The sequence below is a fragment of the Leucoraja erinacea genome, chromosome 1 (assembly GCF_028641065.1).
Source record: "Leucoraja erinacea ecotype New England chromosome 1, Leri_hhj_1, whole genome shotgun sequence".
Lineage (NCBI taxonomy): Eukaryota > Metazoa > Chordata > Chondrichthyes > Rajiformes > Rajidae > Leucoraja > Leucoraja erinaceus.
In genome coordinates this window covers 58,601,667-58,670,553 of record NC_073377.1, presented here as the reverse complement: position 1 = coordinate 58,670,553, position 68,887 = coordinate 58,601,667, and the positions used below count along the sequence as shown (strand labels likewise).

The 68,887-nt window shown below is 43.8% G+C and overlaps 1 protein-coding gene and 1 pseudogene across 1 annotated transcript; both read right to left on the bottom strand.

Annotated features, from left to right (window-relative positions):
- Positions 1–8,190: 8,190 nt before the first annotated feature.
- On the bottom strand, positions 8,191–33,155 carry frg1 (FSHD region gene 1). Its single transcript, XM_055635290.1, has 9 exons — positions 33,038–33,155; positions 29,295–29,362; positions 25,255–25,377; positions 20,538–20,595; positions 18,007–18,121; positions 14,636–14,737; positions 11,538–11,629; positions 9,213–9,323; positions 8,191–9,101 (listed from the first exon to the last, which is right to left on the bottom strand). Exons 1-9 carry the CDS (start codon positions 33,091–33,093, stop codon positions 9,065–9,067), a joined length of 762 nt encoding a protein of 253 aa, XP_055491265.1. The 5' UTR covers positions 33,094–33,155; the 3' UTR covers positions 8,191–9,064.
- A 32,101-nt stretch (positions 33,156–65,256) lies between these two features.
- LOC129698837 (U5 small nuclear ribonucleoprotein 40 kDa protein-like) lies at positions 65,257–68,571 on the bottom strand (annotated as a pseudogene).
- Positions 68,572–68,887: the final 316 nt, after the last annotated feature.

The following is a 68,887-nucleotide window of genomic DNA, read 5'->3' as shown; positions in this document are numbered from 1 at the left end:
AGGGTGGTGGGTGTATGGAACAAGCTGCCAGAGGAGGTAGTTGAGGCAGGGACCATCCCAACATTTAAGAAACAGTTAGACTGATACATGGATAGGACAGGTTTGGAGGTATGGACCAAAAGCAGTGTAGCTGGGACATGTTGGCGGGTGTGGGCAAGTTGCGCTGAAGGGCCTGTTTTCACAGTGTATCACTCTATGACTACATTTTACTTCCACTATGCATGAATGCTTCAAAATCAAGTGATCGAGTTTTATTGCCATATACTCAAGCATAGGAACATAGAAAATAGGTGCAGGAATAGGCCATTCAGCCCTTCCAGCCAGTACTGCCATTCAATATGATCATGGCTGTTCATCTAAAATCAGTACCTCTTTCCTAGTTTTTTCCCCATATCCCTTGATTTCGTTAGCCCCAAGAACTAAATGTAACTCTCTTGAAAACATCCAGTGAATTGGCCTGCACTGCCTTCTGTGGCAGAGAATTCCACAGATTCACAACTCTCTGGGTGAAGAAACTTTGTCCTCATCTCAGTCCTAACTGGCCCACCCTTTATTCTTAAACTGTGACCCCTGGTTCTGAACTCCCCCAACATCAGGAACATTTTTCCTGCAGTTACAGTAAGTGAAAATCTAGCAGCAAGCAGGATGCTTTCTCCAACCACTCCCATTTGAAGTCCATTATCTTCCACCATTTCTACCCAGCGCTTGGTACTTACTTCCAGCAGCCTGATCCATGTCGGTCACCTGGGCGAATTTGGCACAGAGATTCTTACGGCAGCGGCACAACACTTCCGACACCGCATGGCGACCCGGTAAGGCATTGCCGCTCAGTGTTGGTGTCCCAGCGCTGTGCCACCGCCGAAGCTGTAGTCCCAGCAAGAAACGCCGCTCCCGATCGATGGTAGGCCACACGGAGAGGACAAAGATGTGATTCGGAGGAAAACCGCATCTCCGACCAGGTAGGACTGGGATTAATACAGTTTCCCCCTTCCCCCCACCCCCCACATAAAATATTAGACCTCCAAAATCAAAGTTTTAGACACTAAAAGGGGTGAAAAGACGGACTGCAGGCAGGCTGCCATACACAAATGGCGCCCACTCCTGCACACCCACAATTTAACCGCATTGAACTTCATCTGCCATGCATCTGCCCACTCCCCCAACCTGTCCAAGTCATCCTGCATTCTCATAGCATCCTCCTCACAGTTCACACTGCCACCCAGCTTTGTGTCATCTGCAAATTTGCTAAAGTTACTTTGAATCCCTTCATCCAAATCATTGATGTACATTGTAAATAGTTGCGATCCCAGCACCGAGCCTTGCGGTACCCCACTAGTCACTGTCTGCCATTCTGAAAGGGACCCGTTAATCCCTACTCTTTGTTTCCTGTTTGCCAACCACTTCTCTATCCATGTCAGCACTCTACCCCCAATACCATGTGACCTAATTTTGCCCACTAATCTCCTATGTGGGACCTTATCAAATGCTTTCTGAAAGTCCAGGTACATTGCATCTACTGGCTCTCCCTTGTCCATTTTCCTAATTACATCTTCAAAACATTCCATAAGATTAGTCAAGCATGATTTCCCCTTTGTAAATCCATGCTGACTCAGACCGATCCTGTTACTGCTATCCAAATGTGTGGCTATCTCATCTTTTTTAATTGACTCCAGCATCTTCCCCACCACCGATGTCAGGCTAACTGGTCTATAATTCCCCGTTTTCTCTCTCCCGCCTTTCTTAAAAAGTGGGATAACATTAGCTACCCTCCAATCCACAGGAACTGATCGTGAGTCTATAGAACATTGGAAAATTATCACCAATGGATCCACGATTTCAAGAGCCACTTCCTTAAGTACCCTGGGATGCAGACCATCAGGCCCTGGGGATTTATCAGCCTTCAGTCCCATCAGTCTATCCAACACCATTTCCGGCCTAATGTGGATTTCCTTCAGTTCCTCTGTCACCCCAGATCCTCTGGCCACTACTATATCAGGAAGATTGTCTGTGTCCTCCTTAGTGAAGACAGATCCAAAGTACCTATTCAACTCATCTGCCATTTCCTTATTCCCCATAATAAATTCACCTTTTTCAGTCTGCAAGGGTCCAACTTTGGTCTTAACTAATTTTTTCCTCTTCACATACCTAAAGAAGCTTTTACTATCCTCCTTTATATTCTTGGCTAGCTTACCTTCGTACCTCATCTTTTCTCCCCGTATTGTCTTTTTGGTTATCTTCTGTTGTTCTTTAAACATTACCCAATCCTCTTGCTTCATGCTCATCTTTGCTACGTTGTACTTCTTCGCTTTAATTTTTATACTGTCCCTGACGTCCCTTGTCAGCCATGGTCGTCCCTTTTTCCACTTGGAATCTTTCTTCCTCCTAGGAATGAGCTGATCCTGCACCTTCTGTATTATTCCTAGAACCACCTTCCATTTTTGTTCCACTGTCATCCCTGCCAGTGTATGTTTCCAGTCAACTTTGGCCAGCTCCTCCCTCATGGCTCCCAGTCCCCTTTATTCAACTGCAACACTGACACCTCCGATCTACCCTTCTCCCTCTCCAATTGTAGATTAAACCTGACCATGTTATGGTCACTGCCTCCTAATGGCTCATTAACCTCGAGGTCCTTTATCAAATTTGGTTCATTACATAACACTAAATTCAGAATTGCCTTCTCTCTGGTAGGCTCCAATACAAGCATTTCAAAGAATCCATTACAAAGGCACTCTACAAAGTCCCTTTCTTGGGGTCCAGTACCAACCTGATTTTCCCAGTCTACCTGCATGTTGAAATGTCCCGTAACAACCACAGCATAGAAACATAGAAAATAGGTGCAGGAGTAAGCCATTCGGCCCTTCGAGCCTGCACCGCCATTCAATATGATCATGGCTGATCATCCAACTCAGTATCCTGTACCTGCCTTCTCTCCATCTCCCCTGGTCCCTTTAGCCACAAGGGCCACATCTAACTCCCTCTTAAATGTATCCAATGAACTGACCTCAACTACCTTCTGCGGGAGAGAATTCCAGAGATTCATCACTCTCTGCGTGAAAAACAATTTCCTCATCTCGGTCCTAATGGCTCGTTTTCACGGGGCGACTTGACGCAAGATGTAGCCAGAGTGGAGTGGTCGTGGTCTAGCACGATATCACACGATATAACGGGGGTAGAGTAAAGAGTTCCCACGGTACTCGGCAATTCTGTCATTTGTGCGAGTGACTTGTCCGTCTCCCGATCTTTCCCGAATGAACATCGTGGACTGTAGTGTAGTTAATCACGTGGCACAAATGATGTTACTTTGTTGTCACACACTATATTCGTTTTTTTCACCCGAGCTCTTTAATGAGCTGAAGAATAATCTGTGTTTTTTTAGACAAATGGTGTTTGGTGTGATGCACCTTCTCTCAATATGTGCAAGAAGTCGTCTTTTTATTTTGTCCAATATGAATAAACACTGTATCTCACATTGACCGTGATGATTATGTTATTTTATGATCTACTGAGAGGTGAAACTTTCAGTCTGAAGAAGGCTCTCGACCCGAAACGCCACCCGTTCCTTCTCTCCAGAGATGCTGCCTGTCCCGCTGAGTTGCTCCAAGCAACTGGTGTCTATCTTCAAAGGACTGACCAGGACTGCCTCTCTCTCTCTCTCTCTCTCTCTCTCTCTCTCTCTCTCTCTCTCTCTCTCTCTCTCTCTCTCCCTCCCTCCCTCTCTCTCACACAGGCATGAATGGATGAACTCCGCGGGCCAGGCAGCATTTACGGAGGGAAATGGACAGGCGACCCATTCTTCAGGCTGCCTTATGTCTCTCTCCCCCCCCCAACTCCCACCCACACACGCGAATGCTGGAGAAACTCAGCGGGTGCAGCGGGGCCGAAACGTTGTCTTTTCCTTCGCTCCACAGATGCTGCTGCACCCGCGGAGTTTCTCCAGCATTCGCGTGTGTGGGTGGGAGTTGGGGGGGAGAGAGACATAAGGCAGCCTGAAGAATGGGTCGCCTGTCCATTTCCCTCCGTAAATGCTGCCTGGCCCGCGGAGTTCCTCCAGTCATGCCTGTGTGAGAGGGAGGGAGGGAGAGAGAGAGAGAGAGGCACATACAAGGTGGATGCGAAATCTTACCTGCCTGTTTCAGTGACAGACACCCACCGCCAGTAAATGAAGTCACCCCCATCTGTCTCCCCCTCCTCTCCCTCGACTCCCCCACCTTTCCCTCCCAACTCCAGTCCTGTCCCGACCCCCTGGGAAACTGAAGGTTTCCCGCTGTAATTAAAGAGTTCCCACGGTAGACTGTAAAACTGGGACCCTGGTTCTGGACTCCCCCAACATCGGGAACATTCTTCCTCCATCTAGCCTGTTCAATCCCGTAGATACGATTAGACAGGTATCTAGTTATTTAATCATTTAATGATTTCTATCGCCCAGCCTCTCATCTTTCAATCGGGTTCGGCCAGGAAGGAACTGCAGATGCTGGATTAAAACGAAGATAGACACAACATGTAGCTCAGCGGGACAAGCAGCATATCAGAAGGGTCTCGACCCGAAATGTCACCCATTCCTTCTCCCCAAAGATGCTGCCTGCCGTCGAACTCATTCTCTTTAAACCGGCATCTGCTGTTCCTTCCGAAACATACACAAGAAATAAGCAACTTTTCGGGCCGAAACGTTGCCTATTTCCTTCGTTCCATAGATGCTGCTGCACCCGCTGAGTTTCTCCAGCATTTGTGTGTGTGGGTGGGAGTTGGGGGGGGGGGGTAGAGAGATAAGGCAGCCTGAGGAAAGGCTCGCCTGTCAATTTCCCTCCGTAGATGCTGCCTGGCCCGCGGAGTTCCTCCAGTTAGAAACTGCTTTCAGACAAAAAGAGACACACTGACATTAATGAAATGCTTGTTAGCTAGTTTTATTAGATTTGTATGTAAATAGCAAACTGGCTGGATTCACTCTATCCAACTTCCGGGTTCACCGAGTTCCCACGGTGACCGCAAGAGTTACTATGGATATCGCACGGGATACTTCGTTCATAAAATGTTGCAATGCTCAACCACAAGTGCACAAGTCACTCTTGGACAAATTCAAACATGTTTGAATTTTGTCCCGAGTACCCAAGGTACACGATTACCTGCCGTTAGCGCCACGGTGGTCCACGAATGCCGTACTGTTACCGCACGAGGTTCCCACGATGTCAAACTCTGGTTACCTGTTGCGTCAAGTCGCCCCGTGAAAAGGGGGTTTAAAAGATTTCCCCTTTATCCTTAAACTGTGACCCCTTGTTCTGGACTTCCCCAACATCGGGAACAATCTTCCTGCATCTAGCCTGTCCAACCCCTTAAGAATTTTGTAAGTTTCTATAAGATACCCCCTCAATCTTCTAAATTCTAGCGAGTACAAACCGAGTCTATCCAGTCTTTCTTCATATGAAAGTCCTGACATCCCAGGAATCAGTCTGGTGAACCTTCTTTGTACTCCCTCTATGGCAAGAATGTCTTTCCTCAGATTAGGACACCAAAACTGTACGCAATACTCCAGGTGTGGTCTCACCAAGACCCTGTACAACTGCAGTAGAACCTCCCTGCTCCTATACTCAAATCCTTTTGCATTGAATGCTAACATACCATTCGCATACCAAAAGCATTACTTTTACTACATGCCAATTTTAACTCCTGATTCAACTTGAGCCCTATGTCCAGGCCACTGTTTGGGGGCCTGTAGATTAGTCCAATTAGGGTCTTTTTACCCTTACAATTCCTTAGTTCTATCCATATTGACTCCACATCTCCTGTTTCAATGTCACCCCTTGCAAGGGACTGAATTTCATTCCTCACCAACAGGGCAACCCCCCCCCCCCACTGCCCACCTGTCTGTCTTTCCGATAGGAGGTATACCCTTGAATATTCAGTTCCCAGCCCTGGCCCTCTTGCAGCCATGTCTCAGTAATTCCCACAACATCATACTTGCCAGTTTCTAACTGAACCTCAAGCTCGTCCACTTTATTCCGTATACTTCGCGCATTCATATACAGCACTTTGACCTCCGTATTCACTTCCCCCCCTTGCAATTGGCCCTGACCTTACTACAGGAGGCTGAGGGGTGATCATATAGAGGTGTACAATATTACAAGGGGAATAAATAGGGTTAATGCACAATCTTTTACACAGAATAGAGGAATTAAGAACCATAAGTGCAAGGTGAGAGAAGAAAGTTTTAATAGGAACCTGGGGGACAATTTTTTGTGGTAGGATATATGAAACAAACTGCCAGAGGAGGTAGTTGAGGCAAGTGCTATAATACCATTTAAAAGACGTTTTGACAGGTACATGGATAGGAAAGATTTAGAGAGGTAGGGGCCAAACACGGGCAGGTGGGACACCTTGGGGAAGTTAGGCCGAATGGCCTATTTCCATGCTGTATGACTCTATATGATAATAAATCTGATTTATCTTGGGTCTGTGCCTTGGAACTGTTGGGGTGTAGGTGGGAGAGAAAAGCAGATAGAATAGTGGTGTTTATGCAGATTTTAGTTGGGCACCTAGATATGTTAGGAATGGAAGGATATACAGTGCCCTCCATAATGTTTGGGACAAAGATCCATCATTTAGGTCTCAGTACTCCACAAAGATCCATCATGCCTCTGTATCACAAGTGGTTAAAGTGCACATTGTCTGATTTTAATAAATGCCATTTTTATACATTTTGGTGTCATCATGTAGAAATTACAGCAGTGGTTATACATAGTCCCCCCCATTTCAGGGCACCATAATGTTTGGGACACAGAATGTCATGTAAATGTACATTGTAGTCATGTTTAGTATTTTGTTGCATATCCTTTGCAGGCAATGACTGCTTGAAGTTTGCGATTCATGGACATCACCCGTTGCTGGTTGTCTTCTCTGATGATGCTCTGCCAGGCCTATATTATAGCCATCTTTGGCATATGCTTATTTTGGGGACTAGTCCCCTTCAGTTTTCCTTTCAGCATATAAATACATGCTCAATTGGGTTCAGATTGGATGATTGACGGCCACTCAAGAAATTACCATTTTTAGCTTTGAAAAACTCCTTTGTTGCTTTAGCAATATGTTTGAAATCATTGTCTTGCTGTAGAATTGACTGCCAGCCAATGAATTTTGAGGCATTTGTTTGAACTTGAGCAGATAAGATGTGTCTATACACTTCAGAATTCATAATGCTTCTACCATCAGCAGTTGTATCATCAATGAAGATAAGTGAGCCAGTACCTTCAGCAGCCATACATGCCCAGGCCATAACACCCCCACCACTGTGTTTCACAGATTCTCCCATCTCCACAGCGGAACTCTGGTCACTCTGTCAGTGACCATCGGGTTCTTGGTCACCTCCCTGACCAAGGCCCTTCTCCACCGATTGCTCAGTTTGGCCGCGTGGCCAGTCTATGAAAAATCCTGGTGGTCCCAAAGTTCTTCCATTTAAGAATGATGGAGGTCACTGTGCTCTTTGGGACCTGCAATGCAGCAAAATTGTTTTATACCCTTCCCCAGATCTGTGTCTCGACACAATCCTATCTCGGAGTTCTACAGACAATTCCTTCGTCTTCATGACTTGGTTTTTGCTCTGACATGCGCTGTTAACTGCGGGACATTATATAAACAGGTGTGTACCTTTCCAAATCATGTTCAATCAATTTAATTTATCATTGATGGGCTCCAATCAAGTTTTAGAAACATCTCAAGGATAATCAATGGAAACAGGATGAACCTAAGCTTAATTTTGAATGTCATAGCAAAGGAGTGAAAACAGGTGTTTAGAAATGTAACCTGTAATGTAATTAAATGTAATGTAATTAAAAAGAAATAACTAAAATATCACATTTACATAAGTGGGTATTTAACCAGTTGAAATAGCTCTTCCAATTTCAAACCCAGCCTCGGTCCTATTGGTGAGGAGTTTACAGGCCTGACTGAGCCAAGAGTGACATTGCTGTTTCCAAATCTTGTGCCTTGATCAATGGCAGTTGATTTCCATAATTTGCTGGGTGTCATTAGTTAAAACTTGCAGTTGACCATGCTACCACTCTTTTTATTCCTCATTTATCTGAGGGCATACATTTATACCAGGTTTATGCTAATCTTTCATCTAACGAAATATTTTGGCGTTCCTGATTCAAGACTTACATCACTGACTGTTGATTGTGAATGAATAAAGTGAGTCAAAAATGGACCCCATGAAGGTTTTATTAACTTTGTGCACAAAAAGATGCTGCTTATAAAACTCTGAAAGGATTCTGTTTTTGAGATCAAAATACAAAATGCTGGACATGGCAGTATCGGTGGAAAGAGACAAACAGTTAATGTTTCAGGTCGATGCCCTCCTTGCTTCTCAATTTCTGTTTGTGAACTTCCCTTTCATTGTTCTCTTTCTTGGATGATTTATGAAAATAGGGAGTCGGAAGAAGAGTCCCGACCTGAAATATCTTCTTCCAATTCCCCACCCCACAGATGCTGCTTAACCTGTTGAGTTTAGTTTAGAGATACAGGATGGAAACAGGCCCTTCGGCCCACCGGGTCCGCGCCGACCAGCGATCCCCGCACATTAACACTTCCTACACCCACTAGGGATATTTACCAAGCCAATTAACTTACAAACCTGTACGTCTTTGGAATGTGGGAGGAAACCGAAGATCTCGAAGAAAACCCACGTAGGTCACGGGGAGAACATACAAACTCCGTACAGACGGCACCTGTAATCGGGATCGAACCCGGGTCTCCAGCGCTGCATTCGCAGTAAGGAAGCAACTCTACCGCTGCCCCAGTACTTTGTGCTTTTATTAAAGTAACAATTTGATTAAGATACTAAATCATCACAATGAACCGGAAATCTATTTATTTTTACAATTTATTATGAGAAGATGAATCTGTAACAGTAGCCACTCAAGGTTACTTTCCTTGTATATCTTTCAAGGCATTTAAAAATATCAAGTTTACATGACACCATCACTGATTACTATACAACACTGTTGTTCTTGGAACACAAACATAATGGTCACATATCCAGTAAAAAAAAAACAAGACATTAAAATATATCCTGACTTCATTTGCAATATCGGTCTGCTTTCATCTTGGATCTCCTGCAGAGCAAAGCACAGAAAATGTATTATGAAGCTAAAGATTTAAGACTGCCAAAGAATCTAAATGGATAACATTTTGTGATTTGCCAAATTCAACACTTAAACAGTTACCTGTCTAGCAAAGTCTCATGGAAAGCACCTTCCGTTCTGGCTTTCTTCAGTATTTTACTGTCTTCTGTGTTCACTTTCAATTTTTGATCTTGAAAACTCTGAAATTTCTTTCTGCAATAAAGGGATACAGTGGGAACACAAAATAAGTGGTCAGCACAATGTAACAAAAAACTCAATATGGGTTCTATTCTACGTTTCCCCCCCTCCAAGACCTAACTCTGGATCGAGTTTCAGTTTTGAAATTTGAAATGAGAAACATCATCATGAAATGTTACAGATGGAGAGAATTAAATTGGAGATAGACACAAAATGCTGGAGTAACTCAGCGGGTCAGCTTAGAATTAAATTGGATGGTGCACACCTTTGATGGAAAATCATTGATAACTTTGTTAGGTGGTCTCTCAGCTGTTAAAAATTTTTAAAGGGTAATAACATTAATGAGTGCACAAAGTTGTGAGCTTATTTAATTTAAATCTCTGAAAGGGCAATCAGAATATCCTGTAAGTGAAACTTGGAACTGTGGACTGACTACCAGATATTTAGGAACATGAACAGAGATCACTAAAAGCTGGTGGGCAATTACAAATATAATTAAACTTTATGGAATGCTGACATTTATCTTACTTGCATGTCAGTTTAGAATGCATCAACCTTACCACATTCATTTCCAAGGTCTACAACTCTGGAAGGAGATTTCAGAAGAAAGTCCATGATCTAAACAATTAAATCAGGAGTGTGCAAAGACTAAATTTATTCCCTTGTTGATAGAAGATCATGAGTGATCTAATTAAGATGTGAAAACAGAAAGCCCCTGCTGGGCAAATCCTGAACAGGCTGTGTAGAATTTGATCATTCATGGAAATCTTTTTTTAAAGTTTTTTTTAAAACACAATGAAAACCGACATTCGCAGGTTTCAACTGCAAGAGATGGGTCATAGTATTTCTGAATTATGTGACAAACGAGATGATTTAGTCATAGAATGATACAGTGTGAAAACAGGCTCTTCGGCCCAACATGCCCACACCGGCCAACATGTCCCAGCTACACTAGTCCCACCTGCCTGCGCGTGGTCCATATCCCTCCAAACTTGTCCTATCCATGTACCTGTCTAACCGTTTCTTAAACGTTGGGATAGTACCAGCCTCAACTACCTCCTCTGGCAGCTTGTTCCATACACCCACCACCCTTTTCTGTGGAAAAGGTTACTCTTAAGATTCCTATTAAATCTTTACCCCTTCACTATGTCCTCTGGTCCTCGATTCCCCTACTCTGGGAAAGAAATTCTGTGTATCTATCCGATCCATTTTTCTCATGATTTTATACTCTGATTATCTCTATAAGATCACCGCTCATCCTCCTGCACTCCAAGGAATAGAGACCCAGCCTACTCAACCTCTCCCTATAACTCAGACCCTCTAGTCCTGGCAACATCCTCATAAACTTTTGATTTTATGTGCAATGTTTTAGACATATTTGAGGAACCATTTATTTTCCCAGTTTTATATTCTAGATAAAGGTATTACAGGTTTGCTCAGCATGTGTTTGGCACAGGGCAGAACTGCCTGTTGTTACAGTCTTATACTCACGGTGTGATCCTTTCTACTGCAATCATATGACATTCCCCCATGATACACCTTTACTGCTCACCAGTGCCATTTCTTTTCACCATTTTAGATTGCTTCTTCAGCAGGTAAAGCTAATAAAACTAACCAAACTAAACAGGGAATTGAGGACCAAAATTTAATCTATGATCTACTCACTACATCTTTTTAGGCAAGACATGAACCTAGATCTGGTAATGAAAAGATACGATCTAAAAGTACCAGACTGTTTTGTTATTTAATAAGATAGTCCAATATTCTCAACTCCATATAGTCCACCTTATCAAGCCCCTATCTAATTGCTTCAAAACCTCTGGCCCCCACTCCACCACCATCTTTGAGGAAGCATTCCAAAGAGACATCTGTGGCTTAAATGGGTGGCTCTATTTGTATACCACGACCTCTAGTTCTAGATTATCCCACAAGAGTATACATCCTCTGAACATCCACTTTCAAGATGTCTCAGGAAGTTTTAAGTTTCCATCAAGTTCCCTCTTGCTCTTTAAAACTTCTTGAGTATTCACAATTATTTTCTGTCGCTGCAAACAAACCTTTCCTGACTATGCACTGGGGCATCCGTACCTCAGGAACTCAAGCTTTGAAGATTTTCATTGTTTAGATAGCCAGCTTCTCTTTTCCATTCTCATTTCTTAGTAAGCATAAAACGCTTAAATCTACTTAGGTACTGGCTCAATTGTGGTTAAAGGTTTTTGCAGAACTTACATATAGTTAATCTCACAGTGTTTTACGTTACCCTTGTCTTCATCCAAAAGCTCATCTTTTTCTTTTATTACAATATCAGCGGAGGAACGGATCTATTGAAATAAAAATGCAGGTTACTGATTTGGCAAATCCGCATGTACTGAGAAGAGGTAGGCACGCACAACAAGGTAAAGTTTTTCTACAATAATAGTATGAAATTATAGATGGTGCCTGTGCCTGGCGACTCTTTGCATGCTGGTTCCACAGGAGAATCTACCATCATATGATACAATTACCCTGCTCTTTTAATTATTTTTTCTACCTGTAAATCCAGCAACATTTCTAGTAGTTCTAACTATATTCTGCACTCTGTAACCCTTTGCTCTACATATTCTACTCGAGTTTGGCTTGATTGTATTTATGTATAGTATTAAACATAGAAAATATGTGCAGGAGTAGGCCATTTGGACTTTTGAGCCTGCATCACCATTCAATATGATCATGGCTGATCATCCAACTCAGTATCCTGTACCTGCCTTCTCTCCATACCCCTTGATCCCTTTAGCCACAAGGGCCACATCTAACTCCCTTTTAAATATAGCCAATGAACTGGCCTCAACTACCTTCTGTGGCAGAGAGTTCCAGAGAATCACCACTGTGTGAAAAATTATTTGATTTGATTGAGTAGCTTGCAAAACAAAGCTTTTCACTATCTCAATATACATAACAATAATAAACCAAGACCCAAATTATTTCTGGAAATGTGGTGAGAAAGAACACCAATGAAATGGCAAATGATATTAAACCAGGTTTAATGATGTATGGTGGCTATTTCAATGGGCAATGATAATTTTTTTTTTTGTATTTTAATAATTTCCAGTCTTGCTGAAATCAAGTAATGAAACTTAGGATTCATCAAGACTGGAAATCATAAAGATACAAAACCACTATCAAGATTTTCCAGTTCTAATGACAGGTCATCAACCAATATGTTAAGTCTCTCCATAGATATTATCTGAAAGAGCAACTTTGCATTATATGTTGTGTCTAATTTACTAGTTACAAGATTTGCAGGACATAGGATAAAGTTGTGATGATGTTGCAGTATAAATAAAACAATCTATCAAATGGAATAAAATGAGATTGTAAATAAATCCAAAGCGGAAATAAAATTGAGAAATAGATTTGCAGAGAGTTCATAATGTTTCATGAAAAAAGGCAATGATACTATGTGATTTCAGCTAACCCAGGACAGACTTGGATAATATACTAATGGTGAAAATGAGAAATGATGAAGTTGGTCTGAGATCAGTTTATTTCCAATTAAAAAGCATTGGTGGATTTTGTTCATGGAAAGGAAGAACGGAGAAATATCTTAAGGCAGATCAAGAGAATAATTGGGATATGAAAACATAATAATTTATTGATCTGAGAAAAGGCTTTAAAAAAAAAAAAAAAAAAAAAAAAAAAAATCTGAGAAAAGGCTTAGTGTGGTGGCTCCCAAGGGTCATGCCATCATACTGTCGAACCCCTCGGCACGGGAGTGGTTCAGTCCGGAGGCGGCCCTTAGCCAGAGGGTTTAAAGGCAGGGGTTTGGGTGCCATCTTTCTCTTGTTTGGTCTTCCCTACAACCGGGAGGAACATAATAAAAGGTGCCTCTCAAAACACTGGACTTCGTGCTTCCTTTTGAGACCCACGGCCTTGAACCAATTCTGTCCAACAAGATTATGCTGATATGCGACAAAACTCCATGTAATTGTGTTTTTCCTGTATGTCAATATAATTGGTTAGCAAAATTTATCAATCTGAAAGTTACATTTAACAATCATCTGGCATCGATTGCCATTTCCAGCAGAATGCTCATAATTTTCTTCATACCATGCGTGAAGCAGATTTCTTAAATTCACACCTGAAAGATGTGGCTGCATTTTTTTGTTTCCCCAACCACCAAAAAAACATTCTCTACGACATCCTAATATTTTCCCCCAATATCTTGACAACTTCAACCCAATCAATCTTCAAATTCCAGGGAATATAATTTTAATCCATGTAAATAGTTATGATGATTTAACTCTTGGAGTCCAAGTATAAATCTTGTGAATCAATACTGCAATCCCTTCAAAATCAATACATCTATCTATATATAACCAAAACTGTGATCTTGTGCTCTTCTGGTTTGCACTTTTTTTAGATTTGCGCAAAAACGGTACGCAATAGCGCTACGATATTTCTGTGACTGAGGGTAGGGGAAAGGAGAGGTGAGGGAGGGGTTGGGGTGGTAGGAGGAGAGGGAAAAGAAGAGGGAGGAGGTGAGGAGGGAGAATGGGGAGGTGAAATAGAGGTAGAGAAGGGGGGGAGTAGAGGAGGGGGGGGGTGGGGAGGTAGGAAGTGGGGAATAGAGGCAGAGGAGGGCAGTGGGGAGGTGAGGAGGGATAGGAGGTGAGGAGTGGGGGATAGAGAGATAGGATGGGAGTAGGGAGGGGATAGGAGTTATGGAGGGAGTGACAGGGTTGGGGAAAGGAGAGGGGAGGGAGAGATTGGGTAGGGGAGGAGAGGGGAAAGAAGAGTGAGGGTGAAGAGCAGAGGGAGAGAGTGCTAGGGATGAGGGGAAATGAGCTGCGCCTGTGCAGTTGGGAGCTATGGGTGAGTGGTGGAATATTGCGTTGGGGGACCAAACCTCCTGTGTGACAGGGACCCAACGGGTCCCACTTAGTCTAGTCCTTTATAAGGTTTGATGCTCATAGAGATCAAAGTACACCATGTGTAATCTGCCCAGGGCTTGGTTAAAAGTAGTATATATACACTGCTTGTGTATGGATTAATTAGATGAAAAGGCCAGGTGTTTTTCCAACAAGCACATCCTGCCTTCCAATTTATACCGATTGATATTAAGGTTCTTACATCCATCATTGTTTAGACTGAGTGCATGAATTATCTGCAAAGGCACAACGGTGTCTTTTCAGGAACAGTAGATTATGTTAAAATAAACACTTAGAATATGCAGAATTTAAGATGATAATAAATCAGATATTTTCTCGTTAGACAATGGATAGCATAGCCATGTCAACTTAAAAACAGAAACGGAAGAAACAATTTATTTATCACCACCCCATAAATACCTTTATCATCTCCTCGTCTCCAGCAGTTTTTTGCTTTGCAATAACGTCACCATCATTACATGAAATGAAGCAGCTGTTTGAAGCCATCAATGCAAGCTTTCCCTGGAAAATCAAATTCAATTGTTTCTTATCACACACATATTAGAATCTCTCCTGGATTCTTCCCAAATATATCACAACATCACTATCTTAAGACAACACATAGGAAGAAACTGGTAGTTCACAAACTCATCTCATAAATCGTTAGTATCTCCTTACTCAGATCAGGGTCATTGATTTTTCCTCAGAGTTATGCGATTTTAATAGTTGTAGGTCACAATACTAGGTTAAGCTTACATCATGGGATGGATACTTAATGGCAGGGGTCGGCAACCTTGTTCTGTATAGGGGCCGGGACGCATGTCTGTGAGCGGATGGCGAGCCACATCCACCACGTGTACACATGGGTCCCGCCCCCTTCCCACCCCCATGGCATCAAATCACGTGTTCACAGTAGGTAGACAAAAATGCTGAGGAAACTCAGCGGGTGAGGCAGCCTCATGCAATCCTTGCATGTCTCACCTGCTGAGTTTCACCAGCATTTTTGTCTGACTTTGATTTTGCATCTGCAGTTCTTTCTTAAACGTGGGCAGGCGCTCGGCGGGCCGGATGACTGCGGTGAAAAAAATCCACCTGCGGGCCGGATAATTTTGGGTTACGGGCCGCATTCGGCCCGGGGGTCGTAGGTTGCCGACCCCTGCTTTATGGGTTTGCATTTGGTGAAAACACAAGCTATTAACTTAGAGACACTTTCAGCAATCAACTATAGAAGTTTCACAATGAGTCCTAAGATAACCTACTTATGGACAAGCTTTTCCCTTTGAGAATAGGGAAGATTCAAACAAGAGGAATTAAGGGACAGAAGTTTAGGGGTAATATGAGGGGGAACTTTACTCAGAGAGTGGTAGTGGTGTGGAATGAGCTTCCAGTGGAAGTGGTGGAGGCGGGTTCATTGGTATCATTTAAAAATAAATTGGATAGGCATATGGATGAGAAGGGAATGGAGGGTTATGGTATGAGTGCAGGCAGGTGGGACTATGGGAAAAAAAAAGTTGTTCGGCACGGACTTGTAGGGCCGAGATGGCCTGTTTCCGTGCTGTAATTGTTATATGGTTATATGGTTACTCTAAAACATGGCATGCAAACTCATTGTCATGAGGCAGTCACATAAGCTGCTGTCCAAGCTCTGGATGTGGAAATCTATTTATGAACCATGGTGGCTATATCTCTCACCTTTAACAGCTTTTTGATCACCTCCCTTAAATGCACCAGAGGTTATATTTTCAAGTCTTTTTATTATTGGACTTCATGGCAAAGCTTTCACGTAATTAATTATTGGCATTTCTGGTTATTGAATAGCACTTCTTGTCCGTCAAAAATTGGGTAGGAAAATTAACTGGCTGTTGTTACATACGCTAATTTAAAGAAAAAATCTACTTGATTAATGCAGCACCCAATGTAGTTTTAAATTGTGAAGCCAACACAACACTCATAATTGTACATCAGATAGTGAAGAAGGTAGGCGCATTTTACTACATGGTGCAAAATATACAAGAGGTCAAATCAGCTCGTGGCCAATGGCATTGCTCAGGAACAAAATCAACATGTTGGTACGTTAATAAAGGCTACAGTGTACCAGTGTCTTCCTTTAAAAATAGTAAACAGGCTACTTTGCCACTTCTAGTATTGTCAGACACAAAATTTACAAGGTATGAACTTTTTCCAAGAGATTTTGCAGAGCTCTAAGAAACATTTCTCCTTCACCCATTATTTCCAACTTACCTGGCCATTCAAATAAAGACAAAATAATTGCAGATGAGGAGAACCTTTTACCTCATCTTCGATTATGCATGGCAAACAGACATGGTTGTCAATTGTGCAGTAATTAAAACAAGAGATGTACAAGTGCCAGAATTACATAGATAGCTCAGAGGATCAGAGTAGGATAGAGGATATAAAACTATGAAAGGTTGACAGGGGCTCCGCCTGCAGCTAATGTCTGCTTTGTCTGCTCTGTTAGGTCAGGGTCTGCCCACCTAACACATGGGGGTTGATAGCGTGCTAGCTCCGTTTCCAAGGCAACAAAGGCAGCAGCAGATGGCACTACAAGGTCAGCTTGGGAGCGCTCAGGCCTTATCTTATGGAAGTTATAAACAAGTTACTTCTTATTTTTACTTTTGCACCTTTTGTATCTTTGTGTGTAAACATATAAACCAGTATGTATGGTGTGTGTGTAACCTTGGCATAAAGTTGCTTTAGCTGGAACATAATGGTGGCAGGACATAGCTGAGAGATTAATGTTAAATTTAAGGGTGGCGAGTCAAAGAGAGATATGAGGGGAATGTAAAGTTTAATAGGATTGAACCAAGGTCGGAAGTAATGGTGGCGAGACAGTGAATACTAGAATCAAAGGCAGATTGATGCAAAGGAGTACATCATGAAAGATAATGTGGCAGAAGATAAGGCTGAAAACTGTAATAGAAAGCTGCTTGTTTCTGTGGATCGGAGAGCAATTAGAGAGCGGACAGGTGGTGTCACCTCTGAATGTTCCAAGCTGAATATTTGCAAATAAAGGCTTTTCGTCTTCTTGAAGAATTCTCCGTGTCTGTCATCTTATCCAAACTTTGAGTCTTAAAACCACGACAATATCCCAGTCAAAAATTAACAAGGCAGAGACAGCTTAATTATCCTGCAGCTTGTTTCATTCAAGAATGTAACAACTGTGGTGGGGGGCACTTGGCTAAGAGAGAGAAGTGCCCTGCCTTTGGTCAAGTTTGCCATGGGTCCAAGAGGCATAAGCATTTCTGGAGATGCTGCAGATCCCAACCTAACAAGGAGCAGACAAAGCAGGCCATAAATTTGCTGCAGGCTGAGCCCCTGTCAGATTTGTCCGATAGCAGCATGGATGAGAGGCCAAAGGTCGATGAAATGGTACTGCAGGCTCCGAATCATATGTTGAACTAACCGCATGGCTGCCCGCACGCAACCAGGTGGTGGTGGTGTGGGAAACCTGACATGGATTATGGATCAGGTCATCAGCAACAAAACCAGACACGGATCAAATCAGCAACACTGTTTGATCTACAGAAGTTAACACCAACTTCTCCATATCTCCACATAAACAAGTCTCTTACCCCAAGTACCATTTTAGAAAATTTCCACTGTATCCTCTTCGAGGCACTAATATTCTTAGCACAGCATGGTGCTTTAAACTTAACATGCTCCAGATGAGGCTTTGCTGACTACCACTTTATATTAGGAATACTGGAAGAAAGCAAGATATATTTGTTTGTGACAATAATGATTAAATAAAGTTTAAAGGTGGCAATTACATCTTGAAACACTGGCTCCCACTGTTCTCTTGATCCAATTGCATCTGATCGACCAGTAACAACTCCATCAGAATTTATTCCCATATACTTGCCATAGCCAGACTTCAGTGCTATCCTGCAAGAAATAACGAGAAGTAATGAAAATCTGTTCTGCAATAGTATAACGTTTACATACAGAGTAATTATATTTAAAGTAATTTCAAAAGTGTATTTTCTATAAAATATTTTCATTCTTATAATGGCCTGTAAGAGATGTCTTTTTCCCACTTGCTAAATGGCTTGTTAAGTACCATGGCCTTGCACATTTGCATTACTTTTAGGCACCATGGTAGATATTACCAATAATATCAATATCAAATATCTTTATACCTGATCAATATAGCACATAATTGTGCTTGTGGGCACGTTTTCACATCTATCCAATGACCATGACCCCATGGAAGAACTCAAGGCAACCTTGTGTGGCAAGTGTGCAATTCTGGTTGCCCCATTACAGAAGAATATGGAGGTTTTTGGAGTGGATGCAGAGCGGTACACTAGGATACTGCCTAGATTAGAAGCTATTAACTATGAGGGGAAGGTACACAAAAATGCTGGAGAAACTCAGCGGGTGCAGCAGCATCTATGGAGCGAAGGAAATAGGTAACGTTTCGGGCCGAAACCCTTGTTCAGACTGATAGGGGGTGGCAAGGAGATGGAAGGAAACAAAAAGGAGGAGGAGGAGCCCGAGGGCTGGGGGATGGGAGGAGACAGCCCGAGGGCTGAGGATGAGGAGGAGACAGCAAGGGCTAACAAAATTGGAAGAATTCGATGTTCATGCCCGCAGGATGCAGACTCCCCAAGCGAAATATGAGGTGCTGTTCCTCCAATTTCCGGTGTTGCTCACTCTGGCAATGGAGGAGACCCAGGACAGAGAGGTCGGATTGGGAATGAGAGGATGAGTTGAAGTGCTGAGCCACCGGGAGGTCAGGTAGGTTCTTGCGGACCGAGCGGTGGTGTTCGGCGAAGCGAAGCTATGAGGGGAAGTTGGATAAACTTGTATTGTTTTCTTTGTCGCAGTGGAGACTGAGGGGAGACTTGATAGTGTGGTGGGTGGCAACGAAGCAGATCCTGTGGTGTATAAGAGGCAGATAGACACAAGGATAAGCAGGGAATGGAGGGATAAGGGTCACCTGCAGGCAGCAGGGAATATTTTTATTTGGCATTGTGTTCAACACAGAATGGACCAAAGGCCCATTCCTGTGCTGTACTGATCTATGTTAAAGAAGCTTAACATCATATAGGACATAACAGACTGCTTAATAGGCCTCACCACATCCATAATCATTCACCCTCTCCCACTGATGAACAGTGGCAGCAGTTTGTTCCACCTACTGGATGTACCGCAGTCACTCACCAAGACGCCTTCCACACACACACATCTACCTGCTGGAAAGGCACGGGAGCAAAAGCATGGGAACAACACCATCTGGAAATTACCCTCCATGCCACACGCCATCCTGACTTAGAAACATATTGCTGGGTAAAAATTCTGGAACTCTCTCCTGACCAGCAGTATGGATACATCCACACCTCAAGGTCTGCAGTGGTTTATGGGAGCAGCTTAGGGGCAGTTAATTGTTGATTCAGCCTGTGAAGCCCACGTCTCTTGAATGAATGAAAAAATGCTAGTATATCATTTCTTAAGGGGGATCAAAACTGTACATGGCACTGCAGGTGCAGCCACACAAACATCCTGCACAATTGTACTTCTCCATTTTGAAACTTCAACCCCCTTACAATAAAGGTCAAGATGCCATTTGCCTTCCTGTTTTCTATACCTGCATGCTAACTTTTTGTATTTCATTTACAAAAATGCCAAGATTCATCTTCCCTCTTTGCACTAATCATTTGCATTCCCTCTCAATTAAGATAATGTTGCTTTGGAGTACATGAGCTCACACTTTCTTAAATGACACTCCATTTGCTGAGATTTTGCCTACTTGTTCAACCTATCTATATCTTGTTCAGTCCAAATATCTTCATCACAGCATGTTCTACTCCCTATTTGTGTAACATCAGCAAACCTGGATACCTTTCATCCTTGAAGTTTACAGTAAATAACTGAGGGCCAAGAACAGATCCTTATGGCACTTCAGCTACATCGTGCCAGCCTGATAATGAACTGCACATATTCTGACTGTGTTACAATCAGTTTTCAGCCTATTTTAACACATTTTCCCCATAATGCGGGTTCTTATCTTATGCACCAGCCTTTTGTGTGGCACCTTATCGAATTTATTAAGAAGACAACTATTTACCATCTGATTAAACCTGGGGAGACTCTCATCTCGATAACCATGATTTATGAATTTCATAAGTGGCATTGGTAACCGAGCAACTTAATCAGATTCATTCTGACACTGATCATCCATCTCATATTATCCGTAAGAATCACTGGTAGTGGGGTAGGAACGTTGGGGCAGTTGAGACCGGAATCAGAAAATAGGAGTCTTCAATATGATTGCTTTGTAATAACTTGCATTTCTCACCTTGTTTCAGATAACTTGATAGCAGTTAACTGCTCTGGGGGATCCGGTGTTTCATTATCTGTTTAGGATGAAAATTAATGATCACAGATTAAATCTGACAAAGACACGGTGTGCAACTGTCACACTGAAAGTTTTAGCAATATAATTACTTCCAACAGTGTGTTCTTTCTACAAAAATAATGAACAAAGTTTCATCTACACATCATTCACAACTCAAAAGGACATGGGTTCTTTAGGGCAATTGCTTTTACTGTGCAGGACTATTTATGAAAACGTTGCAGCCAACCTGTGGAATTGATCAGATAAATGATCAATTAATCCAACAACGGACTTTGTTGAAGAGTGAATAGACAATAGACAATAGGTGCAGGAGTAGACCATTTGGCCCTTCGAGTCCGCACCGCCATTCACTGTGATCATGGCTGATCATCCACATTCAGTAAACCCGTTCCTGCCTTATCACCATATACCCCGACTCCGAAATCTTTAAGAGCTCTATCTAACTCTCTCTTGAAAGCATCCAGAGAACCGGCCTCCACTTTCTTCTGAGGAAGAGAATTCCACAGATTCTCAACTCTCTGGGTGAAAAAGTTTTACCTCATCTCTGTTCTAAATGGCCTACTCCTTATTCTTAAATTGTGGCCCCTGGTTCTGGACTAGCCCAACATCGGGAACATGTTTCCTGCCTCTAGCGTATCCAACCCCTTAATAATCTTATATGTTTAAATAAGATCTCCTCTCATCCTTCTAAATTCCAGTGTATACAAGCCCAGCCGCTCCATTCTATCAGCATTTGACAGTCCCGCCATCCTGGGAATTAACCTTGTGAACCTAAGTTGCACTCCCTCAATAACAAGAATGTCGTTCCTCAAATTTGAAGACCAAAACTGCACACAATACTTTGGAAGGAGTAGGATGGGGACCCACAGTCCCGTTTATATCAACGGGTCGATGGTGGAAAGGCTCAAGAACTTCAAATTCCAGGGCGTGCATATTTCCAAAGATCTCTCCTGGTCCCAGAACACTGATGCAATCATAAAGAAAGCACATTAGCTCCTCTACTTCCTGAGAAGATTACGGAGAGTCAGTATGTCAAGGAGGACTCTCTCAAACTTCTACAGGTGCACAGTAGAGAGCACGCTGACCAGTTGCATCGTGGCTTGGTACGGCAACCTGAGCGTCCAGGAGCGGCAAAGACTGCAAAAAGTTGTAAACATTGCCCAGTCCGTCATCGGCTCTGACCTCTCTACCATCGAGCGGATCTATCGCAGTCGCCGCCTCAAAAAGGCTGCCAGCATCATCAAGGACCCACACCATCCTGGCCACACACTCATCTCTCCGCTGCCGCCAGGTAGAAGGTACAGGAGCCTGAAATCTGCAACATCCATGTTCAGGAATAGCTACTTCCCCACAGCCATCAGATTATTAAACACAACTTCAACTTCAAACTATTAACTTCAAACAAACTCTGAACTATAACAGCCTATTGCACTTTTATCTGTTTATTTATGTGTGTATATATATTCTATGGTATATGGACACACTGATCTGATCTGGTTTTATGCCTACAATATTCTGTTGTGCTGCAGCAAGCAAGAATTTCATTGTCCTATCTGGGACGCATGACAATAAACTCTCTTGACTTGACTTGAGGTGTGGTCTCACTAAGGGCCCTGTACAACTGCAGTTGGACCTCTTTGCTCCTATACTCAACTCCTCTTGCTATGAAGGCCCACATGCCATTAGCTTTCTTCACTGCCTGCTGTACCTGCATGCTTACTTTCAGTGACTGATAAACAAGGACCCCCAGATCTCTTTGTCCTTTGCCTTTTCGCAACTTGACACCATTCAGATAATAATCTGCCTTCCTTTTTGCCACCAAATAAAGGAGCAGTATGAGCTATAGGTATCTTGCTGGTGGCAAAGAATCTCCCGTCCATGTCCTTGCTATCTCCTTGCTTGTTTAGATTCTGGGTTAGATCTTATCCTGGGGTGTTTATCTGCCTTAATTGTCCCAAGACATCCAACACCTTAATCTTTTTAATACCTACCTAGGCTAGACAATCAATTCATCATAAATATAATATGACCTCACCTACATCCCTTGGTTCTACATAGAAAATAGGTGCAGGAGTAGGCCATTCGGCCTTTCGAGCCTGCACCGCCATTCAATATGATCATGGCTGATCATCCAACTCAGTATCCTGTACCTGCCTTCTCTCCATACCCCCTGATCCCTTTAGCCACAAGGGCCACATCTAACTCCCTCTTAAATATAGCCAATGAACTGGCCTCAACTACCCTCTGTGGCAGAGAGTTCCAGAGATTCACCACTCTCTGCTTGAAAAATGTTTTTTCTCATCTCGGTTTTAAAGGATTTCCCCTCTATCCTTAAGCTGTGACCCCTTGTTCTGGACTTCCCCAACATCGGGAACAATCTTCCTGCATCTAGCCTGTCCAATCCCTTAAGAATTTTGTAAGTTTCTATAAGATCCCCCCTCAATCTTCTAAATTCTAGCGAGTACAATCCGAGTCTATCCAGTCTTTCTTCATAAGAAAGTCCTGACATCCCAGCAATCAGTCTGGTGAACCTTCTCTGCACTCCCTCTATGGCAATAATGTCCTTCCTCAGATTTGAAGACCAAAACTGTACGCAATACTCCAGGTGTGGTCTCACCAAGACCCTGTACAACTGCAGTAGAACCTCCCTGCTCCTATACTCAAATCCTTTTGCTATGAATGCAAACATACCATTTGCTTTCTTTACTGCCTGCTGCACCTGCATGCCTACTTTCAATAACTGGTGTACCATGACACCCAAGTCTCGTTGCATCTCCCTTTTCCTAATCGGCCACCATTTAGATAATAGTCAGCTTTCCTGTTTTTGCCACCAAAGTGGATAACCTCACATTTATCCACATTATACTGCATCTGCCATGCACTTGCCCACTCACCCAGCCTATCCAAGTCACCTTGCAGCCTCCTAGCATTCTCCTCACAGCTAACACTACCCCCCAGCCTCGTGTCATCCGCAAACTTGGAGATGTTGCATTCAATTCCCTCGTCCAAATCATTAATATATATTGTAAATAGCTGGGGTCCCAGCACTGAGCCTTGCGGTACCCCACTAATCACTGCCTGCCATTCTGAAAAGGACCCATTTACTCCTACTCTTTGCTTCCTGTTTACCAGTCAGTTCTCTATCCACGTCAATACTGAACCCCCAATACCGTGTGCTTTAAGTTTGTATACTAATCTCTTATGTGGGACCTTGTCGAAAGCCTTCTGAAAGTCCAGATATAACACATCCACTGGTTTTCCCCTGTCCACTCTACTAGTTACATCCTCGAAAAATTCTGTAAGATTCGTCAGACATGATTACCTTTCATAAATCCATGCTGACTTTGTCCAATGATCTCACCACTTTCCAAATGTGCTGCTATCCCATCTTTAATAACCGACTCAAGCAGTTTCCCCACTACCGATGTTAGACTAACTGGTCTGTAATTCCCCATTTTCTCTCTCCCTCCCTTTTTAAAAAGTGTAGTTACATTAGCTACCCTCCAATCCTAGGGAACTACTCCAGAATCTAAAGAGTTTTGAAAAATTATCACTAATGCATCCACTATTTCTGGAGCTACTTCCTTAAGTACTCTGGGATGCAGCCTATCTGGCCCTGGGGATTTATCGGCCTTTAATCCATTCAATTTACCTAACACCACTTCCCGGCTAACCTGGATTTCACTCAGTTCCTCCATATCATTTGACCCGTGGTCCCCTGCCATTTCCGGCAGATTATTTATGTCTTCCTTGGTGAAGACGGAACCAAAGTAGTTATTCAATTGGTCCGCCATGTCCTTGTTCCCCATGATCAATTCACCTGTTTCTGACTGCAAGGGACCTACATTTGTTTTTACTAATCTCTTTCTCTTCACATATCTATAAAAACTTTTGCAGTCAGTTTTTATGTTCCCTGCCAGTTTTCTTTCATAATCTATTTTCCCCTTTCCTAATTGAGCCCTTTGTCCTCATCTGCTGGTCTCTGAATTTCTCCCAGTCCTCTGGTAGGCTGCTTTTTCTGGCTAATTTGTACGCTTCATCTTTTGCTTTGATACTATCCCTGATTTCCCTTGTTATCCACGGATGCACTACCTTCCCTTATTTATTCTTTTGCCAAACTGGGATGAACAATTGTTGTAGGTCATCCATGCAGTCTTTAAATGCCTTCCATTGCATATCCACCGTCAACCCTTTAAGAATTAATTGCCAGTCAATCTTGGCCAATTCACGTCTCATACCCTCAAAGTTACCTTTCTTTAAATTCAGAACCATTGTTTCTGAATTAACAATGTCACTCTCCATAGATTACTTCATTGCTACACCTCTAGATTTTCTTAAAATCCTAAAGCCTATTGATTTCTGACTAATGCACTGAGCTACTAAACATCTTGGGTACAGTATTCAAAAGATTCACTAACTTCTATGTGAAGACATTTTTACCCAACTTAGGCCTGAATGGCTGACCCTGATTTTGAGCCTGTAAATCTTGATTCCAATTACCCCAGCCAGGGGAAAACATTACACCAAGATCTACCCTTTTAAACCCCTTTACAAAGTTGTATGCATAGTATCCAATGTACAGGCCTGATCTTCTTAGATTTTGTTTTATTAGCACAGACTAACACAGATTAAAACTTTTCATATTGTGCCCACAAACCTTTATGTGGCGCTCCAAGAGTAAAAAGACCATTATCCAGAGCATGCAAATAGGTGCCATTTCCCATCTCTATGGCCACACTTCCAGTAATTTCTCCAAAATTCCGAACTGCCCACCATCCTCCTGGAATAAAAGTATAAATACATCATATCTTATAACCATTAAAAATCTGATCTTGGATGTGTATTTATTTGTGTTTGTGAGTGTGAGTGTGAGTGTGAGTGTGTGTGTGTGTGTGTGTGTGTGTGTGTGTGTGTGTGTGTGTGTGTGTGTGTGTGTGATGTGTCTGTGTCTGTGTCTGTGATGTTCGTCTGCGTTTCACATCTCCTCGATAACACGATGAGCTAACGGTGACATTTTTACATATTCCAATAGAGATTTACGCCATGAGGCCTTATCTGAAAAATTCATGCATTATTTCTCGTTATTTATGAAAATGTCCAAAAATTTAAAATAACTTGGAAAATAAACGAAATGTGGGAGGAGAGGGGGAATGGAGAGGGGGTGGGGAACCCGGGTACATGCCCACCCGCTGCCTCGCTCGGGCCCGGCGCCTGGTGCGGAGGCTGCTGCTCTATGACCTGGGTAGGTTTTGCCTCTACCCCCTCCCTCCGTGTCCCCTCCCTCTAGCCCCCCTTCATCTCTGCCCCTCCCTCCCTCTCTGCCTCCCCCCCCTCCCTGACCCTCCTCCCTCTCTAGGGAGTGGTGAATATTGGGACCTATGGGTGAGTGGTGGAGTATTGCGTTCGGGAACCAGCCCTCCCCTGTGATGCCGCGCCCCCCCCCCCCAACCACCTCTCTACCCCCTCCCTATCTACCCCCCTCCCATTCCCTCTCCACCCACCCCTCTCTAGCCGCACCTGCGCAGTTGGGGGTTATGCGTGAGTGGATAAGGCGGGGATGGGGTAAAAGGAGGGAATGAATAATATTAATATAATATCAAGGGGGGGGGGGTTAGTGTGTGTGTGTGTGGGGGGGTGGTTAGTGTGTGTGTGTGTGTGTGTGTGTGTGTGACGTCGAAGGCAGCCCACCACGCCCCGGAACCGCGCGTTGAGGGGATGGGACCCAACGGGTCCGCCCTGGTCTAGTAACTATTAAAATTGATCTTGGATGTGTGGGGGTGTGTGTGATGTTCGTCTGCATTTCACATCTCCTCGAAAACACGACGCCCTAACGATGAAATTTTTACATATTCCGTTGCGATTTCGTCATGATGTGAAAAATCGCCATCTGAAAATTTGATGCATTATTTCCCGAGTTATTTATGAAAATGTTCAAAAAATTCAAATCACTTGGAAAATAAACGAGATGGTCTCGCTGATGATGTCACAATGGCTCTGCTCCTCGCGGCCTGCTGCCCTATGTTCCACTCGCTGCGAGTGACGTCCCCCCACCCCCCCGTTCTTCAAAAGACGCAGAAAGAACGAGCAAGTGGGCTATGTACTGCAGCTTCCGAGGTCGACGCACGCTCGCGCCTCGGCTCACGTTACCCGAGAACTCCCGAGAGCTGCCGAGAGCTTTGGTCGACGCACGGCGCATGCTCGCGCCTTAGCTCGGGTTTCCCGAGAACTCTCCCCCCTCTCCCCTCTTGAATGGCTTTCGCAGATGACGTCACAATGAGCGAGCTAGTATTTCGAGAACATTCTTCAAATCCTTCACCAACGGTCATTCTCACTTTGCTTGTGAACAAAGTGCTGACTTCCAAATCTTTAAAGATAAGAGTCCGATTGAACTTTATTGTTTTGGTTTAACCGAAAATGTTAATACATTAACGTTGAATTTTGTTATTCGGCTGCACCATGTTCCACGCGCAGCGAGTGACGTCACCCCCTTCCCCCCTTGCCCCCTCCTCTGCCCCCTCCTCTTTTCCCCCCTCCCCCCCCTTCTCCCTCTCTGCCCATCTCTCCCTCTCTCTGCCCTTTCTCTCTCTCTCTCTGCTCTCTGCCCCCCAACCCCTCTATGCCTCTGCCCCTCTCTCTGTGTCTCTGCCCCTCTCTCTCTACCCCCATCCCTCTCACTCTCTAGACGCGCCTGTGAGTTGGGAGCTATGCATGAGTGGATAGGGCGGGGATGGGGTAAAAGGAGCGAATGAATAATATTAATATAATATCAAGGGGGGTGGTTACTGTGTGTGTGTGTGTGCGTGCGTGTGTGGTGCATAGTGCCGGCCGGCCACCCCCCCCCCCCCCCCCCCATGTTGACGATACAAGTATATACATTTATGAGGGAGATAAAGAGTGTTAAATAGTAAAAATCTTGTGTGATTGGCCATTGTCTTGAGAAAGTTGACCCGACTTGGATCGTTGTAATCCAGTGAAAAATCACATTGAAATTTGGGGAATGATGTGTAACTACATTCTGTTTGTACCTGCCTCTACAGTGTCCTCTTTGTGATATTTGAAGTGAATGTTTTATCAACAAACTTCCAGGCAAGCTCATTTGAATTAATGTAAAATATTTTCTCATGTTCGAAAATGTAAGGGTGTAAAATTTATATGAAAAAAATCAAAAGAGCAAATAGATATTTTGTTACATTGTACATCCCACATAAGAGATTAGTATACAAACTTAAAGCACACGGTATTGGGGGTTCAGTATTGATGTGGATAGAGAACTGGCTGGCAGACAGGAAGTAAAGAGTAGGAGTAAACGGGTCCTTTTCACAATGGTAGGGAGTGACTAGTGGGGTACCGCAAGGCTCAGTGCTGGGACCCCAGCTATTTACAATATATATTAATGAATTGGATGAGGGAATTGAATGCAACATCTCCAAGTTTGCGGATGACACGAAGCTGGGGGGCAGTGTAAGCTGTGAGGAGGATGTTAGGAGGCTGCAAGGTGACTTGGATAGGCTGGGTGAGTGGGCAAATGCATGGCAGATGCAGTATAATGTGGATAAATGTGAGGTTATCCACTTTGGTGGCAAAAACAGGAAAGTAGACTATTATCTGAATGGTGGCCGATTAGGAAAAGGGGAGATGCAACGAGACCTGGGTGTCATGGTACACCAGTCAATAAAAGTAGGCATGCAGGTGCAGCAGGCAGTGAAGAAAGCGAATGGTGTGTTAGCATTCATAGCAAAAGGATTTGAGTATTGGAGCAGGGAGATTCTACTGCAGTTGTACAGGTCTTGGTGAGACCACACCTGGAGTATTGCGTACAGTTTTGGTCTCCTAATCTGAGGGAAGACATTCTTGCCATAGAGGGAGTACAGAGAAGGTTCACCAGACTGATTCCTGGGATGTCAGGACTTTCATATAAAGAAAGACTGGATAGACGCAGCTTGTACTCGCTAGAATTTAGGAGATTGAGGGGGGATCATAAAAACTTACAAAATTCTTAAGGGGTTGGACAGGCTAGATGCAGTAAGATTGCTCCCGATGTTGGGGAAGTCCAGAACAAGGGATCACAGTTTAAGGATAAGGGGGAAATCTTTTAGGACCGAGATGAGGAAAACATTTTTCACACAGAGAGTGGTGAATCTCTGGAATTCTCTGCCACAGAAGGTAGTTGAGGCCAGTTCATTGGCTATATTTAAGGGAGTTAGATGTGGCCCTTGTGGCTAAAGGGATCAGGGGGTATGGAGAGAAGGCAGGTACAGGATACTGAGTTGGACGATCAGCCATGATCATATTGAATGGCGGTGCAGGCTCGAAGGGGCAAATGGCCTACTCCTGCAACTATTTTCTATGTTTCTATGTTTGACATTTAGAGCTAGAGTTACACAGCATGTCCAGCTTGTCCATGGCGACCAAGTTGCTTATCTGAGCCGATACTCTTTGCCTGTGTTTGGTCCATATCCCTTTAAATCCTTCCTATCCATGTACCTGTCTAAATGTTTTGTAAACATTTTAATTGTACCTGCCTGTACAGTGTCCTCTTTGTGGTATTTGAAGTGAATGTTTTACCAACAAACTTCCAGGCAAGCTCATTTAGATTAATGTAAAATATTTTCTCATGTTCGAAAATGTAAGGGTGTGTAAAATTTACACGAAAAACTCAAAAGAGCAAATAGATATTTTGTTACTAAACTCACTTACCAACAATATCAACCACTTGGTCATCCTCATCCTCTCGTTTTCTTTTTCCTTTGTTTTTCTTCTTTTTACTTAAAATAAAATGTTATAACGAACTTTAATATGTAAACCATGAACAGGAGTAAGCGCTATGATGCCTGACCATTAAAGTTGCCCCTCAGATTCCCATTAAATATTTTCCCCTTCACCTTAAACCAATGTCCTCGATTCACCTACTCTGTGCATCTATCCGATCTATTCCTCTCATGATCTTATACACCTCTGCAAGATCACCCCTCATCCTCCTGCGCTCCAAGGAATAGGTTTGAGTCCCAGTCTTCTTAACCTCTGCCTAAAGCTCGGACACTCTAATCCTGGAACATCCTCGTAAATCTTCGCAGTACCCTTTCCAGCTTTCAACATTGTTCCTTTAACAGTGCCCAGGACTGAACACAATACTCTAAATGTGGGTAGACAAAAATGCTGGAGAAACTCAGCGGGTGAGGCAGCATTTATGGAGTGAAGGAAATATGTATACTATACAACTGCAACATGAACTTCCAACTTCAATACTCTGGCTGATGAAGGCCAATGTGCCAAAAGCCATTTGGACAGACAAAGGAGAGTTAGTAGATGTTGTTCACTTAAGATTTTCAGAAAGCTTTTGATACCACAGTATCAAAGGGCAGATAGTAGCATGGATAGCAGGTTGGTTGGATGACAGAAGACAAGGAGTGGCAATAAAGGGGGCTTTTTTCTGGTTGTCTCGCAGTGACTAGCGGAGTTCCGCAGGGGTTGTTGCGGGGCCCGCTACTCTTCCCGTTGTACAATGATTTGGATGAGGGGATTGAAGGCTTTGTGGCCAAGTTTGTGGATGATACGAAAATAGGTGGAAGGGCAGTAGTGTACAGATAGCAAGGACTCTGCAAAAGGACAGGTTGGAAGAGTGGACAGAGAAGTGGCAGATGGAATATAGTGTAGCAAAGTGTGGAGTCATGCATTTTGGTAGAAATAAAGGCGTAGATTATTTTCTAATTGGGGAGAAAATCCAGAAATCGGTGCAAAGGGACTTGGGAGTGCTGGTGCAGGATTTCCATAAAGTTCATCTGCAAGTCGAATCGGTAGTAAAGAAAGGAAACTCAATGCTAGCATTTATTTCAAGAGGGTTTGTATACAAAAACAGGGATGTAATGCTGAAGAAGGATCTCAAACCTAAACGTCACCCATTTCTTCTCTCCAGAGATGCTGCCTCACCCATTCTTCACAAGATAACAACCTCTCCCTGAATGTTAACAAGACAAAGGAGATTGTGATTGACTTCAGGAAGGGAAGCAGTACGCACACCCCAGTATACATTGTTGGTGCCGAAGTAGAGATGGTCAAAAGCGTCAAATTCCACGGAGAAAATATCACCAGGAATTTGTCCTGGATCAGCCACAGGGAAGATATGGCGAAGAAAACACAGCAACGCCTCTACTTCCTTAGATAGCTAAAGAAGATTGGCATGCCCCTAACAACCCTCACCAACTTTTGTAGATGTGCCGTAGAAAGCTTTTTTATCACAACCTAGTTTGGAAATAGCTTAATCAACGTTCGCAATAAATTGCACGCTGCCTCAGCAAAGTTGCCAGCATAATTAAGGACCAGTCTCACCCTGGTCATTCTCTCTTCTCCCCTCTCCCACCAGGCAAGAGGAACAGAAGTTTGAAAATGCATACCTCCAGATGCAAGGGTAGTTTCTTCCCAATAGACAATAGACAATAGAAAATAGGTGCAGGAGTAGGCCATTCAGCCTTTCAAGCTAGCACCACCATTCACTGTGATCATGGCTGATCTTCCAAAATCCTGCCTTCTCCCCATACCCCCTAACTCCGCTGTCTTCAAGAGCTCTATCTAACTCTCTCTCGAAAGCATACAGAGAATTGGCCCCCACTGCCTTCTGAGGCAGAGAATTCCATAGATTCACAACTCTCTGGGTGAAAAAGTTTTTCCTCATCTCCGTTCTAAATGGCCTACCCCTTATTCTTAAACTGCGGCCCATGATTCTGGACTCCCCCAACCACTTCAGGAACATGTTTCCTGCCTCTAACCTGTCCAATCACTTAATAATCTAATATGGTTCAATAAGATGGTCTCAACCTTCTAAATTCCAGTGTATACAAGCCCAGCCGCTCCATTCTTTCAACATATGACAGTCCCGCCATCCCGGGAATTAATCTTGTGAACCGCCGCTGCACTCTCTCAATAGCAAGATTGTCCTTCCTCAAATTTGGAGACGAAAACGGCACACAATACTCCAGATGTAGTCTCACTAGGGCCCTGTACAACTGCAGGACCTCTTTGCTCCTATACTCAACTCCTCTTGTTATGAAGGCCAACATGCTGTTAGCTTTCTTCACTGCATGCTTACTTTCAGTGACCGATGAACACCCAGATCCCGTTGTACTTCCCCTTTTCCGAACTTGACACCATTCAAATAATAATCTGTCTTCTTGTTCTTGCCACCAAAGTGGTAACCTCACATTTATCTACATTAACTACACCTGCCATGCATCTGCCGACTCACCCAACCTGTCCAAGTCACCCTGCATCCTCCGAGCATCCTTCTCACAGTTCACACTGCCACCCAGCTTTGTGTCATCTGTAAATTAGCTAATGTTACTTTCCCAGCAGTTATCAGGCAACTGAATGGCCCTCTCATCAGCTAAAGTGTGATCCTGATCTACCATCTACCTTGGTAAGCTATTTTCGTTTGCTCATTTAAAGTAAATATTGAAAAAAACATTGCTAGCCTAAGTGCTGCTCCAATTATTTCTGGCAGAGTTGAGGACACAGCCCAGTCCATCATGCAAACCAACTGCACTGATGGGCAGAATGACCTAATTCTACTCCTATTCCTTATGACCTTATGCACCATTCCTTATTCTCGACTTCCCCTTCATCCCTCTGGCAGAAAAATTCTAAAATGCATATCACTAGATTCAAGAGCAGATTCTTCCCTGCTGTCATCAGCCTCTTGAATGGACCTCTCATAACTTATAGATATCCATTCTCCCATGTTGCAACCATTATATTTTTCTTTGGTATCTGAATTTTCTCTGAAGCTGTATCATTATACTCTGCATTATTTCTTTTCAGTTTTTGAACTACCTGCTGTCCTCATGAACGGTAACAATTTGATAGCATGTTAAGTAAAGCTTTTTACGGTATCTTGGTACACCCGACAATAATAAACCAATACCATTGTTGGCAGGAAAAACTGTTCAATTCTACAGGTGAAATACAGCATTAAATGTGATATAGTTCCACTCAAGAAGGAACAGGCAAATTTTGATGCCTGTGATATAGACACAAAATGAAGTACCTGTCCCCTGTATCTGTCCCCTGTACATATCTCCTGTACCTGTATCTGTCCCCTGTATATGTCCCCTGTACATATCTCCTGTACCTGTATCTGTCCCCTGTCCCTGTCCCCTGTATCTGTCCCCTGTATCTGTCCCCTGTATCTGTCCCCTGTATCTGTACCTGTCCCCTGTATCTGTCCCCTGTATCTGTCCCTGTCCCCCGTATCTGTCCCCTGTATTATCCACTCCTCTTGCGTTCCCCGGTAAACACCCGCCTCTCTCTCTCTCTGCAAACACACGCCCCTCACTCTTCCTCTCAATATCAGTCCATCTCCCGTCCGACCCGCGGATCACAGACACACACACGCGCCGACTCCACACTTTCTCTGCGCGTTTTCAACCTGAGCTCAGTTAAACCCGGACCTTTTCACGCCTTTCAGCACCAGCTTCGTGCGCTTCACACAGGAATACTCCGCCATGTTGAGAAGGTCGTGGGGAGTCGCCGCCCGCAGCGCCGTCCAGTGGCGGGAGAGAGAAGTACACCACTGGCACCGGGAACAGCGCCGCCCAGTGGTGGAGACGGGGCATCACTGGCACCGGGAACAGCGCCGCCCAGTGGCGGGGGAGAGAAGTACACCACTGGTACCGGGAACAGCGCCGCCCAGTGGTGGAGACGGGACATCACTGGCACCGGGAACAGCGCCGCCCAGTGGCGGGACATCCCGGGCACCGGGAACACCGCCGCCCAGTGGCGGGAGATAGAAGTACATCACTGGCACCGGGAACAGCGCCACCCAGTGGTGGAGACGGGGCATCACTGGCACCGGGAACAGCGCCGCCCAGTGGCGGGAGAGAGAAACACACCACTCCTCTCTGGCACTCGGGGAACACACCGCCCACTCTTCCTCTCAGATATCAGTCCACCACTGGCACCGGGATCACAGACACACACACGCGCCACCCACACTTTCGGGCGAGAGAGGGAACCTGAGCTGGCACCCCGAACAGCGCACGCCAGTGGCAGCAGAGAGAGGGTGCACTGGCACCAGGAACATACCACCCAGTGTTGAGACGGGGCGTCACTGGTCGCCGGGAACAGCGCCGCCCAGTGGCGGGAGAGAGGGACACCACTGGCACCGGAAACAGCGCCGCCCAGTGGCGGGAGAGAGAAGTACACCACTGGCACCGGGAACAGCGCCGCCCAGTGGTGGAGTCGGGGCACCACTGGCACCGGGAACAGCGCCGCCCAGTGGTGGAGACGGGACACCACTGGCACCGGGAGCAGCGCCGCCCAGTGGCGGGAGAGAGAAGTACACCACTGGCACCGGGAACAGCGCCGCCCAGTGGCGGGAGAGAGAAGTACACCACTGGCACCGGGAACCAAAGATCAGGGGCCAGCACCGCCCAGTGGTGGAGACGGGACACCACTGGCACCGGGAACAGCGCCGCCCAGTGGCGGGAGAGAGAGGGACACCACTGGCACTGGCGGGAGAGAGAGGGACACCACTGGCACTGGGAACCAAATATCAGGGAACAGCGCCGCCCAGTGGCGGGAGGGAGACGGACACCACTGGCACCAGGAACAGCGCCGCCCAGTGGCGGAGACGGGGCATCTCTGGCACCTGGAACAGCGCCGCCCAGTGGCGAGTAGGGACATCTCCACCCGCAGCGACACGCAGTGAATAGGTGACAAATTTAAACATGCACTCGATTTATAACGAGTTGTTTTCCAGAACGTTAACGACCAATCTTCAATGTTAGCACTAAGCGGCGGTTGCATCAACCAACCACTGGATGGACAGCTGCCGTGAATTTATATGCTGGCGTTTGGGGAGGCCAAGAGTAGAGTTCAATGTTTAATTGTCATATGTACTGACAATGAAATCCTTGCAGCAGCATAGCTATTTACAATATACATCAATGATTTGGATGAAGGGATTCAAAGTAACATTAGCAAATTTGCAGCTGACACAAAGCTGGATTGTAGTGTGAACTGTGATGAGGATGCTATGAGAATGCAGGGTGACTTGGACAGGTTGGGTGAGTCGGCAGATCCATGGCAGATGCAGTTTAATGACGATAAAAGTGAGGTTATCTACTTTGGTAGCAAAAACAGGAAGGCAGATTATTATCTAAATAGTGTCAAGTTGGGAAAAGGGGAAGTACAACGGGATCTGGGAGTCCTTGTTCATCAGTCAATGAAAGTAAGCATGCAGGTACAGCAGACAGTGAAGAAGACGAATGGCATGTTGACCTGCATAACACGAGTACATAGAAACATAGAAACATAGAAAATAGGTGCAGGTGGAGGCCATTCGGCCCTTCGAGCCAGCACCGCCATTCATTGTGATCATGGCTGATCATTCCCTATCAATAACCTGTGCCTGTCTTCTCCCCATATCCCTTGACTCCACTAGCCCCTAGAGCTCTATCTAACTCTCTCTTAAATCCATCCAGTGACTCGGCCTCCACTGCCCTCTGTGGCAGGGAATTCCATAAATTCATAACTCTCTGGTTGAAAATGTTTTTTCTCACCTCAGTCTTAAATGACCTCTCCTTTATTCTAAGACTGTGGCCCCTGGTTCTGGACTCACCCAACATTGGGAACATTTTTCCTGCATCTAGCTTGTCCAGTCCTTTTATAATTTTATATGTTTCTATAAGATCCCCCTCATCCTTCTAAACTCCAGTGAATTCAAGCCTAGTCTTTTCAATCTTTCCTCATATGACAGTCCCGCCATCCCAGGGATCAATCTCATGAATGGCATGTTGACCTGCTTCAATCATAAGAATGTCCTTCCTCAAATTAGGAGACCAAAACTGCACACAATACTGCAGATGTGGTCTCACCAGAGCCCTATACAACTGCAGAAGAACCTCTTTACTCCTATACTGAAATCTTCTTGTAGTAGTTGAATTGTTGAGTATAGGAGCAAAGAGGTCCTTCTGCAGTTGTACAAGGCCCTAGTGAGACTACACCTGGAGTATTGTGTGCAGATTTGGTCTCCACATTTGAGGAAGGACATTCTTGCTATTGGGGGAGTGCAGCGTAGGTTTACAAGGTTAATTCCCGGGATGGCGGAACTGTCATATGCTGAGAGAATGGAGCGGTTGGGCTTGTATACTGTGGAATTTAGAAGGATGAGAGGAGATCTTATTGAAACATATAAGATTATTAAGTGTTTGGACACGCTAGAGGCAGGAAACATGTTCCCGATGCTGGGGGAGTCCAGAACCAGGGGCTACAGTTTAAGAATAAAGGGTGAGCCATTTAGAACGGAGATGAGGAAACACTTTTTCTCACAGAGAGTTGTGAGTCTGTGAAATTCTCTGCTTCAGAGGGCGGTGGAGGCTGGTTCTCTGGATACTTTCAAGAGAGAGCTAGATAGTGGAGTCAGGGGATATGGGGAGAAGGCAGGAACGGGTACTGATTGTGGATGATCAGCCATGATCACATTAAATGGCGGTGCTGGCTCAAAGGGCCGAATGGCCTACTCCTGCACCTATATCTATTGTCTAGAAACATTGTTTTCCATGTGGATAAAATGAGAATAGCTATGACTGTCAGTCAACCGAAAACTAATTCACGATATCATACAAAAGACCAACTAAAGTCCCTGGAGGATTGATAGTATAGTCTTACTCAATTCAGAGAAATAGAGGCATATGTTTTCATCATAATTGCATCATGACCATGATTATTTTGTGCTGATAATGGACACATGACTGCAAGACAGTGTGGAAGAAGGGAAAAAGAGCAAGAAGGATACAAAACAATCAGTAGAAGAGGTTGTAGGTCTTCTGACTATTTGGTCAGAAACTAAACATCAAACCCAACAGATTTCTGGTAGTAATTACCACCCATAGACTCATTGACACCATGATTACTCTAAGGCTTTGACCACCCTTCCATTAAACAATTTCCCCACTGACAATTTAATTGTCCCTGATTTTGGAATCTCCAATTTCTGCAGCTACTGACATCCAATCCCTCTGTCTCCCCATCTTTCTAATTCCCCGAGGTTTATGATTCTCTCAACACCCCACTGGTCGCCCGCCGTTCCCTTGTGATCCTACCCCAACAAATGGTCTTCCCTGACCCAGCCTCAAAAGGATAGTTTCAAGACAAGTCAGAAGCTACTAATGGTGCAACACTTAAATTATTAGATTATTGGTTTAGATGCTTAGACTAACATTTGAGAGATTTGAATGTAAATCCCACTATGGGAACCATGGGATTTAAAAAGCAGTTAATTAAATAATCGGGAATCTAAATACAAATCAGCTTCATCAATGATGAGTATGAACCTACTTACTCATCTTTTTCCATTATTTCACAAAGGCAAGGAAATCTGCTATATTTACCTGGATTGCCCTTTCAGTGACTCCAGATCAACACAGTAGTAGTGCAAGACTGCTGATTAGAAAGATTTTTAAAAATGCCATCCGGGGCACTTAGTGAATACATAGTCTTGAGGTCCAAATAGATCTGACTTGATGAAAGTGATACCCAACTCAAGAAGTTAACCATATAAACCATATAACCATATAACAATGACAGCACGGAAACAGGCCATCTCGACCCTTCTAGTCCGTGCCGAACACATAATCTCCCCTAGTCCCATATACCTGCGCTCAGACCATAACCCTCCATTCCCTTCCCATCCATATAACTATCCAATTTATTTTAAAATGATAAAAACGAACCTGCCTCCACCACTTCCACTGGAAGATCATTCCACACAGCTACCACTCTCTGAGTAAAGAAGTTCCCCCTCATGTTACCCCTAAACTTCAGTCCCTTAATTCTCATGTCATGCCCCATTGTTTGAATCTTCCCTACTCTCAGTGGGAAAAGCTTATCCACATCAACTCTGTCTATCCCTCTCATAATTTTAAAGACCTCTATCAAGTCCCCCCTTAACCTTCAGCGCTCCAACGAATAAAGCCCTAACTTGTTCAACCTTTCTCTGTAACTTAGTTGCTGAAACCCAGGCAAAGTTAGCTGTGAAAGAGAAGCTTTTGTGGTTGGAAAAGCAACCTGAATCCTCTCGTGTTTGTCCAACCCGTTAGCGGATTAAGGCACATGTATGAAAAAGGATTGGATAAATGAAGAACAACTGGTGGAACAAGGATATGCAAAGGTTTGCACACGGGCAGGAGGAAAGTTGCTGGGAAAATTCAGCTGGTTAGGCCACACATGTGGAAAAAGAAACAGAAATAATGCTTCAGGTTGGAACTCAGAATGGGGCTGCTCACGGCGTAACTAGTAGACCTGCTGCCTACACCATCAGCAACCTGAGTTTAATTCTGAAATTTCCACATTCCACTTGTGACCCCTGGTTTCACCTGAGTGCCCCGTGTCACTGTGAATTTCTTCTAGTGTGTGGGTGAGGGGCAGTATTTGGCAAGAATTTCATTGTCCTATCAGGGACACATGACAATAGATTCACTTGAACTTGAACTTGAATTTGAGCTGGTAGAGATTAAAATGGATTAGGGTAGAATTAGGGCGAAGATGGGTGCTTGACAGACAGCATGGACTCAGTAGGCTGAAGGGCTTGTTTCTATGCAGTATGGCCCCATTACAGTAAGTTGTACAGTGAAATGTTAATAGACAAGTCACATGTCAGTCACTGACTCCACTGATCTCCCTAATAATTGAGACTGAAACAGACTATTGGCAACCTTGGTGTCATATTTGGCCACCATTTTACTCACTGGTAAATCTTTAACCATGTATCTAAGACATTGCTAAGACCATCTATTTCTACCTCTGTAACATAACCTGGCCTCACCCATAGCTCATCTCATCTGCCCTTCAAATTATCATCCATTCCTATATTGCCTTGAGATCTGTATATTCTGGACAGACATTAAAACTAGAAGGGAGTCGCCGAGGTGAGTTCATGATTGGATAAAGTGTGATTTTAATGAATGGCGAGTGATTAGTCCATACCTGCCACTGCTACATGCACCACTTCTAGCCAAATTGTTCAAGTTTTGAACCATTTCTAGCCAACTTGTGTGGTACTCTGTAACTTGGTTTGCAGCCCATGTTATACTGATCACCCTGTGCTTGCTATCCTGCATTAACTCTCATTAAATATGAACCTCATCCATAAGATTCTCATCCTTGTTCTCAAATCCCTCCTTGGCCTCACCCCTGCCTAACTCTCCTTCAGCCTGAAAATCCTCTGATATGGACCTTGATCCACCTTTTTAGTTTAGTTTAGAGAGACAGCACGGAAACAGGCCCTTCGGCCCACCGGGTCCTCGCCAACCAGCGATCCTCGCACATTAACACTATCTTACTTCACAAGGGACAATTTTTACATTTACCAAGCCAATTAACCTACAAACCTGTACGTCTTTGGAATGTGGGAGGAAACCGAAGATCTCGGAGAAAACCCACGCAGTCATGGGGAGAAAGTACAAAAACTCCGTACAGACAGCACACGTAGTCAGGATTGAACCCAGGTCTCCGGCGCTGCATTCGCTGTAAGGCAGCAACTCTGCTGCTGCACCACTGTGACCGCCTCCATGACCTGTTTGAGATTCTTGGTAGCTTTGCCTTTAGCGTTCAACATCATCCCTCTACTTTGCCAATTCTCCAGCCCATTTGAAGACCCTTTCAAGATCATTTGTCCTCATATTTCCAGATATGTCTTGGAGACAAATTTGCTGGTACCCCATGAAACAGCTTGGAACATGTTGCCATGGAATTGGTGCTAGCTAGACACAAGCTATTCTTGTCCCTAATGGGCATGTTGCAACAATGTGGATATTGATAATAACCCAGAGACTAACTGTCGATGGCAAATTATAGTAAATGGAGAAATAGTAGGGATATGTTTTGTATAATTTCATGCCTTGTAAGAAAAAATCATCTCTTGATGCTGCTTTATTTTCCTAACAATATTCCTGCTTCATGACTCACTTAGAGATAATATACCTCTGCAGCTGCTCTTGTATACTTGTATATGTATGAAGTGGGTTTAAGTACAGATTGAAAGATGCTCTATTTTTACCTAAGTAGGTCTTCTTCCCTTTGTTATTACCATAGCAGAGCTCTGCTTAGTAGATAAATGGCTAGTGGGCTCTAGTTACAGTTTGTTCAGGATTTCAGTTGCAAAGGGAAGGAAATCTTTGGCAACATTATTTGTTGTAATCATACTGATCTGATCCTCGGCTAGGTGGTCAATACGCACCCTTTTGTTCAGGTGCCACAGCTTATCGCTTGAGCTGTAGAGATCATTGATCACTCTGAAATGGCAGTCACCCTTTGTTATGAGGAAGGAAGTTTGCCCATGAGGAGCTCAAAACTGCACTCTTGACCTGACCCTCTTTGGTAATGTCTAACAGAGCCTTTGAACAGCTCAGTGATCAATTGCTGTGCTGTGAGTTGATATTCTGAGATGGTCAAGGGAATGGATCAGATAATTTAAAAATATCACCAACAAATTATAGCAATATGACAGTAAAACACATTTAAATTAAGGGGCTGTCCCACTTGGCGATTTTTTCGGTGACTGCCCGCGTCATATCAATGTCGCCAAAAGATTTTGAACATTTCAAAATCCAGCGGCGGCAAAAAAAATGTTGTGACACTTGAGGAAACACCGTGCGTCAATACGTCATCACGCCGCGTCAACGCCGCATCACGCCGCAACTGTTTTGGTGACCGGATACGTCAGTCAATGATGCCGGCAGTCGCCAAAAAAATCGCCAAGTGGGACAGGCCCTTGAGTACATTGTACATTTTTCGACTATGTTCTTTATTTATGCAAAACATGAAATGGACACAGTTACACAGAATCAAAGGTTGGATCAATTTAAGAAATGATTAAATGTCAGTTTTCTGGATGAATGAGTGAAGAAGGTGATTGCCCTTATTTATTTGTAGTTTTTGCCATGTGATCTTGTGTGAGTCATACTGATAATGCCACTCTTCTTAATAAATGCAGACTATTTCTAAACAAAGGATTTGAACCTGTTCTGAAATGTTCCGAACCTGCAGCTCAAGAGCAAGAACTTTCTCCTTCCCCTGGTGAAACTAATGTTATATAGTGTAGCATGACTTTGGTCAATTGATTAAATTGCCTCGTAAAAGTCTCAAGTGACTTATTTTATAATTAATTGTCTTAGCTCTAGATCAGGATTACAATAATTGACATTAATTCTTTGATTAGATGACCTTGGTAAGGTTTTGCATTCTTCCTATTTTTAAGTTATCTTTTCTGGAGATTAGTTTGTTAATTGTTTTGTTTTGATGGAGGGGAATGGACAGATAACTTTTATTGATTTTCAGACAAAGATGACTTTTCAGATTGGCTCCCTTCCTCACATCTAAAGCCACGAGAATGGTATTCCATTGGTGGCTTCAATAGCATTGTGTTACTGAGATAAAAAAGAGAATCTAGGCCAGACCTTCATTGCCCTAATGTCATTGAAGTTTAACACATAGAAGAGACCTTTTTGCACATCGTGTTTCTTGTGACTCATTTAAAAAGCAATACGATCCTTATCCTATTGCTACACTCTCTTCAATGCCCTGATTCTGTCCTCATCTACACATGTTTATCCAATTTTCCTTCAGTAAAAACATTAGTCTCTCTGCCTTGGTCATTTTTTGTGATGGAGCACTCTGCCACAACTCTCCTGTAAATGATTTCCTCCCTTACTGTCTTCATGATAATATCAACAGAATGACTACTCATTACAGATGGCCTGCTGGAGCAAATAGAGTTTCTTCCTTCATTCTATTAAAACTTTTAATTATTTTATCACCATCTGTTATATCTCTTCTAAGGCTGCACTCCAATGAAACTATCAGCAGTAACTCAAGGTTCACTTTATGACTTTAAATTACCACATGTAGCATCATCCTGATCAATCTATCGCTTCCATATCTTTAATGTCCTGTATATTGGGTATCAAGTAGCGAGCACAGTACTTTTCACTGCAGCATTACTAATGACACCATTACATTTTATGACTTTATCTGTCTGCTCCTGCACTTTCAGGGAATTATGTATTTGAACTCCTAGGTCTCTCTGTTCAACTGTGTCTTTCCAGATTAATTCTATTAGAATATATTTCAGTTCCTGTTTTTTCTCATGGAATGCAATACCTCATGTTAAATCGTAACATGCATTAGGATACCAACTCTGCGAAAATCTGTTGCCTAGAAATCCATCCCTGGCTTAATGTGCTATACACTCTGGGCTGGATCGTACATCCCTTTAGCTGGTGGTCCCATAATGAACAAGTGGCTATCTATTCCTCGACCTTCAAGTCATCTCCAGTTTCACTGCTTAAAGTTGAAATGCAGAAACAAGTCGGAAACAAGCTGGAGGTCAAATGCTAAATATCTGATTTCCCACTGCTGATGGACTTGCTACTGTGGCCAGCTAAGGAGATAGATGTACTGAGAGAGAACGGGGCCAAACTTGCATCTGTCAAAGGATCTGCCATAGCAAAAGGATTTGAGTATAGGAGCAGTGAGGTTCTACTCCAGTTGTACAGGGTCTTGGTGAGACCACACCTGGAGTATTGCATAGTTTATTTAGAAGATTGAGAGGGGATCTTATAGAAACTTACAAAATTCTTAAGGGGTTGGACAGGCTAGATGCAGGAAGATTGTTCCCGATGTTGGGGAAGTCCAGAACAAGGGGTCACAGTTTAAGGATAAGGGGGAAATCTTTTAGGACCGAGATGAGGAAAACATTTTTCACACAGAGAGTGGTGAATCTCTGGAATTCTCTGCCACAGAAGATGGTTGAGGCCAGTTCATTGGCTATATTTAAGAGGTAGTTAGATGTGGCCCTTGTGGCTAAAGGGATCAGGGGTTATGGAGAGAAAGCAGGTACAGGATACTGAGTTGGATGATCAGCCATGATCATATTGAATGGCGGTGCAGGCTCGAAGGGCCGAATGGCCTACTCCTGCACCTATTTTCTATGTTTCTATGTTTCTATGTCAACTTAGTTTTAAGCTAGTGACAAAGTTCAGCATGAAATGGTACATTCAATATATCGTTTATTATATCGTCTGAAGACGGGTTTCGGCCCGAAACGTTGCCTATTTCCTTCGCTCCATAGATGCTGCTGCACCCGCTGAGTTTCTCCAGCTTTTTTGTGTACCTATTGTTTATTATAGTTTAGAGGTACAGCATGGAAGCAGGCTCTTCAGCCCAACGAGTCTACGCCAACCATCGATTCCTGTTCACACTAGTTATATGATATCCCATTTTCTCATCCACTCCCTGCATTTTAGGGGCAGTTTTTACAGAGACCAATTAACCTACAAACCTGCAAGTCTTGGGGATGTGGGAGTAAACCAGAGCATTCGGAGAAAGTCCACGCAGTCACAGGGAGAATTAGCTAAATCCACACAAATAGGATCGAGCCCGGGTCTCTGCGCTATGAAGTAGTACCTCTACTTATTATCATGTACCTTTCAACTAATTTCTCATAGAAAATATAAAACTATGTAATTAAAAACACCAAAAGTGAAGGGTAAATAGGCAATTTATCAGTCAATTTAAGCAGGACAGCTCTTTGCGAGCGGCAGTGAGTGAGCGGCCTAGTGAGGGAAGTGCCCTGTGAGAAAAGTGTGAGTCTTTGGCTCGAGAGTCCCTGTGAGAAAAGTGTGAGTCTTTGGCTCGAGAGTCCCCTGTGAGAAAAGTGTGAGTCTTTGGCTCGAGAGTCTTCGGAGAGGAGGCTGAGGAGAGGAGACCACGCAATACGCTTGAGAGGCTAAGGATTCTGGGAGAGGCAAAGAGGTTTGCCACGCACTGCAAGGGAGCAGTGGGCCAGACAGGAAGAGCGGACGGAATTACCACTAGACAGCCAACCCAGTAGGTAATTTACGGCTGGGGTGAGTACTTTCCCATTTATAGGAGGTAGGATTATATAAATAAGGGGTGTATCAATACAGTAGGGGATTCTTAAATAGGACCAGTTAATTACTTATATAAGATGGGCGGTCAGGAGATGTGCCAATACTGCGAGATGTGGGAATTTGTCGACACCATTGATGTAGAAGATCCCTACAGCTGCAGTAAGTGTTTGAGGCTAGAGGAACTCCAGCTCCGCATTGATGAGCTGGAGACCCAACTTCATACGCTGCGGTACATCAGGGAGGGGGAGTATTACCTGGATGTTTTGTGCCAGGGGATGGTCACACCGACCAGTTTAACTAATTCAGTAGGCAGTGAGCAAGGAAAGGAAGGTGTGGCCATAAGCGAGGCAGGTAGGGGGAACCAGGAGGAGATGCGGCAGGAGCCACAGCCCTTGTCCCTGACGAGCATGACCGAGGCTCTTACTCAATGTAAGGACGGGATCAGGGGCTGTGGGAGGGATGAGCAACCTGGCTGCAGCACCGTGGATCAGGAGGCCATTCAAGAGGGGGGAGTTAGAAGAAATGCCGTAGTGATAGGGGATAGTATTATTCGGGGGGTAGATAGGGTTCTCTGCGGCCAGCAGAACATGTCCCGAAGGCTGTGTTGCCTACCCGGTGCTAGGGTTAAGGATATCTCTGCGATGCTGGAGAGAAATTTGCAGTGGGAGGGGGAGGATCCAGTGGTCGTGGTCCATGTGGGGACCAATGACATAGGAAGGACGAGGAAGGAGGATCTGCTGAAGGAGTTTGAGCAGTTAGGGAATAAATTAAAAAGCAGAACCTCGAGGGTACTGATCTCCGGATTGCTACCTGAGCCACGGGCCAAATCGGCGAGGATACGTAAAATTAAAAAGCTAAATGCGTGGCTCAAAGACTGGTGTGGGAATAATGGGTTTGGTTTCTTGGGCCACTGGCACCAGTACTGGGACAGGGGGGATCTGTTCTGTAAGGACGGACTTCACCTGAACGGTGCTGGGACTGGGGTCCTGGCAAATCATATAACTAGGGCAGTAGAGAGGTCTTTAAACTAAGTAGCGGGGGGGAGGTATCAAGGGGGGTAATAACGGCAGGGGTAGAGGAAATAGAGCAGGGTATCAGTGGGGAAGCGGAAAGTCAAAATGTGACAGGAGACAGAATGTGTGAAGATAAAGCTTTAGATGTAAAAGGGGCAAAAACGGAAAGGAAGGGTAGTAAAAATCATCTGAAAGTGCTTTATCTAAATGCACGGAGTATTCGTAATAAGATAAATGAATTAACGGTGCAATTAAGTATATATAGTTATGATATCGTGGCCATTACGGAGACATGGCTGCAAGGGGATCAGGACTGGGAGTTAAATATAGAGGGGTACTCGACAATTAGAAAAGATAGACAGGAAAGAAAGGGAGGAGGGGTGGCCCTTTTAATAAGGGAGGGAATAACGGCAATAGAGAGGAAGGATATTGCGTTGAAGGATCAGGATAGTGAAACAGCTTGGGTACAGATAGAGAATAATAAGGGGAAAAAAACACTAGTGGGTGTAATTTATAGACCTCCAAATAGCTGTGACGCTGTTAGTCAGAACATAAATCTGCAAATAGTTGACGCATGTAAAAAGGGAACTGCTGTAATCATGGGGGACTTCAATTTTCATATTAATTGGGCAAACCAAACTGGGCAGGGTAGACTAGAGGAAGAGTTTATAGAATGTATTAGAGACGGGTTCCTAGAACAGTATGTCACAGAACCGACAAGGGGGGAGGCAATCTTGGATCTGGTCCTGTGTAATGAAGCAGGATTAATTAAAAATGTCATAGTTAGGGACTCGTTGGGAACAAGTGACCACAATATGGTCGAATTCCATATTCAAATAGAAGGGGAGCAGGTTGAAACTCAGGCTAGGGTGCTTAGTCTAAATAAGGGGGATTATGAAGGTATGAGGACTGAGCTGATCAAAGTTGACTGGGATAGCAGACTCAAGAATAAGACGGTACATGAGCAGTGGTGTACGTTTAAGGGTATACTGTATAACCTTCAAGAAAAATTTATTCCTATGAAGAAAAAAAGGGGTAAGGGTAAGAACAGTCAGCCATGGCTCAGTAAAACTATAAAGGATAGTATTCGGCTGAAGGCAAGGGCATATAAGGTAGCCAGAGATAGTGGGAGGGTAGAGGATTGGGAAGCATTTAAAGGTCAGCAAAAAATAACTAAGAGATTAATTAAGACGGGGAAAATAGACTATGAAAGGAATTTAGCGAACAACATAAAAACTAATAGTAAGAGTTTTTATAGCTATATAAAAAGAAAAAGGGTGGCTAAGGTGAACGTTGGTCCATTGGAGGGTGAGACTGGAGAGTTGTTGGTGGGGAACATGGAAATGGCAAAGGCATTAAACGAGTATTTTGTATCAGTCTTCACCATAGAAGACACAAAAAATATTCCAACGCTGGATAAACAGGGGGCGGTAGGAATGGAGGAGCTAAATACTATTAAGATCACCAAGGAGGTGGTATTAGGGAAATTAATGAGACTGAAGGAGGATAAATCCCCTGGGCCTGATGGATTACATCCAAGGGTCTTGAGGGAGATAGCGGTGGGGATTGTGGATGCATTGGTGATAATTTTCCAAAACTCCCTGGAGGCAGGAACGGTCCCAGTGGATTGGAAAATGGCCAATGTAACACCTATATTTAAAAAAGGAAGTAAACAGAAGGCGGGTAACTATAGACCGGTTAGTCTAACATCGGTGGTGGGTAAAATGTTAGAGACAATTATTAAAGAAACACTAACGGGGCACTTGGATAAACATGACTTCATCGGACAGAACCAACATGGTTTTGTGAAGGGGAAGTCCTGTTTAACGAATCTGCTCGAATTCTTTGAGGAAGTAACAACCCGGGTGGATAAAGGGGAACCGGTGGATGTGGTATACTTGGACTTCCAAAAGGCTTTTGACAAGGTGCCACATAAGAGACTATTGCTAAAAATAAAAAATTATGGGATTGGGGGTAATATATTAGCATGGGTAGAGGATTGGCTAACAAATAGGAAGCAGAGAGTGGGGATAAATGGTTCATACTCGGGATGGCAACCGGTAACTAGCGGGGTTCCGCAAGGGTCGGTGCTGGGACCCCAGTTGTTCACAATTTATATAAATGATTTGGAGGAGGGAACCAAGTGTAATATATCAAAATTTGCGGACGATACAAAAATGGGAGGAAAAGTAGGGGATGAGGAGGATAGGAAGAGTCTGCAAAAGGATATAGATAAGCTAGGTGAGTGGGCAACAACTTGGCAGATGAAATTTAATACTAATAAATGTGAAGTCATTCATTTTGGGAAAAAAAATGATAGGGCAAGTTATTTTCTAAATGAGGAGGAGCTGCGTTGTAATGCAACGCAAAGGGATCTAGGGGTATTAGTACATGAATCACTGAAAGTTAGTATGCAGGTGCAGCAAGCAATCAGGAAGGCCAATGGAGTTTTGGCCTTTATTGCTAGGGGGATTGAGTATAAAAACACGGAGGTCTTGCTGCAGCTGTACACAGTATTAGTGAGACCACATTTGGAATACTGTGTACAGTTCTGGGGTCCATACTTAAGAAAGGATGTACTAGCCCTGGAGGCAGTGCAGCGAAGGTTTACAAGATTAATTCCTGCAATGAGGGGATTGACATATGAGGAAAGGTTAAGTAGGCTGGAACTCTACTCTTTGGAGTTTAGAAGAATGAGAGGCGATCTCATTGAAACATATAAGATCGTGAGGGGCCTTGATCGGGTGGATGCACCGAGGATGTTCCCAATGATCGGGGAAACTAGAACTAGGGGACATAGTTGCAGAATAAGGGGGGGCTCTTTTAAAACTGAGATGAGGAAGAACTTCTTCACCCAGAGGGTGGTTAATTTATGGAATTCACTGCCCCAGGGAGCAGTGGAAGCAGAAACTTTAAATATATTTAAGACTAAAATAGATGGTTTTTTAGCTGCCAAGGGGATAAGGGGCTACGGGGAGAGGGCAGGGATATGGACCTAGGTATGGTTAGTATAGTAAGACCTGAGTGATCTCCTGGACAAGTGTCGATCGCCTAGATTGGGGTCGGAGAGGAATTTCCCGGATTTTTTTCCCGAATTGGACCTGGGTTTTTATCCGGTTTTTTGCCTCCCCCAGGAGATCACGAGGTTCTTGGGGTGGAGAGGGGTGATAGCGGTATAAAGGGGAGGGTAGTGTCTTGTGTTCTGTGTCTTGTGTCTACTGTTTGTGGGTAAGTGTGTCTGTTTAGTGTTCAGCCATGAGCGAATGGCGGTGCGGGCTCGATGGGCCTGGTGGTCTGCTCTCGCACCTACTTTCTATGTTTCTATGTTTCTATACATTAAAAAAATGATTTAAGTCTCAATTGCTTTTAACACAGAGAAACAGTTCACAGCCTGGGACCCAGTGAGCCATCAAACGTCCATCAGGGTGATGCCTTAGGATCTGACGCCTGTGGTTTAGTCACCTGGCATTGCCTCTTTGACAAGGAGGTCAACTCAATTGGCCTTCTGGCCATTGTGTAGGGATGTTGACGTGTTGTATTCAGCCTCCAAAATTCATACCAGTAAAGTCAATTAAACTAATGTTGGAGAGAGATTACAGTGCAATGAAATTTAGCACTGCTAACCAGACTTGAATTTCTAGTCATGTGCATCTTTTTGTTTTTTTACAGTTCTTCTAAACATCCTCACTTTTTTGTAATATTGTGTTCCCTGTATCTATTGTTAAATCAACTGTGTTTAAAGAGAACAAAATTGGTCACAGCACTGGGCCTTGGGTTTATTCCCTTATTCTCTATTCTATCCCCAGCAACATCAATTTACGTTTGTTTCCTCTCTGGCAACTAACTTTCTATTCTCGCAATTACATTTCCTCTCAGACAATACAAATTGAAATATTCTATCAGTTCTCTTGTGAAAGACATTATCAGCCTTGGAAATAGTATATACACCAAATCATTGAATTCTGTTATCCAATCAGTTACTGATAAGAAACCTCTATTAACTTGTCAGGCTTTCCTTTAACAGATCCATGGATTTCTTTGATTAACCCTATATTTCCAAACAGTTCAAAAAAAGGAGAGCTGCTGGAGGAACTCAAAAGGATCAGTGGAGTGAAATAGTTGATGGGCTGCCTTCATTTCCAATTGCTTACATTGTGAGGATTGGCTTCCTTCCCACTCTTATAGTTTTAAATATTTATTTACATTCTTTTATATCAGGCACAGGCTATCTGCATCTCTTGCCATTTTGGTTTGATTTTTTACCCATTGTTATTAATACTCTACAAAAAAAAAATTGACGGTATTTCAGTTTAGATTAATGCGACTCTTTCCTGGCTCCAATGCCCCAAGAAGGTAAAAAAACCCAATCTTCTCCAGCCCTTGAAGCACACTTGGATTTTCCCTCTTTTAACTTGGATAAAGAATGTGCTTCTTACACTTTCTCCCTGTAAAGCAAATGTATTTCTATCGCTGTCATAGTCATATAGCATGGAAACAGGCCCTTCAGCCCAACATCCTTGTTGACCAAAGTACCCCATCTGAGCTAGTTCCAATTGTCCATATTTGGCCCCCTATCACTTTGTTATAACCTTTGTTATTCATGTACCTGTCCACATGTCATTCAAATGTTGTACCTCCCTCAACTATCTGCTCTGGCAGCTCATTCCATATAACAACTGAGTGAAAATGTTGCCCCTCTGGTTCTTATCTTTCCTTTCTCATCTTAAACCTTATGTCCTCTGGTTCTCGATCTCCTACCTTGGGTAAAAGACTCTTTCACCCTATCAATTCCCCTCCTGATTTTATACACCTCTGAGTTCCAAGGAATAAAGTCTTAGCTAGCTTGCCCAATCCCACCCTATAGCTCAGCCTGTCGAGTTTTTTAACCACCCTCTGCTTCCTTCCATGAATCCAAATCTGTATCCAAGCAGCTAGCTCTCCCTGGATCCCATATGATCTAACCTTCCAGAGCTGTCCACCATTCAAAACCTTATCATATGCTCTGCTGATCCAGATAGACTATGTTTATAGCCCTCATCAATATTTTTAGTTACTTCTTCAAAAAACTCAATCAAATTTGTGAGACATGATCTCCCATGCACAATACTATGCTTACTATCCATAATTAATCATTGTCATTCCAAATGCAAGCATATCTTTTCCCTCAGAATCCCCACCAATAATTTTCCTACCACAGGTCTTAGGGTTACCGGTCTAAAATTCTCAGTTTTTTCTTCGCATCCCTTCTTAAATAGAGGCACAACATTGGCCACCCTCCTGTTTTCCAGCACCTCTCCCCTGTCTAACAATGATTCGTATGGCTCAGCTAGGATTCTTGCAATTACTTCTCTAGCTTCCTACAGTGTCCTTGAATATATCTGATCAGACCCAGGATAATTATCCATCTGTATACATCTGAGGATGTTGAGCACCTCCACAACTGTAATACAGACTATCTTCCCTATCCTCAAGACATCTCCATTACCTGTCAGAGGTTCCCAAGACTTCATGTCTTTTTCAAAGTAAAAACAGGAGCAACACTCACTGAAGACCTTGCTCATCACCCGTGGCTCCTCATACAGATGTCTGCTTTGATTTCTTTGGGGCCCTATTCTCTCTCCAGTTAGCTTCTTCCTCTTAATGTACATATATATTTTTTCTTTGGATTCTCCGTAATCGTATCTGCCAAAGCTATCTCTTACCTCCTTTTGCCCTCCTAATTTCATTCTGAAGTATGCTGCTCATTCCCCTAAACTCTACGGATACACTTCATCCCAGCTGCCTCGACCTGGCTCATGCCTTTTACTTTTTTCTGACCAGAGCCGCATCATCCAGGCTTCCCTACTCTCACCTGCCTTGCCCTTCACTCCAACAGGAACATGTGTGCTTTGAACTTCTCCCATCACACTTTTAAAATAATCCCATTTTACGGATGTCCTTTCCCCGCAAACAATCCACTCCGATCAACTTTTGCAGGTTCCTGTCTAATACCATCAAAGTTGGCCCTGTTCTAATTCAGAACTTTAACCTGTGGACCAGCCTTGCCTTATTCATCATATCATATACTTATTAAAACTCTGATCTTGTACGTGTCTATGTATATGTGTATATGTGTGTGTCTTTACATCTTCGCGAAAAAACTACGCGGTAACAATAAATTTATTACATATTCCGATTGCCATTTTTCCCATCGAGGCCGGGATCACATTATCTGAACATTTCATTCTTTATTTCTCGACTTATTACAGATTAAAGTTGAAAATCGTCAAAAGAATCTGAACATATTTAAACGACTGGCTTTTGCTGATGACGTCACAATGGATCAGCTCGGTACACAGAAACTTCCACGAGCTTCGAGTGACGTTTCACACACAGAATATTACACGAGCTTCCAGTGAGGTCAGGGGGAGGACAGCATTTCCAGAACATTCTTCAAATGCTTCACCACCTCCCTAACGGTCATTCTCACTTTGATGAACGATGCTTCATGCTGACTTCCACATCTTTAAAGATAAGATCGCAATTTTTGACCGATTGATCTTCATTTATTTTGTTTAATTTTGAAAATTTTAATACATTAACATTGCTTTTATTGTTCTTAAAAGACCTCTCGGGTTTTTCACTTAATTGTACTATTTCTTAAAGATAACATTTATTTTCAAAGACTTAGCGGTTTTTTACTTCGCGATTTTCGTGTTTAACATTTAAAAAAAATACCTTGCTATTTTCTTACGTTGGTTTTATTGTTGTTACAAGAATTCCCCGTTTTTCACTTCAAGATTACATTTATTAAAAGACTTCCCAGTTTTTCACTTCATTGTACTAATTTATTTACAATTTAAAACGTTTAACTTCGCGATTTTTTACTTTATAGTGCGTGGGTCTCAAAAGGAAGCACAAAGTCCAGTGTTTTGAGAGGCACCTTTTATTATGTTCTCGCGGTTGTAGGGAAGACCAAACAAGAGAAAAATGGCACCCAAACCCTTTAAACCCTCTGGCTAAGGGCCGCCTCCGGACTGAACCACTCCTGTGTCGAGAGGTTCGAACAGTATGATGGCACGACCCTTGGGAGCCGCCACAACTTCAAGATTTTTGACAGATTTTTGACAGTTCAAAAGACTTTGCTGTTGATTTATTTTTGTGCTTACTGTTTCAATAATACTTCAAAAATTTTAATACATTAACATTGCTTTTATTAATCTTAAAATACCTCTCAGTTTTTCACTTAATTGTACTAATTATTAAACATAACATTTATTTTCAGACTTAGCGGCTTTTTACTTTGCGATTTTCGCGTTTAAATTAAAAAAAAACCTTGCTTTAAGTCCTTGGGTCGATGCCCGCCCGCTGTATTGCTTGGAGTCCTGGTGTGGACACCCACCTGCCTGCGGCCTCGCTTGTGGTCCACGCCTGCCCGCATCCTCGCTCGGTTCCGCCGCCTGCCGCATGGTGGGGAGGCTGCTGCCGCGGGCCGAGCCCAGCTCGATGAGGACGGGACCCAATGGGTCCCACTTGGTCTAGTACTTATTAAAAGTCTGATCTTGTTAGTGTCTATATGTGTGTGTATATGTGGTTGTCTTTACATCTTCGCAAAAACACTATGCGGTAACAATTACATATTTACATATTTTGGTTGACATTTTTCCCGTCGAGGCCGGGACCACCTTATCTGAACATTTCATACTTTATTTCTTGACTTATTCTTGACTCATTACTGATTAAGTCAAAAGACTGAAATTAAAACCACCAGCTTCAAATGATGTCACAATGGCTCAGCTAGCAGAGACCAGCCTGAATGAAGTTTATATTTGACACGTTATTCGCAATTAAAGCTTTAAAAATGCCAACTTTCACAAGATTTTTACATATTCTGATTCACATTTTTCCCCTCAAGGCAAAGATCACTTTCACTGAACAGTTTATGCTTTATTTCTCGACTTTTTACAGATTAATTAACTTGATTTCAAACCGACCAGTTTCAAATGATGACGTCTTTGAATTTCAAAATGACCAGCTTCAAATGATTACGTCACAATGGCAGCTTGAACTGATGACGTCACAATGGATAGACTAGGAGGGGGAGAGTGAATTGCTATTGCAACACGCAGGGCAAGTGCAATTGCATTTTTTTTTAATAGCAATGCTGAGGGAGGCAAGTGGAGTGCTGGAATCTTACATTCGGGAATGGCTTGAGTTGGAGGACAGCACCTCTCGTGGGGGCAACGGGTAGGGAACGGGTGCGTTAGTCTGCACTTGGTCTAGTGTGAGAAAAGGGTTAATAGAGATGGTTGATTTATACTAGAACTCTGAAATATAACTCAGAAAGATATAAGGTGTCAGCAGAAGCACTTGGTCTAGTAACTGTAAAGCTACGAGAACTACCCAAAACTTCCTTTTGTCATTGGGCAGGAAACATCTACAAAGCAATTTATAATATTCTCCAGCCAGACCCTCACATACAAAAAATAATCCTCCGTCAGTTTCGCCACCTCCAACGTGACCCCACTACTCGCCACATCTTCCCATCTCCCCCCATATCTGCCTTCCGCAAAGACCGCTCCCTCCATAACTCCCTTGTCAATTCTTCCCTTCCCTCTCAGTCCACCCCCTCCCCGGGCACTTTCCCTTGCGGCCGCAGGAGATGCAACACTTGTCCCTTTGCCTCCCCCCTCGACTCCGTTCAAGGACCCAAGCAGTCGTTCCAGGTGCGACAGAGGTTTACCTGCATCTCTTCCAACCTCATCTATTGCGTCCGCTGCTCTAGATGCCAGCAGATCTATATAGGTGAGACCAAGCGGAGGTTGGGCGATCGTTTCGCCGAACACCTCCACTCGGTCCGCAATAACCAAGCTGACCTCCCGGTGGCTCAGCACTTCAACTCCCCCTCCCACTCCGCCTCCGACCTCTCTGTCCTGGGTCTCCTCCATGGCCACAGCGAGCAGCACCGGAAATTGGAGGAACAGCACCTCATATTCCGTTTGGGGAGTCTACACCCCCGGGGCATGAACATCGAATTCTCCCAATTCTGTTAGTCCTTGCTGTCTCCTCCCCTTCCTCAGCTCCCCTACTATCTCCTCCCACCCTCCAGCCTTCTGGCTACTCCTCCTTTTCCCTTTCTTGTCCCGACCCACCCCCACCCCCGATCAGTCTGAAGAAGGGTTTCGGCCCGAAACGTTGCCTATTTCCTTCGCTCCATAGATGCTGCTGCACCCCCTGAGTTTCTCCAGCTTTTTCTGTATAACCAACTAACCAACCCTGGCTATCGATCTTGTATCTGACTGTGTCGGATGACCATGAAGTGGGAAGCCAAGGGGGTGGGTGGGTGATTGTGGGGTAGGGTTGCTGAGGTGGTGAGGATGAATGATAAGACTGTTCTGCACATCATTCAAGTTTGAATCCAATTATCCTTTGTGACAGCTCAATGTGACAAACAGTATACTATCCTTGTAAACTTGTGAAAAACGGACATTTCTTTACTAGTATTGCTTGCCGTGGGCAAGTTGACTGAAAGGCCTGTTTCCACACTGTATGACTATGACTTTATGAGAGTGAAAATTTGAAAAAAAAAACTTGGCACAGTGAAGGAAGGGAAGTAGAAACCTTAGTCTATCCCAGCATCCTCCTGATACCCACCTGTGCTCTGGAGTGCTACAATGGAAGTGAGAGTGGACTTTCCATACTTCCACTCCATTGACCATTTTAACACAGCTAGTGAAAGATGGAAATAATCCTAAAACATGGTCTGTTTGTTTAAATTGCAGACACCCCTGAGGAATATTATTTATGGTGTATGATGTTGGAATGGCATGGGGCAGGAAGACTTGAATTTTTGAATTCTCAATTCCCTTTTCTTTTGATGGGGTTTCAGTTGCAATCTCTGAGCCTTCACATTATTTAAAATATCTCTCAACTGTCTCAAACATATTGAGCGCCATTAAAATGTGATGAAACTATTTGCATGCTGTTTGAAGAAGCGAGGAACTGCAGATGCTGGTTTACAAAAAAAGATATAAAGTGCTGGAGTAACTCAGCCGGACCCCTCCCCCCCCAACCCTTTCATTTTCTTCTTTCGACGACTTCTCTCCCCCTGTGTTCTGCCGAAGACAGCAAGAAATTGCAGTTGTGGTTGTCGCACAGTTCATCACATGGACCAGCCTCTTCACCATCAACCATCTACACTTTACACCTCCTCTGGAATGTAACCAAGAACCTTTTTACCCTGATTATTCAATTTACTCCCCTCTCCCATCAGACAGAAGGTACAAAAGCTAGAGAGCGCGTACCGCCAGATTCAAGATCAGCTTCTTCCCCTGTGTTGTCAGACTATTGAACGGTCTTCCCGTATGCAAGGGTGTAGTCCTGATCTTCCAGCATACCTCATTGTGGACATTAGACATTCTCTTTGTTACTGTAATAATACAAAGGCTGTAAAACACACCATAGTATTTATCTCTTTGCACTATCCAGTTGTACTTGCATATGGCTTGATTGTACTTATGAATAATGTGGTTTGATTTTACTGGATAGCTTGCAAACAAAAGCTTCTCATCGTATCTCGGTAACCATGACAATAATGAACCAACACCAATGCCAATACTTTCAAATTCTATGAGCTCAAAATAATTTGGACTTGATGGTAACATTCTCAGAGTTTTACAGTACAAGCTTCAGTCTATATCAATGATTATATCAATGATTTGGATGAGAACATACATGGCAAGATTAGCAAGTTTGCAGATGATACGAAAGTGAGTGATTTTGCAGATAGTGAAGATGGTTGTGAAAGATTGCAGCAGGATCTTGATCGATTGGCTGAGGAATGGTTGATGAATACGGAGAAATGTGAGGTGTTGCATTTTTGGACGTCTAACAGGGCCTACACAGTGAATGGTAGGGCTCTGGGGAGTATTGTAGAGCAGAGGGATCTAGGAGTGCAGATGCATGGTTCCTTGAAGGTGGAGTCTCAGGTAGAAAAGGTGGCAAAAAGGCTTTTGGCATTGGCCTTCATCAGTCAGAGTATTGAGTTTAGAAGTTGGGAGGTTGTGGTGCATTTGTATATGATGTTGGTGAGACCGCATTTGGAGTATTGTGATCAGTTCTGGGCACCATGTTATAGGAAAGATGTTATCGAGCTGGAAAGGGTACAGAGAAGATTTACGAGGATGTTGCCAGGACTAGAGGGTCTAAGCTATAGAGAGAATTTGAGTAGGCTGGGACTCTAATACTTGGAGCACTGGAGGAGAGTGGTGATCTTATTGTGGTACATAAAATCATGAGAGGAATAGATTGGGTAGATGCACAGTGTGTAAGAAGGAACTGCAGATGCTGGTTTAAACCAAAGATAGACACAAAAAGCTGGAGTAATTGAGTTGAACAGGCAGCATCTTTGGAGAGAAGGAATGGGTGACATTTCGGGTCGAGACCCTTCTTCAGTAGTTGGGTAGATGCACAGTCTCTTGCCCACAGTAGGTGAATCGAGGACCAGAGGACATAGGTTTAAGTTGAAGGGGAAAGGATTTAATAGGAATTTGAGGGGTATCTTTTTCACACAAAAGGTGGTGGATGTGCTGGAGGTAGTCGAGGCAGGGACTATCTCAACATTTAAGAAAAAGTTAAACAGGTACATGGATAGGACAGGTTTGGAGGGATATGGGCCAAGCGTGGTCAGGTGGGACTAGCGTAGTTGGGACATGTTGGCCAGTGTGGGCAAGTTGGGCCGAATGACCTGTTTCCATGCTGTATCACTCTGTGGCTGGGGTTCTGGACAACACCACTCAAAATCGCTTACCTGCTGGTTATCTCATTGCTGTTCGAGGGACTCTGCAGCAGGAAATAGGAGAATTCTCATAAAACAAAGGAGATTTTAGTTTGAAAATGATTAATTAGGTTTGGCGCACTTTGGGATGTCCTAAGTTTGTAGAAGCACTACATGAGGGACCTTCCAAACTCCTGCAGTGGTTTTGTTGGGAGATTGATTTGATCTCTGGAGAACTGGAACAAATGGCTGTTCCTGCTGTTCCTTTCAGACTCTTAATCTCCTGCCAAAACTGCAGCAGGTGATTGGGAAATTCCCTGAGGAGGTTCAGGGCCAAGTTCTTTGGTTTCTTTTACTCTGTGATGTCCTTAACATTTTTTTTCTTTAAACAAGTGTTGTATGAAGTAATGCCAAGTATGTGCCTGCTTGGAACGTTGTTACTTAGCACCACACTTAGCAAATAGTGACACTTAAGATCAATCAGTTGCTGTTATCTATTTGGTAATTTATTATTTCCTTCTGTACATTGGATTCTGAAATGGAGAGTCGTTCATCCACCATCGAACATTCCTTTTGATTCTTGTTAAAGATGTGAGGTTGGCCAAGATTGACGCATGAGATCTGAAACAATAATATGTCACCCAGATAATGAGTTGGTAATCACAGACCGGCTGTCGGGATCAGCACCAGATGAAAGCAGGTCTACGAAAAGAAATGAACAGGCTTTTCACACCAGAGCAGCTGACCCAAGTACATTGAAGCAGTGAGACTGAATTCAAGTTGTAATAATTTGGGGAGCAGAGACAGTGCAGGGAAATGAGAGAAAGAAAGGCGGGGGATGGTTGGGAGAAGGTGAAGGAGGTAAGAGGTAAAGGAACTGGGCCATGAGAGCAGGGGAGGGGGGAAAGGGAGATTAAAAGAAATGGATAAGAGAAAGGGGAAGAGAAATGACGGTTAAAGGAGAAGGACAAGAGAGAGAGAAATGTGACTAAAAAGAGTGAGGGGAAAGGAGTGAAAAAATAGTGAAATAAATAGAAAGGGTTTCAGTGTTTAGTCATTGAAAGGAAGGTTGATTTTCAGATTGTTAGCTGATTTTTACTTTTACAGTTTGTTGAAATTCCACGGTGTAATTTCTATTTTGGAGGCAGAGTTTCCTCCATTTATTTGTACCTGAAGGGTAGTGGTGAAAGACAGGGGCTGCACTCTGTGCACTGTGGTTGGGGTTGGGTTGGCTGTCCACTTCTTTTTCATCTTTTGTTGTATCAGTGCGCAGTGGGTAATGGTTGTCAGGGTGGATATGGACCACAAGGAGCGTCATTGCAACTGGTCAAATTGCCAAGTGTGGCTGAGCTAAAGGCAAATTTCTTACAGTTGTACTTACTTCTGGCACGATCTTTTGGCAGTAATCAATTTGCACAAACTTTCTTTTGAAAGTTGATTCCCAATTTTGGCTTTAATTTTGGGGGTTCTGCTCAGAATTACATTATTAAAGTCATAGAGTTATACAGTGTGATGCAGTGTGGAAACAGGCCCTTCAGCCCAACTCGCCCACACTGGCCAACAATGTCCCAGCTACACTTGTCCCACTTGCCTGCGCTTGGTCCATATCCCTCCAAACCCGTCTCATCCTGTACCTGTCTAACTGTTTCTTAAATGATGGGATAGTCCCAGCCTCAACTACCTCCTCTGGCAGCTTGTTTCATACACCCACCATCCTTTGTGTGATAAAGTTACCCCTCACATTCCTTTCCCCCACCTTAAACCTAAGTCCTCTTGTCCTCGATGGTAGAGCTGCTGATTCACAGCACCATAGATCCAGGTTTGATTCTGACCTTGGGTGCTGTCTATGTGGAGTTTGCATGTTCCACCCATGACCACGTGGGTTTCCTTCAGGTGCTCCAGTTTCCTTCCACGTCGCAAAGATGTGTGGGTTTGTAGGTTAATTGGACTCTGTAAATTGCCCCTCATGTGATAGGTAACGTTTTAGGTCGGGAATCTATTTTTATGAAGAAGGCTCGACACCTTTTCATGTTTTCCGGAGATGCTGCCTGACCTGCTGAGTTACACTAGCACTTTGTGTTTTTTTTCTCGACTCAGAGAAAGATGTTCTACGAATGGAAATATAGTCATGCAACCCAAAGAGCATTCACTGGCGCCGATTTAAATAAAGCTACATTGGGTTCATTGTTTCAGTGAAAGGCCGTGATTTGCACTTGATAGGCATTGTACTGTACTGCCATTTTTACTTCCCTGATCTCTGGCCCAATCATCAAAGCAGAATGCACATTGGTCTCATACAAGTGTTCAGGGATGTTTTGTGCGGTGCTTTTCAGCCTGTTGTATTGCCTTAGTCATCTGAAGATGGGCACCGTACTCACTACAGTAGGTTTTATTGCAGCTGAATTGCTGAATAGCTGCAGCAAATGGACAATTGTTGGAAAATTATTTACTATGCTGCAAACCAGGACGAATAATAAACTGCCAACACCTAAGAAATAACATTGATTTTTGATTTTGATCTAAGGTAGTAACAGCTTTACACTTCTGTCCACTGTTTAGAAGTGCAACATTCTGAAATTATAGGTGATTTTACCTTTCGTTTTGTTTTCAGTTCACATAACAAATCGATGAAGGTTTCATTACCTCATAAGATAAAAGTAGGAACAAAAATATTTAAAGATTGAAAGTGATTGTTTGTGATAGCAGCAGGATCATTGCATGGCATCTTCTAATTCTGATGAAAGGTCTCCCGCTCGAAATATTAACATTTTCTCCTTCTACTGATGGTCCCTGGCCTGCTCATTGTTTCCAGCATTTTCTGATCATTTACCTTTACTTGAGGTTAGAGATCACAATAACTCAAATGTAATGGCTGGCACTATGATACACACTATCTTTCCAAGTTATGAGATTAACACTTTACTGGCTGCTTTATGGTCAACCTGCTGACCATTGGGTGATTTATGACTTCTGGCACATGTGCAAATGCACTCTCTGACCCGGCCATTAACCCGTTGATAATTCTAGTGACTGACTGGGTCACTGTTTCCGGACTGCATGGTGCTAGCTGAGAGGTTGTGCATTTAAAGTAAAACTCTGATCGCCTCGTCTTTTCACTTTCCCCTTTAGATCATCAACCAAGGTTCGCACATTGGAGACCTCAGACTTCCTTTGATCGCACTTTATTGGACTTCATCTTGCACTAAATGTTATTCCCATTATTCCTTTTATCATACATTTGTACAATTTGGAGGGCTCGATTGTAATCGTGTATTGTATTTCCGTTGACTGGTTAGCGCTCAACAAAAGCTTTTCACTGTACCTCGGTACATATGACAATACACTAAACTAAGTTAAACTAAACTACTAAACGGCCTGTCCTGTCCCACGAGCATGCGACTCCATGTGGCAAGTGTGACCTAACGTGGTCGCTTGAGTTGTACGGCCTCGCAGGGCCAGTCCCACTTCGATCGCCGGAGCCGTATGGAGTTGTGCGAAGCTGGTCCCGACATCGCGCGGGGCTCCGAAAAATTGACCGTGTTCAAATATTTCGCGCGCCTACGGCCTGCCGGCCCGCAGCCGCCTCGACGCAGTACGCAACGCCTCGATGGGCATACGTAGCGTCTTGACGCCGTATGCAACGTCTCGACGGCGTAAGTCACGTGCGAACTTCCCGTGGCCTTCGCTCGAAATTCATGTCACCCACTCGACCTCCGCGCGGCCCCCGTTTCTGGTTTGGTCGCGCTTGTCACATGCAGTCGCATGCTCATGGGACAGGCCCTTAATACTCCCTTGGCCTTGGGAATGCAGGATCTCTTTCACTTTCTGATCTTATGTCAACCATATCTGGCTTGATACAATTTCAATAGATTATATACATATACAGTAATTAAGTTATGTTTCAGGTGGGAAAACTGTTTCTGTACACATGTCCTTATACAACTGGTCTTGTGACTTCCCCCACCTGCCTCCTTTGATTGCATCGCCTTCATTCTATTTATTGCAGTTGCCTGAATTAATGTTCATTCCCGCGAAGGAAATTTAATTCATTGAAAAATTGATCATCAGTATGCAAAAGTTTTTCTGACGGGAAAACTTATGTTCACAGGCAGTTTGAGGAGCCCTTTGGTTCCAACAAGGATTTGAGTATTATCATCTCCAAAGACCTTGGGTGTGAATCCAGAAATACTGGAGCCAAGGTTGTTATATTCCTGTGATTTTAGGAGTTTGTGAACAGTCAAAACCACAGGGGATCAGAGAAGAAAAAAAATCATTGACCTTCGGCAAGTACATGTCAGTGGCTCTTGTATCTGTTTCCTCTCATAGTTTATTCTTTTGCAGCTCCTTACAAAGCTCCTTAATTCCTCAAGATACTGTATGCTGTGACATATTAAGTTTGATCAATGTTTGTGTGATTTTGTTGCAATACTGCCATAATTGTACAGCTGTCCAGACCCTTTACTATAAATAGTTTATTGCATGGTTGCAGCAGCTACTATGATTTTTATGGTCTGCTGTTAAGTAGAAAGTTATTTAAAAAACATATATATTCATTAACAGTAAACCAAGCATTTATTCTTGAATGTATTGAGAAAGTAGAGGTGAGACACTTTTTTGAAGTGAAGTATTGTTAAGGAAAGTTCCAGGATTTGTATCATGTGATGAAGAAGGAATAGAGATGTATTTCCAACTTAAGATAGGGTGTAACTCTGTTTTGAATGGTATCGAGTTACCTGAGAGTTATTGATGTCACATTCAGGAGACTGTCGAGCAAAGATACTAGTATCTTTGGTGTCGAGTGATTCATCAATGCTCTGATCTTTGTCTTGTAGATGGCTCTGGAGAATCCGGAGGTGAGTTATTTGCTGTAGAACACTCAGTCATGTTAGTTTGTTTATGTGGCCAGCACAATAATGTATATATAGTGTCATAGAATCATACAGTATCGAAACAGGCCTTTTGGCTCAATTCATCCCTGCCGACCAGGTTTCATAGCTGAGCTAGTCCCAACTGCCTAAACAATCCCATATCCCACAAAACATACATAAAATACTACAGCACGTGAACAGGATCTTTGGCTCACAATATCTGCGCCAAACATGATGCCAAGTTAATCTTCTCTGCTTGCATGTAATCCATACAGTATATCTCCATTCCCTACATATCAATGTGCCTATCTAAAAGTGTTGTCCATGCAACCATCATATCTACTTCCACCACCATCTCTGACAATGTGTTCCAGGCACCCATAACTCTCGGTGTAATAAAACATGTTCTGCACATCTCAGATTCACATTTATTATCCCATGCATCAATTAAGGTGCAGTGATATTTGAGTTACCATGCAGCCATACAATTAAAACAACACAACACAATTAAAAGAACGATAGAACTTAACATTAACATCCACCACAATGATCACTGTGATAGAAGTCAATAAAGTTCAGTCAGTCTTCCTCCTTTTGTTCACCCGTGGTCGGGGCCTTGACCCTCCGCAGTCGCCGCTACGGACGGCCCGGTGTAGAAGCCCCCTCATTGGGATGATCGAAGCTCTGACATCGGGATGGATAGAACCCACTCCGCAGCTTGGAGTGCCTGAATCGGACACTTTCTTACCGGAGACCGTGGCTTCACGATGTTATAGGCCGCAGGCAGGCCAGCGGTCGGAGCTCTTCTCTGGTGATCCCTGGCTCCGGGGTGGTAAAGTCCGCTCCACACCTGCTGCTAGAAGCTCCGCAGACCGCGGCTTCATAATGTTAAAGTCAGCATGCTGGCGGTCGGAGCCTTTCTTCTGGCTCCGGAATGGAAGTCCGCACCGCATCTGCTGCTGAAGCTCTGGGCCGCCTCCGGGACAGGCCGCACCAATCCAAGTTGTTAGGCCGTGAGGGAGGGCGAAAATGCGACTAGGAGAAAAGTCGCATCTCCCCCGAGGTAAGTGACTGGAAACGGTTTCCCCCTTTTCCTCCTTTTCCCGCCACCACCCCCACATAAAAACACAATGAGAGACATTTACACATACATTAGACATACTAAAAATTTAAAAAAAGTCAAAATGACTGACAAACTGCTGGCGAGGCTGCCGCGCGCAGTGCCACCCAATGACAAGAGTTACACAGAGTCCTTTCCCCCTCTGACCTAAAAGCCATGCCCTCCAGCCTTTGTCATTTCCAGCCCAGGAGAAAGATTCTTACTTCCTCTGGCAACTCATTCCACATATGCATCAACCTCTGTGAAGGCATTGCCCGATTGATCTTTTTAAAAAATCTTTCTTCACTCCCCTTAACCTCACACACTTTTTGTTCTGGTCTCCTCCTCCCTGGGAAAACCAATGTGACTATTAACCTTATCTATGCCTCTCATGATTTTGTGTACCTATATAAGATCACCCCTCAGTCTCTTATGACCAGGGGTAAAATGTCCTAGTTTATCCAGTCCATCCTTATAACTCAATCCCACTAGTCCCGGCAACATCCTTGTGAATCTTATTCTGCACCCTCACTAGCTTAATCACATCCTTCCAATAGCCAGGCAATCGGAACTGAAAGCAATGCTCCAAATGTGGTCTCATCAAAGTCCTGTGCAGCTGTAGGATTCTGTCTCAATTCCTGTACTCAGTATCCTTATGTTACAAGGGGAAAGGTTCAAGGATCTGACTGGTAGAACAGAAAAAAGGCACACTCGGCTGTTTAGTTAAAAAATCAATTTTATTAGCAAGAGAGAACAAAAGAATACTTGCCTTGGTATGTCCAGTTCACAGCAGCACAATTCTCTTTTTATCTCTCTGCCTCCGTCCACAGCGCTGATCGCGTCTCAGCCTGTTGGTGAACATGAACACATCAGATTTATTGGCAAGAGAGAGAACAAAAATAATACTTGTCTTGCTATCCGTGAGGTCCATTTTACAGCAGCACATCTCTCTCTCCCTCTCCCTCTGACAAAATCCGCGGAGTTGATCACGACTCAGCCCTTCGGTGAATCCCTCTGGAACATAAACTAACTTATGGCTTCCTGACGCCTGCCTTTATACAGGTAAGAAATCAGCTATTGAAATAACCACCAGTAAGTCCTGGCCAATAGCGCTGCTCCCAAATTCAAACTATAACCAATAGCAGGGGACTGCATCCGAGCGAGGTACCCCCTTCCTCCCTTTGAGAACAAAGTGCTATCAGCTGTAGTGCTATCAGTGTGTAAAGTGATACACTTTGCTACAGACTTGGTGCTCAAATCAATACACACAGCGCTACAGACTTGGCACGTAAAGGTAATACACACAGCGCTGCCAGTTTGGTGCACAAAGATTTAAACAGAGCGCTGTTGGCTTAGTGAGTGGGAATTTAAACAAAGAGCTGCCGGCTGCAGCACTCTCTCTATATTACTAAAAGTCTTTGTCTTGTATGTGCCCACAATGTGTCAATCTGGTTTTCCTATCTTTTTCCAAACGCCAGGACACAACCTTCCCATTTTCACACATCCTTTCCTGTGGTTGTGATAAACATCTTCCCGTCTGTGGCGGTCCCTGGGGGGTAGGCCACTCCTTGGATCATCCCCCTCGCCGATTGAGGGACAGGGGCGTTGGTCTGCCACGGGGTTTACCGGTCGACTCCCGAGGGGTAGAGATAAGAGTGTCGGTGTGTGTTCTTGGACTGTTGGAATTAAAAAGCTTCTTTTGAATCCGCCTGGCGTCCGGTCTTTTCCTGACCTTGACCAGGCCACTACACGTCTACCATTTCTACCTATATTTCCGAAATTATTAATTCTTGAAAATTTAAAAACAGCCAAAACTGCCCTCTCACAGACAGCTTCCACCCTTCCCACAGTGATGATGTCACAATGCCTCTCACAGTGCACCAATCACAATGGGCTCCTAAGCTGGCTGCCGACTGCCACAATGACATCACAATGGGATGTTGCCAATGGTATCGAGGTTGCTGCCCCTCTACCAATATCTGAAGGCGCAGCTCATCAAGGTCTGGTTGCATTTTGGTCCGACGATCCTGGTGTTTGGGCGCAAGACAGGGAGTGGGGAGGGCCGATAGGGGTGGGGATCTTCCCTGTCGAATTGCTTCACATTTCATACTATATTTCAAAAGTTATTCATGATTAAAGTTTAAAAAAAGCCAAAACCACCTTCTCACAGACAGCTTTCAGCATTCTCACAGAGAGCTTCCAGTGATGTTGTCACAATGCCTCTCACAGTGCACCAATGACAATGGTCTCTCAAGTTGGCTGCCGACTGCCACAATGACATCACAATGGGACGTTGCCAACGGTAACAAGGTTGCTGTCTCTCTACTAATATCTGAAGGGGCTGCTCCTCAAGTTCTGGTTGCATTTTTGTCTCACACCGTTCTCAGCTTCACAAGATTTAATGCTATATTTCAAAAGTTTTCATGATTAAAATTTAAAAAAATCCAAATTTGAAAAAAAAAACCCTGCTTTTCAGTGGCAGACTCTTGCAACACCTTCCAGTGATGATGTCACAATGCCATCTCACAGACGTCCAAACACATTGGATCTCATTTACAAATGACATCACAATGGGACGTTACCAATGGTAATGAGGTTGCTGCCACTGTACTAATATCTGAAGAGACTGCTCCTCAACTCCTGATTCCCCTCCACACTATAATCAGGTTCATTTCAGATTTTATGATATATTTCAAAAGTTATTCATGATTAAATTTAAAAAAAATCCAAAACCGCCATCTCACAGACAGAAACTCCAGGAGTTTCCAGTGATGGTGTCAGAATGCCACTCACATGGGACCAATCACAATGGGCTCTCAAGCTGCCGACTGCCACAATGGCATCACAATGGGACATTGCCAACTGTAAAGACGTTGCTGCCCCACGATCCTGGTAATTGGCCACAAGGCAGGGAGTGGGGAAGGCCGATCGGGGTGTGGGGGGGACTCTCATCGGCCCCACCCCCACCCCCCCACGCGAGGTTAATGATGTTCTCTTTTACCCACTCAGGGTCAAACAAGTCCGAATCTGTATGACCAATGTATTGTACAAATAAACTTGTTTTGTCAGAGGTCCAAAACCTTAATGCCGTCATCAATACCACCAGAGATAATCTGATCGATTGTGCCATTTAACGTTGCTGCCAGTACTTGGTACGTTTTTTGAAATGTATGGATTGCAGCCTTCTTCTGAATGATTCATAGCTTCACTGTTTCGTCGTCGCTTCCTGTTCGGAACTGTGGTGCCCGTCGGGCTGGATAACATGAATTCACAAAGGATATGTGATTTTTAAGTTTCTTGATTCTTTCACCCATTTCACTGTCCCACACTGCTCCAGGTTTGTCTGTTGATGCTGGAAAAAGCATGCTGCCATCTGTGTTATAATGCAATTCCATCACTGCTCCACTATGACCTTTCCATGTAGCGTAATTATCGCAGTCGCATATCTATTCCAAAACAATACGAGCCGATTAAATCCTGCAGATGCCAGTATTGATCCATTTACATGAAATTTACAACAATAAACTTCTCCCTCATGACCTGTTAAAAGCATTAGAGGAGCTTGAAGACTCAAGGTTCTTGGTCCCACCTGCAGCATGGCCTGCTGCGGGCACCCCTGCACCGAGGGCAGCAGCTTGTTGCGGAGGTGCTTGGCCTGCACCAGCACCATCTCATTTGAATATTTATTTTTATCAATCATTTTCTATTCTAATCGTCAGATCCTGTCGACTATGGTAAATGTTACAAGGGACCAGGTTCAAGGATCTGACTAGTAGAACACAACTATGGCACACTTGTCAGTTTAGTTACAAATCAGTTTTATTGACTAGAGAGAACTAAAACAATACTTGTCTTTGTATGAGCGGGGTCCGGTTTACAGCAGTACACCTCTCTCCCTCCCTCTCTCTCTGCCTCCGCCCACTCTGCTGGCCGCATCTCAGCCTGTCGGTGAACCCCTCTCATACATAAACTAACATGGCTTCCTGGCACCTGCCTTTATACGGGTAAAAAATCAGCTGTTGAAATAACCGCTGGTAAGTCTTGGCCAATAGCATGCTCCCAAATTCAAGCTATAACCAATGGCAGAGGACTGCATCCGAGCGAGGCCTCTCCACCCTCCCATTTTGGGAACAAAGCGCTATCTGCCGCAGACTGCTGGGTGAAGCGATACACAGCGCTACAGACTTAGCGTGCAAATCAATACACACAGCGCTACAGACTTGGCGCGTAAAGGTATTACACACAGCGCTACAGACTTGGCGCGTAAAAGTATTACACACAGCGCTACAGACTTGGCGCGTATAGGTATTACACACGGCGCTACAGACTTGGCGTGCGAAGGTTTAAACATTGCTATCGGCTTAGTGTGTGGAAATTTAAACAAAGAGCTGTCCGCTGCAGCGCTATGGGTTCTAAATATAGCGCTATTGGCCACAGCGCTATGGGCTTTAAACATAGCGCTATGGCCACAGCATTGTCGGTCACAGACTGTTCGGGCAAAATTCTCGTATAACACCTTACGAACAAAGACAAGTGTGCTAAATACTTTTTTTCACCACCTGTCTACCTGTGTTGCAACTTTCTGGGATATGTGTACTTTTATCCCCAGATCTCTTTACTTTATAGGGCTCTACTATCTACTGTATAAGTCCTACACTGGTTTAACTTACCAGAATACATTACTTCACACTTGGCAACACGGTGGTGTAGCGGTAGAGCTGCTGCCTCACAGCACCAGAATCACGGGTTCGATCCTAACTATTGGTGCTGTTTGAACACGTTCTCCCCGTGACCTGCGTGGGTTTTCTCCAGGATCTTCGTATTCCACCCACACTGCAAAGGTTTGTAGGTTAATTGGCTTGGTATAAATGTAGATCGTCTCTAGTGTGGGGTTGAAAATTGCAACCTTCACGTGGTCCGCCCTGTTTCGACTAATGCAATCAAATTGCCGTGTGCAAACAGGAGATCAAATAGAACAAGTTGTCCTACAAATTTAGGCTGTGCATACCACACGAAAGAAGAAGAAGAAGAAGTCTCTAGTGCGTGTAGGAGATTGTGAATTGTCTCTAGTGTGTGTAAATTGTCTCTAGTGTGTGTAGTGTGTTAGTGTGCGGGGATCGCTGGTTGGTCTCGGTGGGCACAAGGGCCTGTTTCCGCGCTGTAACTCTAAACTAAACTAAACTTGTCAGAGGTAAATTCTATCTGCATTCCTTGGCCTGTTTCTGTAATTGATCCAAATCCCTTCGTAAACTTAGACAGCCCTCATCATTAGCTCACTGATTTTGCTCTTTGTTATGGCCCAGGATGCTGAATTCGGTGGCGTGTTGTTAGACATTCTCTTTTCAATTACGTCATTCTTGACACTTATGTACGGAGAATATTGGAACTTTTTAGCCATCACTGAACATTACAGGTCATTTCCAATATAAAAATAAATTGCTTTTCTTATAAATTCCAATGCGTCATGTGAAGCTCAATTAGGGCAGCACAGTGGACTTAATGCTGAACTCGGGTGCTGTCTGTGTGGAGTTTGCACGTTCCCCTGTGGCCATGTGGGTTTCCTCCAGGTGCTTACCTTTCCTCCGACATCCAAAAGATATGCAGGTTTGAAGGTTAATTGGCTTCTGTAAATTGCCTCTAGAGTGCAGGGAGCAGATCAGAAAGCGGGATAACGTGGGGCTAGTGATGAACGGGTGATTGATGATCGACGTGACATAGTGGGCCGAAAAGCGTATTTTGCATACTGCATCTCTAAACAAAGTTCACAAAGGGCTATGATTTCAGGCCTGTGCATTATTTATTTAACTCAGTCTAATTTTTGAGGAGTTGGTGGTGTTTTGTTTTTTACAATTATCCTCTACCTCTGCATGTAGTGGAAGGAAGGCCTGTTACCCATTGAGCAGAAAGTATGCATCTACTGATATCAGATATATGACAGGATCTGGCCCAATCAGACCCAATCAGGATTCCACTCAATTACAATCAAATAAGTGGAGCTTACTTACTTGGACAAGGTACTGCAGAGTAGAGAGGTGCTTGTAGAACAATATGCTGACAGGAACAGCATCTTGGGTGCAGGAAAACCATTTGAAACACAATAAAATAAGGAAACTACTGATGTTTCATTGTAAGGACCTTTGCAGTGAATGATGTGAGGGCTGCTCATTGACAGATCATCCAAAGAATGGTTTTGGAAGAACATGCTGAACTCCCTAATTGTCATACAGACAAATCGGCCAATATCTTCAATCGATCAGTGTGCAGAAGAGAAATAAAGCTGGTATCTTTAAGTTTTAACTGCTGCTTTGGCCATTGTAAATCAGTTGTTCATTTCCATACTGACATGTAGATGGCAGCAGTGCCCTTTGATACAAGGGAGAAATCCCCCAAGAAGAATTTGTGATCTTTGCAAAAGATTTGTAATATCTTTTCCGTTATTTAGTTAAAAACTTTGGCCACAGAGATTGATGTCAGTTTTGTATTTGGTGTTTGGACTGTTGGTCACAAACAGTTCTGAAGTACTGTGGGTTGCCAACTTTCTCTGTGTATCTCCAAAGCTGCTAAATATCTGATAAATGAGTGAAGATTTAGAGATCCAGGCCCTTTGGCCCACCGAGTCCGCGCTGACCAGTG

Excerpts from the sequence above, each read along its gene's own strand:
- frg1 (XM_055635290.1), bottom strand. The coding sequence starts at position 33,093 with ATGGCGGAGTATTCCTGTGTGAAGCGCACGAAGCTGGTGCTGAAAGGC. Across the intron at positions 29,363-33,037 it reads GTGCTGAAAGGCGTGAAAAG|TAAAAAGAAGAAAAACAAAG; the intron begins GTCCGGGTTTAA and ends TTTTATTTTAAG. Across the intron at positions 9,102-9,212 it reads CATGAGACTTTGCTAGACAG|GAGATCCAAGATGAAAGCAG; the intron begins GTAACTGTTTAA and ends TTTGCTCTGCAG.